A 71,224-nucleotide genomic window follows, 5' to 3' on the forward strand; every position below is an offset into this window, starting at 1 on the left:
AGTTTTGAAGGTGGTCCAAATGCTTTTAGTGAAGGTGCATCTAAGAAAAATATGAGAGCTAGTCTCCTTAGTGCCGCCGCAGAGATGGCAACCTACGCTCACCGACCATCCTTTCCTAGCTAATACCTCCCCAATGTGATGTTTGTTTTTTTAAAACAAGCCAAAGGAAGACTTTGATTTTCTTTTCTTTTTTTTTCTTTTTGAGTGGAAAAGGAGGAAGCGAAGAGCTTCCCCCTATTTTATTAAGCAACAAATTCAAAAGGTGAAAAAAGATGTATGGAATAATAAAGTACTAACACGTGCAATCCAACAGCACAGACTTTGATTTTTTTTAGGCACTGCAAGTTTCTAGATAGCTTTATGGTAAGGACAAAGGAAGCCACCTTTGTTGTTGAATTTGTAGGAGAACCATTGTTAGTAAGCTTCTAGATGGGGTATGGGCAATTCTTGAAAACAAGAGTAGGAAGAGAAGACCCATCAGACTTTCATTATTCCATTTGCTAATTATAAGCAAAAACCTCCAGCCTTACTGGAATTGCACCTCATTCAAATTTGGTAATAGAAAGGACATCAAATTTTGGAAAGATTCATCAATTAGCTAACTCCTCGTACCCTCTTTTACAGTGAGCTATTAATTATCTATGGCCGCCAAGCAGAATGTCCTGGTGGCCTCTCAATAGAGTTGGAGAAATCTTCAGTAGTTTGCCCGACGTAGAATTTAAGTTGTGAGATTCAAGAGCCAATACTGTATTGAATCGTCTAACAGCCTAATCAGGATCGGATCGGCCAACATGCTTCCACTTTAGCATACAGTTTACATCTACCGTGAATCATGCCCTTCCGCTAATATGACTTGACCGCCTGCACTTTGACAGCATGGCATATAAATAAGAAAAACCTAAACGTGCACATATATGAAGAAATTTATATGACTTTATACAGAGCGGAGGGCTTAGGCACGTGACTTGACCTTTCTATCCTTAGCGTTGAGCTTCATACAGTCTGAAAAAATTTACGAATGGAGAGATTTTCGCAAAGAGAGACCCAACTACTATCATCGGATGGATCCGAAACAGCATCAAACAATTAAAGACTCATCTGTTTCTCCATAACACCTAAATTGCTCTTCGCTTTTCAATTGAGATACATATCCATCATATTTTTTGAAAGGTGAACGACGTGGTGGACTGAATTGCGATTTATATTATGGAGCATTTCAAAAATTGAATCTAAAGAAGGATGATATGTGTCCATTAGTCTTATGGGATTTTATATATACTGACTTTATCAACTGTGCATGCATTAGAATTGTATGATCGTTCATTTATAAAAAATTAAATTAAAAAAAAAAAAAAGCTTAGGTAGAAGTGGGAATAATAGAATATTATGTGTATTCTAATTCATTCCAATGATGCTGGGTTATTTTTTTAGCTTGTCATGATACTGTACGCGTGTGTGTGAGTGTGTGTGTATATATATATATATATTTCAACTTCACGGGCTCACTATTTATGTTTCTGGGGAACATGTTCCTTGATATTCTTCAACTTCACGGGTTTGGTACTTCTGTTCCGGTGAACTTGTCACCATATATTTTTGAACTTCACGTGCTTATTGCAGGTGTGATTGATATCATACATACGGCATCTCAAATCATCAATAAGTTTTTATCAAGTTGCTAAAGTTTTCTAAAGTTTTAAAAATGGAAGACGGCCAAAAGATTTGGGCTACCTGGCAACTCACCATTCCAACGAAACTGAAATTTTCTTTTCTTGGCAGCTATGAAATGCATATAAAGAATTTGAAAAACATATTAACGTTGACTTGCTAACTCAATATTTCTGATTATTTTCATATATTTTATTTCTGATTTTTATTCTTTATCTTCAATTTCTGACCGTCGTGATAGGAGAATTTTCTTGTGGCAGCTGTAAATCAACATCATGCAAAGTTCCTACCGCTTGGTTACGGAAAATTTGGATAATTACATGTCATTTCTCTTTTTGCAGCTTAGTAATGGAGAACTCATTTATTATATTTGGAAGCGTCATCTAATTTTATTTTAGAGGAAGACTCTCTTACGATTTATTCATTGAATTATTCAAGAATAAATTATATCAATATTTATAGAGATTCACTGATTTTTTTTATTTTTTTTTATATTTTCAAGTTCAATATGTTTTTTATCAAAGAAATGTTTGTGCGGATTAATTAGTCGACCTGACTTAAATTATTTTTTTTTACTTGCAACTTTCAATCGATCCTAATTTTGCTTTATTGAAGTGATGATCGAGAGATTCTCTACTTCAGGCCTCCGTGATATTTTTTTTTTTTTTTTTACGTCCATGTTTCTTATAAATTTTATCAAAAAAAAAAAAAAATACTACGTGCGTGATTCTAGACGTCAATAATTACAGCCACTCATTTTTATTTTTATAAACTCTGTATCAAGCGCGCAACTTAGTGTACTGTTTAAAAAATAAGCGGTCGGCGGCACATACGGCCATGTGATGCACGCAGCGTGGGGAATAATCTCCGTATGATGGTACCATCGCGTTACACGTGGCTGTTGGGAAAAATTTAAACAAAATTAGGCACGACTTGGGTTGGCGGAATTCGTTTCACGTGGAATTGGACGGTGAGAGCGGTCCATCATTCAACCGTTAGCCTATTACGCACGCATCACACATGATCCAAATTGAGCTCATCCATAATTGCTTACGCGACCTCGTGGTGGGTCCCACCATATAGAAAACGGCTAATGACGACGACCGAGGAGCATGGGTGGTCCCGCCCAACAAAATTTTCCATTTTAAACTTTTGTTTTTTTGCGCGTGAGAGAACCGTGGGATGCCCGAATCACGAGGTCTGTCTGAGGACACACACCTGATGGGCTCATCATGATTTACATATCTATACTCTTATTCATGTACAGAGGGGAGAGGATATGAGATCCAAATCGCCGTCATTATCATCATCAGACGGCCTTGAGTGATTCAACTTGAGATTTTCCACGAGGACCCTTCCTCCTAATGTAGAGGCGATACTCATCGAATGACATAGGCGGATAAAGAGCAGGATGTTCAGATGTCACCAGCTCAGGGGCTGGTCTAATCAGCAAGTCGCTTTTTGGGTTGTAGAAGAAGGCGAAAGATAGTCGCTCGGTTTCTGAATTCACCACCACCCTATGCTCCACACTCTTGTATGTCGCATTGCTTAGCACCTGCCAGAAATTATATGGATATATTTAATAAACTGAAGTAAACAAATTATGTAATGATATGTTACAAAGATCTATTTTATCTTGCACATATGATAGGATTCCTAATGTCCCAATGATTTTAGAATCACATCTATTTTAGAACTTTGGCTTAACAAGTGTATGTTTGTGTCATGCTATGGCTAATTGAAAAGGAGCATGGATCTTTTACTGTGCATCATATAGTCCGATACATAGTCCATATCATTCCTCGCATGATGGATGATCATATGGGGCCGTGCGTTGTATGATACATGCTGTTTGTAGTTATCTATCGTGTGATGGATGATGCATGGTAGAGATATCATAGAGAAACCATACTTGTTGAAAAGTGCCCATCCTATGTTGGTTGGGAGTCCAAAGGCTACTTAAGTAATAATAGCCCAATAATAATTAGAGGAGCCATGATATCATGTGGCGTAGTCAATAATGGCATGAGTCGGAGCAAGCAATGGGAGGCGCGGCTTGTGGGGACAACTAATTAAGGGTCGAACCAACAGAACGAGCACGTGGTTTTGAACTCGAAGGTAGAGAGAACCAACCAAAAGATTCCCTTGCCTTGCTTCTTTGAAGTGTCAACTGTTCTGGAAGTATTCTAACAAAAAAGAAAAAAAAAAGAAACTGTTCTGGAAGTCTGTAAAATGAGATGGTTGTCCATTGCCGTACGTTATCTTCTAATTAAGAGAAAGGAGCTGCTACTTTTCTAATCAAGCGAAACCGATATCTACCTGCCTCAACGTAGAGACGATAGCCTACGAAGCAAAACAATAAGCGAGCTTTTATTGATGGGGCTTTTCGTAATAGAAAAGTGCCTGCAAAGGCAAGGATAAGACAAGATTCCAGGGTCTTGAAGAAGGAGGCTTTTAGATTTTGTGGACAAGCTAGAAGAAAACAACCAATAGAGACGTGTATGGGTACAGAACTAGACAAGTGGAAGGAGGGGCCAGAGCAGTGGTCTAAGTTGTCCCTGACCACTCACTGCACTCGATCACGGAAAGAATTAAACCAGCAGGGCAGGGTAGAGACCAACTTCTCAAAGCCTTGTAGCTAGGTGGCAGATTTGGACCAAGTGTACAGAACGCAGGAACACAAGGGTAGCGTGATTGCTGTACCTGAACTTGATCTCCGACGTTAATGATGAAGGCATCGGGAACCGGCTGAACGGTGACCCAAGCATCGCCTCGGCGAACCTGAAGGCCCTTGACCCGGTCGTCGGCCAGGAGGACGGTTATGCCTCCGGGGTCCGAATGCGAGGAGAGGCCGAGAGTGAGGTCCGGTTGGGGGCACTTGGGGTAGAAATTGACCCTCATACATGCCCCCGCGTCATCCCCACCGAACGCCTTCTGTAGGAAATCGTCCTCCAGTCCCAGGCCCAACGACAGCACCTTCATCACTCTTTCGCACAGCTTTAACACTTCTCGGCTATACTCGTCGGTAGTCTCCCTGCTGACCCAAATCAACCGGTATGTTCATTAATATTGCTTTCATGTCGGATGCCAACTTTAACTTTAAAAAGAAGGAAGAATATTGATACCTCAAGGTGGGAGGAAGGGCGGGCCACTTGTGAAGGCTTTTGAGGGATGAGGGGAGGACGTGGAGGAAGTAGTAGTCACCCCAGTCAAGAATGGCACCCTTCTCGATCCCGAGCCGGCTGCCGTAGCCCTCGTAAGTCTTCGGGGAATTGGCATACACCTGCTTCGCTTCCATGGGTAAGTGGAAGAAGCTCCCCCACACTTCCCTTATCCTTCTTATCAAGCTTGGGTCCACCCCATGGTTCACCACCTGGAAGAACCCCCAGTCCCTGCACGCGCCCGACACCGCCTGGACGACCGCCGCGCAGTCGACGGGGCCATCGCTGGCGAGCGTAGCGAGGTCGATGACCGGGATGCGTAGGTCGGCGCACGGGGCCGAAGAAGGCCGGTCGGCGGCCGGCTTTACGTATCTCTCGGGGATCCTGGTGGCGCCGCTGTCCGACAGGGACTGGACGCGGACGACTGGTTCGGGCCAGTCCTGGATGCAATCCATTTATAACAATTATCGAATCCTTCAATAGCCGAGATTAATTGGATTCTACGATACAAGCAGTACAAAAGGCCAGTACGTTGATGATGCTATGGCACGACTCTTCCCGACAAACCATGATAGATATATAAAGAGATCATAAAGGGAGACGTAGAAGAAGAAGAAGAAGAACACCTGATGGAGCTAAGGAAGAGGAGAGAGAAAGGGGAATGGTAGGGAGAGTAAAAGGAGTGGGAAAAGAGGTGGATAAGCTGTGGAAGAGAAGGAAGGGTTGTGAATGGCTACTGCTGGACGAAAGGGACGTAGACGGAAACGTGAAATAAATGCGGGAAAACAAATGGGAGGCTTTATTTTTGTTTCCTTATAATTTTTTTTTTTTTTTAAATTTAACAAAAGTTGGTTTTGTCCTCATAAGGTTGGGTCGTTGACGAGGCCGACATGCACGAGCCTTAGAACAGAGAAATTATGCCCCAACAGCCATCCCAGGGTTATAATAATTCAGACAGAAAGAGAGAGAAGTCTCAAAAACGTGGTGTGGTACCTCCTCGTTATAGTCTTCCCTCTGGTAGCCAGCGTTAATTGTTGGTTCCCCAAGTGGGTGGGGATGGGGGAGAGAGACGTAGGATGAGAGGAGCCAATATGCGGCCCGGTTCCGGGAACATTTAATGGATTATGCCGACTTCGATCGGTGCGTTGATTTGAATCCCTTCATCACTTCAACAACATCCTCATGGCCGGTCCATGTATGTTTTTGAGCATGTGGGAGATTGGCATGGATGTTTATTGATTTATTTCCATTGGTGGGACCATGGCCATCGTGCCTAATGTAATATAAAAATTATTGATTATGGAAGGTCGACCAGGTGCAATGGGTTGGAGTTGGTTCGGTCAATGGGCTCAGACTAGAATGAGTTGGCTAGGTTGCCACGGCATTAATGGCTCATTGAATCGGCCAGGTCGGCTTAGCATCACTGTGCTTGAAGATATTGGAGTAATTGGGTTGGCAGATAGTTTACGGTAGTATTCCGGTCTGGAGGACCAAGTTGGTGTAGAGAGATCCAATGGTTTTTACCAATTGACGCATGGCCAAACAGATGATTCTGCCTTTCAAGCACGTGAATGCAAATAACGGTGCAGATCTCAACGATTTACGCCTCCCTTCATATGTATCTTTTGCGGTCACCTATGATGTCATATGTGAGCTTTTATTTTCCTCATTGTGATGTCATATAACCAGCGGCCACTTTACTTTTTATATGTATATATATATATATATATAAAGAACCGGCCAAGGTGGCTATTACTGGGACTGACGTGTATGGATCACGGCAACAAAAAAAAATGTCATCCAAAAAGATTAATAAAAAAATATTATTTATTAAAATATTTAAAAAATTTAGTGAATAATCAATATAAAATTAAATACGTATTCGCATAATTTTTTATATACTCCTTTCATTTAAGTCTCGACATTCTCGTCATATTAAAAATCGAAATTCATGTATCTATTTATATACATCAAAATGGTTCGTAGTCAATTTCAATGGATTCATATTGCAGTATCTTATAATTCACATAAACTATAAATTGGATTGGCTTTAGCACCATTTGTAATAATATAAGATGTCATCCAAAAAAATTAGCAAAAATATATTATTTAGATACTTTGATTTTATACTTAATCAGACCGGCATTCCGAATTTTTGTTAACGAGCATGAAGTTAGTAGTCATTTCTACTTTTTTTTTTTCCTAAGCATCACTTTGGCTTAGGATAGATCGGTGATCCCGAGAACAATTTACATGGCTGATGGACATAACATTTTATAATCATAGATGATTAACTTTTGATGACCAAGTTAAAGTTTCCTTTTTTTCGCGTAAATGGAGGAAATAAGTACTTTCCCCCATGTTTTATTATTAGTAAAGGCCAAAGTATATTTGCATAAAGCGAAGTGGGACGCTCCTAAAAGAACGAAAAAAAAAAGAGGAAAAAAACAGAAAAGGAGTCCACTATAACCAAATTAAAGTTAGGCTTATACTTAGGAACTTCTGACAACATCGCAAGTCACACCTATCCCTTCGAGATTGTTAATATTCACGTGCCCTAATTTGACTATGAATGTCCTACTTTTTCATTATTCATATACAAATAAAATAGATAGTAATTACGTAGACTTGGAGGTTGTTGCTTTAACAGTTGATCATATCCAATAATTTGGGTTATTGGTATAAAATTTTCATTATCTAATTAAAAAATTTATATGTTTTCAAGACAGTCTCAATCTGATGTAAATGATGAGTCGTGTCATATGATGTAAGGATAAATAGAAAGTTTGACAAACTGGATGGCCGATCTTGTTACACGACTTTGAATCGATAATAGGAGATCTTTGTGAATGGCAACGTGTAGGATATCTACATAACTTCTTTAACCGTATCTAAACTCATAAAATGTTACCACCCTAACCCGTCTTATTTGATTAGAAAATTATCCAAAAATTTTAAACAAATGTTATTAAAAAATGATAAATCCATCATGCATCTAAACTTGCACAATGAAACTTTATTTGATTGAATTATTTGAATATCTGAACCTATCGGATCAATCCGAAAAACCAATGGTAAGATTTTCTAAAGATATGAAGTTCAAATCATAAATTTGCACAATTAATTTTTATTTAATTAAATTATTTGAATATCCAAATCTATCGGATCAATCCAAAAAAACTAATAGTTAGACTTTTTAAAGGTATGAAGTTTAAATCCTTTCAATTCTTAATATATATATATATAATGAGATTTAGATAATGAATATCTGAGAATCAAATTTCAAATCCACACCGAATTCGGATTCATTTTAATTTTAAATCCAAAATCTTTTTCAAATTCTCCAGGGTACTGTTAAATGGGACCTAAAGGCCTTAGCCACGCGAGTCTTCACTGGCTTGGTGATCCGCTTCGCTGCTGAATTCCCGGCAACATTTAGTTGGTCGCGTGCGTTGGTTTTGAGTCCAGAGACACTCCATCATATAGCCACTCACGGATGCGATCTCTCCACCTCTTCTACAATTAATCGTACAAAAGATTTTTTTTTTTTTTTTTTTGTAGAAAATCGTACAAAGGATTTGTTGGTGGAGATCAACGTCAGCCTACAGAAATTACAAATCGGGAGGTGCATGTATAAAATTCCAAAGCACAGTGATCAACTTGTCTACCTCCCCCCACCACCACCCAAAAACAGAGAGGAGTGATCGACCAAATAAAAAGTTATGGACTTTCACAAAAAAAATAAAAAATAAAGAAAAACTTGAAACGGCCTTTCGAGTAATGAAGCACTGAAGATTAAGTGGCAGCGGATTCAGCTTTAAGCTACCTTCCCTTTTCCCCATTTTCATACCATTTCTAACTTTTTTTTTTTTTTTTTGAGTTAAATACCATTTCTAACTTGCAGCTAAAAGTTATGCAGAAGTCCCGTCCATTTAAATACTTTCCACAAGTTAAGCTACAGGAATTGGCTTAAATTTAAGCTTTCTACACTAACTGAGCAGACTGCACAGCATCAGATTCGGCTTTCCAATCGGAACTTAGTGCCAAGGCAGGTGATATATATATATTATATATACATGCATAAAGGTGTCATTTTTCACTTGAGACCAATGCATGCGAATTTGATCGAAGCCCAAAGAAGAAAAGTACACCGAGTTCTCATTTCAAATCACCTTCCGTTCGAGATCAGAGCGATCCATGAAAGAGACACAGCAGACCTAAAGAACTTGGACACCTGGCTGGCCTGCACATACCCTAATTGAGATCCTAGCTGATCCTCCCCAACCCCCGACCAATGCTTTACGATCTGATAGAGGCCAAGTGGGGAAGAGGACTAGATACCAAGCACCCTTCCAACCACGTGCCGCCGAAAATTGGTGGAAATTGAGACATCAGGAAGAGTAAACCTGCCCTTAAAATCGATGGGCAGATATGAATGTATATAGTCTTTTGGAGAAGTGTGGAAAAATGGTGATGATGATGTTGATGATGAACGGACAAATTTAAACATGTGCATTGATAGTGATACAGTGATATTATAAATATCTAAGTTAATGATTAAGATATCATGAAAATGAGAGTGGTTAAAAATATCTTCAAAAATTTTTTCCAAGATTAATATTTTTGCTTCTTTATTTTCTATCTATATTATTTTATGTACCAACTATATTATAATTTTTTTAAATTTTTTTAATTTTTTTAAATTTTTTTAATCTTTAATAAAAATTGAGTGGCTATTTCAGTCTCCTTTTCAATAAAAAAAATAAAAATGTATGGCATATAAGTATATAATTATTATTTAATGCAGTCATTTTTTTGTGTTTTCTGTCCTCATCTAGAAGCAATCATGTCTATATCCTATTATAGGAATGGGGTAGGCAATACATGTGCTTTGTTCCATAGGGAACATGTAGGGATGGCCATCATACTTTCTTGTTGGGATGACGTAGCCATTTAAGTAAACTATTCCAGTTTTAATAAAAGAATTAAGACCTGATCGTGCTTTAAAATGGAAAAAAGAAAAGAAAAGAAAAACAAATAGATTAGAAGATGGCCCTTGATACAAAGCTCTATCAGTAATTGTGCCAAAATTCAAGATCCAGCATTGATGAAGGAAGTGTCCTTTGAGATCTAAGATTGATTAAGCCATGCAGTTGTACTGTGATGCATTTATTATTATTTGGACGATGAGAAAGTTTTGAGGTGTAGGAAGTCAAGGGCTGTGACTGGAATACCTGTCCGTGGTGCGATTCCAGCTTATGCCACCAAATGAGCGGTGGTCCGGTATCCCTTAATTGTTGAGTACGATAAACAGATTCACACAAGGGCGACCACCCCGCCCAGTTGATGGGGGTCCACGCTTTCCAAGGTTTTCGTCTGTACCAGCTAATTAATGTGTTGGACAAGGTATCAGTTCTAGTGAGAAATTCTTTGGGCGCTGCAGTCGGGCCGCGTAAAAAATACGCCGTTGGGCGGTTTCACGTGATCATTATTTTTTAATATATATATTTTATATTTATAATTTTATTTTTTTAAAAAAAATTTAAATAATAAAAATATTTTTATTTTTAAAAATTATAATATTTTATAATTTATTAAAATTTTTACATACAAAATATCATAATATGATTTAAAAAATTATAACATCCTCCCTCAAATTATGATTTTCTATGTGCAGAATGTTATAATATAGTCTAAAATATCATAATATAGAAAAAATATTTTTATTCAAATATTCTTCAAAATATATCTAATGTTCGTAGTTTTATTTTTTTATTTAAAAATTTTGAATGATTAAAATATTCATACTCTTTGAAAAAAAATATGACATAGCATATTATGACATCCCACACTAAAATTATGACTTGCTGCATGTATCATGTTATAATATTAACATAAGATGTCATAATATTTTTCAAAGAATAAGAATATTTTCGTAATTCAAATTTTTAAATAAAAAAATAAAATTATAGATATTAAATATGTTAGAAAATAATGACTATATAGACCAATCACATAAAATGATGCGTTTCATATCAGATTTTCTATATCATCTGTAGTGCGTAAAAAAAAATTTCCATTCTAATATCTTGCTAAGATATTTGTTTGCATCCCTACAAAGCATTTACCAATGTCATATAATTGGTATCTCAATTCTTACGAACACGGTCCATATATTAATGTATCCTGATATCTCAGTTGACGTGCTATCCACATATTAATTAAGATTTGTTATTTAGTTTTTATAAATTTAGATAATATTTATGATTAACAAATATTTATATTAATATCATTATACGATAGTTAACTTAGAATTTATTTTATTTCTGAGATTCTAAAATCTAGATTTTCATAAGATCATCAAAATCCGAGAAAAGCAGGAGAAGTCTGAACTATTCACATCCCATTCTAGTCTTATCTTTGAGCTGAGACAAACCAAGATCTCATTCAGCTTGGCAAGCAATATTAATGGCTTTAAAAACTTTGGCTTCCTAACGTACGATACCTTAAAATTTAGTGTCTCGGAGATGGTGTCAACTCCATGGCCGGTAAGTTCTCGCATGCCATGAAGAAAAAAACCAAACGTATAAAACTTTCTCAAATAAATAAATAAATAAATAAATAAAGGGCTAATAGGACACTAAACATGATGTTGTGCTGATATGGTGGTTTATTTTTTTTCCATTTTACCCCTATGGAGTCTAGGGTCAATGTTGGCATGAGAAATTATCTAGCATCCTCCAGCAATCTTTAGCCCTTCAGAACGTTGTTCTTTTCTACGTGATACAGTGTCCTTATTGTCAGATATGTGCAGTTTCCTTGTTTTATAGCAAAAGTTTCCAACTACAGCTCAATACATCTTTGACGTACACTACTACATGACAAAGGGCTCAGCTTTTCGCTAACAAGGAGTCCACCTGCAGGCGAGCATTTCTGTTGGATCTAGATCTTGAGATAGGATGTTTTTTAGGATGATTGGTGTAAAGAAAAAAAATAATATATAACTTAGAGCTTGTTTGGCAACATTATTGTCTTTATCTTGTTGTAACTCCATAAATGAGTGCAGTATTTAATTGGTGGCCACCTCATCCTTGAGGACTTATCTTTTAGGAGGTCCAGGATCCAAATCATGGACATTACTTGCCCTAAAACTCTTCTATTCCTTGATTTAGTGAGAGTAATAAATATTTGCTTCCAGAGGTTTAAAAGAATTTACAAACAATTGAAAGAAAGGGGTTTCATCACACATTGTTCGATAGCCGAGTCTAATTTAGCTTCTTCGGTTGCTCCAAAGCGAAAATAGAAAGCAAGGGCAATAGCAAGAGGACCTTTAGTTTAACTCATCTTCTAGGATTCAAAACATTGGACATTATTCAACTTTCACCGCGTTTCTCTTCCTCTTTCTCTTTATCATTTCTTTTTCCTAGATTAAGAAGAGAAAAGGCCCACCAGTTTCATTAAGATAATAAAACGAAATAATATTTCAAAAGAAGAAAATCTTAGGATTCCAAACCTGAAAATGACTTTAATACACTTTTACTGAAAAATAATAAGAAAAAGAATCCAAGGAATATATATATCAAATTAAGGCCAATTAATGTCGGTCTAAGGAGATAAAATGCTAACATCTCTAGAGGTCCTTGAATATAACTTTAAGACCATTTCAAATGACTAATAAAAATTTAGTTCATATAATTGATACCCTCTTTGGTCCGATAAATGTAAGTTTGAATATGTTCAAGCCTACGTAAGTTTGAAGTTGAGACAGTTGAATGAATATTTTTAGTTCAACAATTTTCTTGTTTTATTCGTATATAAAATTTTAAGATCTCATCATGCCGACTCCGTCGATCAAATCCACATGCCGGCTATGGTCGATCGGAATAATATGCCGACTCGACTATGATCAGATGGAAGAATATACGGATTCAATTCTAATCGGATGGAATAATATGCCGATTCGACTACGATCGAACGAAACAATATGTTGACTCGATCACGGTCAAACGAAAGATACAGACGGACTATGGTCAGTCAAAAAATATATCAACTTGACTCTGCAATAGTCATCTATGATGAATGATGATCATATTTAGGGAGATTCAGTACTTAAAAAATTTCTTTCATTATCAATTGAAGACTATAAAAATCAGACTAAAAGTTCGACGACAAAAAAAAGTCAGACTAAGGTCTGGTAACAAAAAAAAGAAAAAGAAAAAAGAGTCGAGAAAAAAAATGATAAAATGGTTGGAGATTCTATTTTTGAGAGAAATATTAATATTTGCAGTCGAAACGATCACAAATCGGGGCTTGAAGTCATAGCAGAAGATATGCTAACTCCTATCGTCCAACGTGTCGGTCACCTTAAATTTGGAAGTGGGAGGCAATTATTAGAGCAATCGAACTTGCTCCCCCCGATTTAATATCAGCTTTTCGATGTATTATCGGTCATCCCGATTATAGGTTGGTGACAGATGATAGACCATCAAAGCCAAGCCGCCAAAGGATGTCTGATTCGACTACAGCTTCTACAGGTCTCAACATCTGACTTTCTATCAATACCAGAAAATAAATAGCCGACTATAACTGGCAAGCCGATCGACTATCGGTAACATTCGTTCAATTTTTCTAGTAGATACGGCATAATGATTTGATCAATTACAGAATCGCTGAACAGTTGGTATATCAGAGTTACCAACTGATAGTCAGTCAAAATATCAATAGCACTGATATACAGACAGTGCGCCATGCGTACCGACATAAAGTCGGCATATCAAAAATTGCTAGCGCATAAAGTACGTAATGACTACATACCACGACTGGATATTAATTGTCCACCCCACGATCACATAGTGACGAAATAAGCGGGACCTACATGCTTAACTGTTACAAATAGTTACCAATAATTCATCTATAAAAAAAAGATAAATGAATAGTATTGATAAGGTAATTCTGAACTGAAACTTTATCATTTCTTATTTTCTACTTACTTTTCGATCATTTCTTGCTGACTTAAACATTGAAGGATCTTCGTCGGACACAATTCCTGTCAGTGAGGATTTTGTTTTGCAGTGCTCTTCTCTGGCAACGGGTGCAACAGGGGATTAGCCATAACAGGACTAAACACATACCTATATGGATCACCATGTATAGTCTAATGATACATATTTTTCTGTAATGGAAATAATTTTAAAGAGTTCCCATAAAAAATATGTAGTCTCATGATACTTTTTTTTTCTTCAATGGAAATACTCATGTAGAGTTCCCATCAAAAAAAGAAATAATTATAAAGAGTTCCCCACGCACAGAACCAAGTAGAATCCAAGATAACGGAATCTAATATGATGAAAGATACACAAACAAATACAAATATATGTGTATTAATGTCCTCAAATCATGACAGAGAGTAGGCTCTTTTGAATGATACGAGACTGAAGTTGCCTTCCTGGACCCAGTAAAACCACAACCATCTCCCAGAAAAAAAAAAAGGGAAAAAACCTAACCCACTTCCAGTCAGCTTCCTTGTTAGACAGGAATTCCTTGCTCTAAAGTATAGAAAAGTTCATTTGATCATGACGATTACCACCTTTGCTCCCATTGATTCATTTTGGAGATGGTCAACCTTCTTTCAGTTTTTTTTTTTTTTTTTTTTCTCCCTTTGACTACTTTAATTTGTAGTTTCAACCGAATCATCATTATCTGCCACCTCCAGAAATACCCTCCTCACGAAGCTACATGGCCAATCGAAACAAGCTAAAATGCTTCAATGACCACCTCCCACAAGCTGCTAAACCACTATTCTTCTAAGTGATAAGCATGCTGAACACGTTGTACTGGTTAAGTGGATCAACATCTCACAAGAATGCGAAGAGACCTCTGCCTTTCTATAATGGTGGGGATCTTTCTCCTCAGCCACATGTCTAATTGGTAGTGGAAGCACTTCGTAGGGGACACAATTGGGTAGCCGACCGATCACTAGTTCAAGACCAATGAAAGAATGACATCATATTCACCAACTGTAATAGGATTCGTGCATCAAGAATGAGACTGATCAGGCTCTGAAACTTCGATCCACTTGTATTCTTGTAAGATGCCAGCACTGCCAACCACCAAGAAAAGAGAAGAAAAGGATGCCAGCACTACTACATGGCAATCATCCGCAGCTCATGTCAGCTTTCTCCTGATGATTTGTATGTAACCCATCCGCTTTCGGTGCGAAAGATTGATGCAGCATTACTTGTGTGCTAGCTTTCAGGTCTTGAATGACCGGGTAACTAATTGGGCTTGATAGATTCCATTTGTTGGTGAAGTTAGTGGCATGTGTCCTCTTTATCCTTGCAGCATTAGCCACGTATCTGTCTTTCCTATCAGTGCTGATGTGAGGATCAGCTTCACCGACAAAACTCGATCATTAGCTGACAGGACAAACCAACCAACCAAATGTAACAATGACGCAAGTCGATTTGGTAGACAGTCCTGATCATCTTTTGAAATTAAGATTGCCGAAATTAAACGATCGAGGGTAATTTTAACCATTCATAAAAACCTTGGAGCACAGGTATTTGGTAGGGACTAAATATGTTCGACCTTTTGGAACGTGTAGGATTGATAGATATGATCATGACGAACATGAACATTCTTCCACTCTGTACGTTGTGGTCGTCAGCTTGGCTGTTAGCATGGAGGCATGCATCCCTTTCGGTCGACTGTTAAAACATCTTCAGAGAGCAAATTTCCTACAGACTGTTAGGGCTTTCTAAATAAATATATTTGCAACTATCTATCCAATAACTGCCGACATTATCAATATTTAAGCATGGGAGTGGCGGATAAGGTTCGAACAAGTGACTTTTGTACAAATGCAATTGTTGGGAGAAATTTTGTTTGGGCCGAAAATAAGAAGAAATCGAAGACCCAACATGCCATCGGTCTAACCAACCCACTGTCAGTACTAAAAAATTTTCATCGGCCATGCTGTCTCATGCATTTCATTCATTTCTGATTGTACGTCATCCATCGTGCCTATGCTACGAGAGTTGCCCTAGGTTATCTGAGCCTGACAAAGACATTAAATGCCTCTCCTCCTCTTATCTCATCCTCCTATGGGCATCACAGTAAGATAAAAGGAAGGGAGGAAGATGTGAAGGACAGGGAAAAACTGGCGAAGAGAATGAGGAAGGAAAGAAGACACCCGTGCATCCGTCCTCGGCCTCGGCATCTAATCTCGTGCATCCATCCCTTCTGATCCTGGCTGCCATCCATCGATGCCCACACTCCCTGGATGCGTCCGATCTTCACCTCGACCTACGAACCTTATGGCAGCCTTGGCCCCTGCATCGGCTGCCGATCCATTTTCGACCGACCAATCTCCGGCCACTGATCTCAGCCTCCACTCTCAGTTTTGGCCATTGACCCTTCGAGAGGCCTCTCTATGGCCCCGTCACGTCACCCCATTAATAAATTGAAGTAATCATGAGTAAGACAAACCTTCCTTATTTTTAGCTTCTGGTTCTCAACCCATACCATCAATAGGTGGGATCCTCTACATGTCATGAGATGGTATTATCAGGCACAATTTTCGAGGGTATTTAATACGAGATAAAAGATCTCTAACAATCTCATGTCCTTCCATGACTCCAGCTTCCCTTATAAAAAGGGATAAATAGGAGATCCAAAGGTACGCAACCTCTCTCTCTCCCTTGAATGCTCTCCTTTTTTATCTATTGGCTGGATTTTTGACTTGAGCATCGGAGGGTCTCCATCAGAGCCACCTCCAGCTGGAACTTTTCTTACAGGTTTCGCCCCTGACAGTCTGGTGCTCCACCGACTCCGGCTGCTCCGGCGTTCGATGAAGATCTGCATCAACAGCGATCATACTTCATTCACATTATAATGGATAGTTTCCAATTCAAATATCATTATACAAGTGTAAATAATGCCATGCATGCATGATTTTCTTTAAGCATAAGTACTTTATGTTACCAAAAATCATAATCAGTTAGCTCTCTGAATCTATTTTATACATACTGGATTCAGGCAGCAATTTCCTCGGCCTCATGCGGGCGTGAAAAAATGCAGAGGCTGTTGGTACGAGTCAAATTCTGTGAATCCTCACAAGAGCTTCCACCTCTGGATAATTTCATGCAAATTCTTATACATAAGTTTCTTTTCCCATGTAGATCTTTTGCTAAAGATTAATTATGATTCACAACTGCATTTCCTTGCAGATGAAACTAAGGGTATGGGGCGCCAATAAAGGTCTGCATGCAGCTACTGTTAATCAATGGTTTTTTCAGTGTAAACTGTTAATCAATATCGCATTGGGTATATATGAGCATTTCTAGACCGGCAAAATTTGCAATCTCTACCTTAAATTGAACCGTAAAACTTCAATCTTTTCGCCTGCATCAACTCATTGATCTGAAAAATATGAAAGAGTCTCCTGTGATTGTTTGGCTGATACTACCTGTCTGCAGTAAACCCTATTTTGCTTTAGTTCCCACTTCTCTTTGAAATGATGAGTTGGATAAGGAAGACCCTATTTTTCTCTTCGTTGGATATACTAAAACAAATATGGTGACTGAAGTGGGAAGTCTATATATTAAAACAAATATGATGAGCGAAATGGGAAGTCTACTAATTAATTTGAAGACGAGCACACTGCTGATGAATGCGTCATGAAGGAGACAGCGTCATCCTTTTGTCTCACTTACCCTTTATTGTAATCTTCTTTATATTTCAGCCACTAACGTCCACTGTTCTCTTCCTTGGTCCATGCCATCATCATAGAATTCACCGAGTGCCCGGACCAACAAACAGATGTTTCCTCAGCTTGCAAACCATGACAAATGGACGGCATTCTTTAGATTCATTGCTTTAAATATAATTGAAGTTATTAATCAGATTGGATTAAATTGACACACTCTAAAAGCCTGCTTGGCTAGACACAAGGCCCACTCCTTTTCAATATAATCAAAAATATAACTTATGTTCGGAGTTAAATATAATTAAAGGCTTTTAGACGTAATCTAAAAGCCTCCATTTCTTTTCAATTTGGCATAACTTATGTTCAGCTAAATTACCTTAAAGTCATAAGGCTCTTCCTATCAGATCACCTTTCTTTTTCTCATTTTATGTTTCTTCTCTATCATATTCTTTTGTAAAACATCACTATAATTTTTTAATATTTTTATAATAAAGTGGGGAATGTTTCTAATTACTTCCTCTTTTCCATTTCATGAAAAAACAAAAAGCCTGCTTGGCTACCTGTAAACTAGACATTTGAAGTTGAATCAGTTGAGCGGGAATCCAGTGGGGCTGTTTCATTGGCACGAAGTGGAGCGAAAGTAGGATGGCAAAATGGCCCACAAAGAGGAAAAAAATATCCCAAAGAGAAATTCTTTATCCACCGCCCTTGGTGGAGAAAAAGCATACTGCTTAATTGGATTGGACAACATAATGCAATTAATAACAGGACATGCAGCTTTTTTTTTAAATTTTTTGTTCAAAATACTCTTTTTCTCCAACAGGATATCATAATAATCTTCAGGATGTCATAATAGGATACTATAACAACCAACAAAATGTCATAGAAAATAATTGGACATCATGATAATGGTGTGATATCTTTTTGCATCCTATGATATCCTTTTGTATCCTATAAACAATAATCGGGATGTTATAAAAAATAATTGGATACCATAATAATGGTACGATATTCTTTTGCATCCGATGATATCCTTTTACATCCTATGAATAATTGTCGGAATATTATATAAAGATATATAAAATAAAAAAATATATAAAATCATATATATTATTCAAAATATCATAAAATAAAAAAAAATTATTATTATTATTTCTTGATGCCTTACATGATTCCTATGAATCCTATGACATCCCAGATAATATTATGATATCCTGTCTTTGGTATAATATCTTATGTCAGAAATATTACTTTTCGATAATTATTCATAGGATGCAATAGGATGTCATACTATTATTATAATATTTTATTATTTTTTATGACATCCTATTGATTATCATGATGTTCTGAATAATTATTGAAAAGTCATATAAGAACACAAAAAATTATATATATTATTTAGAATGTCACAAAATAAAGAGAAAACTATTATTACTTCTTGATGTCTTATATGACTTCCTATAAATCCTATAATATCTCAAATAATATTATGATATCTTATGCTTGGTATGATATACTGTGTCAGTAATATTACTTTCCGATAATTGTTCATAAGATGCAATAGAATGTCATACCATTATAATAATATCATATTATTTTTTATGATATTCTACTGATTGTTATGATATTTTGTTATTATTTATGACATCCTGACTAAGCATGAGCAAAATAAAATAAAAAGAGAAAAACTGACATTTTGATCAAAAAAAATTTAAGAAAAAATTGAGCTATATTAAATGCCTGTTCCATTGTTAACTGCACTATATAGTCTAATCAGATGAAACAGTTTGCTTTTTCTCCATTGGGGATGGTAAACATAATTTCTCATGTCCCAAGTGGCTTAGGCTCCTTTTGGGGCGAATGCTTCGGCAAAATAGGCGCATTAAGCATGCCCATTCATGCTGAGCCAAATGGAGCCTAATAGTGAAAGATGCATGTTGATACTAGGTTAGGCTACCAATAGCCTGGCTTCAGCCCATTTAGAGGAAATGAGATCCTTATTGGGCCTGATTTGCAACTATTGTTTTTTGGATACATTGAGGATCCATTTTTCTAAAGGTACATTAGAGCCTATGGGAGAAAACTTATGATATCCAGCAAGATAAATAATTCTTTATATACTATATGTGGTGCAATAAAATTAATATGGAGCATACCATCCAATCACATTGGAGCACGTACTGCAATTAATGATGAGATAAATATTTAATACTGCTCAGCTTTTTTTTTTTCTAATTTTTAGTAATAAAAAAAATATCTTTTTCTCTGTAAAATAAAAAAAATAATATTATCACCTCCTAATATATTGTGTAACTTTTTGTGAATATATATGACATCCTGAATAATATATATGACTTTCTATGAATAATATATATAATTTTCTATGTCTTTATGATATCCTGAACAATATATATGACTTTCTCATGCCATGTATGACTTTCTGCGAATATATATGACATCCTGAACAATATATATGACTTCCTAATGCTTTATATAATTTTTTATGAATATATATGATATTCTAAATTATATATATATATATATATATGATTTTATGTGAATATATATGACATCCTGAATAATATATATGACTTTCTGATACCTTATATGACTTTCTATTGGTTATAATAATCAATAGAATATTGTATTAAAACATAGAAAGTCATATATATTATTTAGGATATCATATATATTATCAGAAACTCATATATATTATTCACGATGTCATATATATTGATAAAAAATGATAAGGCATTACGAAGTCATATACATTATTCAGGATATCATGTATATTCACAAAAAGTCATATATATTATTAAGGATGTCGTATATATTTACAAGAAGTCATATAAAATATTAGATAGCCATATATAATGTTCAGAAAGTCATATATGTTGTTCAGGATGCTATATATATTCACAGTAAGTCAAACAAGATATCAAGAAGCCATATATATTATTCAGGATGTCATAAAGATACAAGAAATCATATATATTGTTCAGGATGTCATATATTCATAAAAAGTCAAATAAAGCATCAAAAACTAATGATATTGTTCTTTTTTTGTTCTATGGAGGGAAAGATATTTTTGTCACTAAAAATTAAAGAAAAAAAGCTAAGTGGCATTAAATGTATGTTTTATTATTAACTATACTACGTAATCTAATGTGATTGAACAATGCACTCCACATCAATTTTATTGTAGCAAACGTGATGCACAAAGACTTTCTCCCTGTGAGATTAGTTGAGGAGGGGGAGTGGAGAGAAAAAGAGAGGCACGGGAGATGGATATCACGGAGGTTGCAAGTCCAATCCCTGGAACTTAATAATTAAAAAAATAGGCAAAAAAAAAAAAACTATGAGTAGAGGTGGCAATACTTGACCACCTAACATGTCGAACTTGATTCAACTCATTGTTTGTTGTGTTAAGTTACCTCTTTAATAAAAATGATTAAATTTGGATTTAGATTTTTCATTTGTTCACTGAATAAGTGGGGTTCAAATTGATAGATTTTTACCTATCTCATCCGATCTACTGCATATCTGGTTTGACCTGGCCCAATGGCCACCCTTACTCGAGAGGTGCCTATATCAAATCATGTGCTGCCAAGTTAATGTTTAGAAGTAGCGATGCACAAGTAGAGCATCACCCCTTTTTTTTTTTTTTTTTTTTTTTTAAAATTCTTAACATTTAATCGTGAAACCAGTCTGAACTGGCCTCCGAATGTGATCGCTGATCACTTCCAAAGCGAGTAGGCACCATAAAGACGCGGAACGTAATCGAGCCTCGCGATCCCCTTTCCCAATATTCACCCCCACAAGATTAAGACATGATCAACAAGATTTCACGGAGTACCCATACGGCGTCCATGCGCATCCTGAAGCAATGTCTTCTTTGCCATGTCGACTATGTTGCAAGGACTTTTAACATCAGAAAAAAAGAGTCATCAGGTTGTGCGCGCGTGTGCATGCACCAGAAAACTTTTGCAATTAAACTGCGGATTATGGGTACTACCATGAATTGGTTTATGCCAATCCATATTCATTCAACCAGTCACCATACAAGTCAAGTTCATAACTACGCTATTAGCCATCCCTCAGACGGCTACAAGCAACCACAGGAAATTTTTCCAACAAAATAATTCCATCTCTGTTTTCAAGTCCACGGATAGACAACTAATTCTTCCATGACCTTTTCTCAATGACTTCGAGATTATATCAACCGTTTCTAACAAGGTGTGGTAACACTTGCTCACCACCATAGGTGACTAGAGATCAAATCTGGATAGTTTTGCGTGGAGTACATCATTACCTGGTAAATCCCTTCCTCCCAGCAGTCTTTTTCGGCCAAATCCAAGTCTTCAATAAAAACAAAATCAAAAGAGCCATACTTAGGAGCGCTCCTTTTTCTTCTTTCTTTCTTTCTTTTTTTTTTTTTCCTCTTTAAACTACCACAAATCCTTGAATTTTGAAATGCAAAATTTAGAACCTATCAACCTGCGATATCTCCCCATCCCAGTGGAATATCAGGCAGCTAATTATCCCATTGCCCATGTACAAATAAGTTGCCATAAATATATTTTAGTGCTATTGACAGAGAATACAAAATTAAGCAATGTTTAAATGTAATAGATATTCAGAAGCATTTCCCCACAATCACCCTAAACGCGCAACATGGTCAAGCCTGGTTGATACAAGAGTGAAAAAGTAAAATTCGTTTCTCAAATGTTAGCATGAATGATAGATGGAGCTTCCAGTGTTATTGCACAAATATCTTTCCAGATGAGCACAAATAACATTACAAAATATGGACTGTCACACCTAAGCTATAAATGTTAATGAGAACAAAGTCTTCAGAACTTACTAGTCTGAAATGGAGAAATACTGGACAGCAGGATTTTTAGTTTACTACCTTCCTTTCTTTGAACTGCAACTGGGGCATTTGTATTGCTTTATATTCTCAGCTTTTGCTGGAGTTATCTTCACACACTTGCCATGGAACCACCTTTCACATATATCACAACCGATCCAAAACTCATCTGCACCATAGCTGCCACCACAAGTACCACAAAGAGTTTCACTGTGTTCATCATCATCTTCACCATACCCCTCGTCAACTGTCTTTGAATTGTTTTTTAGCTGTCCATCGCTTGACCTCTGAGGAAACAAAGAGTTATTGCCAAATTTATTTAGTGAATAGAAAGACAACTAAGACCTCCAAAATGTCTTACCTTTGTTGAGAGTTTGGATTTACTTCCATTATCCATGCCAGACTTCTCGTTCGATTGCCCACTATCCGTTATCACTTCAAAGATGGTTGGAAGATCATTGATCATGCTAAACAAACGTTTCCTGTTGATATGGCAAAGATAATTTAATAAAATCCTACAGTTTTTGCAACCATGTTTGAAGAACAAAGTAGGTCAGATTGCAATCTAGAAATTCAACAAAACAACACCAGGCACCAACAAGAACATCAAGCCAACATACCTTATATGATTGCATGCATCCTACACATGGATGATTAATGAGTACACCCAGCACAAGGGGCTCTTACCATTTTCCGTAAGCTCAAAATATAGAACCTAATAAAACAGTCATTTCTAAACACTGATTTAACCTTCTACTTTCTTTGGAAGAGCCTTCTTCCTTTAAGTAGGGTTGCTCTTACCAGAAAATTTGATACCAATACATAGAGGTAATAGCTAATGCGAGCTACATCCATGTCATGGACTCATTGATTATGGCTCCCAAATCTAGAAAACTCCAATCATTTCAAGTATTTGTCCACCAAAATTGGACCTAACTGAATACAATTGAGTCAGCTGAAATAAAGCCAATCCAAACTTCAAACTGTTAAGAAAATGAGTTAAATCTAGGTTCAAAGTCTGGACATATAGACGACTTGTGCCAAATACACATCAGATCTAAATCCTAGAATCAGCTACAAGTTGAGTTTCCTTTAACTAACTCTCTAGTGCCCCTGTTGGAATGTCCCTCTTCTCTGATAGATACCGAGTGTCTAACTTCCCAAATAAGTTTTTAAGTTTGAAGTAAAATGTAAAACTGGTCATGCACGAATAAAGAAGCCTGATTTTTATTTATCCTCTGAACCATTTGAAAGGCTCCAGGCCTTCATATTTGCATGTTTAACCAGCCACCCCACCACAACACACACACACACACACACAAAGCCCAAAAAGGAAAAGGAAGCCAAAAAACACGTAAGAGACAGTGCTGCTCTCTATTTGCCCTTCTACACACACACACACACACACACACATATATACACATACATACACATATACATATACACATATACATATACAGACATACATATACACAGATACATATAGACATACACATACATATACATATATGTATACGTACATATAAATATATATATGTATACGTAGATACATACATATATATATGTATACGTAGATACATACATATATATATGTATACGTAGATACATACATATGTATATGTATACGTAGATATATATATATATATATGTATAGGTATATACATATATATGTATATGTATATATATATATATATATATATATGTATATGTATGTGTATATGTATATGTATATGTATGTGTATATGTATATGCATGCGTGCGTATACATACATACATATGCATGCGTGCGTGCGCGCGCATATACACAGATATATATACATATATGTATACGTACGTATATATATATATATATATATATATATATATATATATATATATACGTATATATGTATACATACGTATATATGTATACATACGTATATATATGTGTATATAGATACATATATATATGTGTATATATATATATATATATATATATGTATACATACGTATATATGTATACATACGTATATATATATATACCTATACGTGTGTGTGTGTCTATGTATGTATATATGTATATATGTATATGTATATGTATATATGTATATGTATATGTATGTATATGTATATATGTACACGCACGCATGCACGCACGCACGCACACACGCACATGCACACGCACACGCACACGCACACACACACATACATATATACATACATATATACACACACACACACACACACACATACATATATATATAGATACTTTCAGTAGTATAGCAATCACCAACAGGAGACCAGCTTAATGCACGAAATAGTTCAGGTATGTCAAATATATGAATAGTTTAGTGATGTTTGAAAATAAGTTTCAATTTTTTCCTACCTCAGTAGGATTGTCAAGCAAGAGTTTTATTCATAAGCGGCTTGTGTTTGGCTCAAATTCAGCTTGCTTGGTTTGTCACCGAGTGAAGCTAGAGCTATGCTTGGCTTGCTTAAGAGTAGTTCAATTAAGTTCAAAATAGAAATAAATGGATAGACAATATATTATACTGTTATTTATAAATAAAACTGTTTCTATATGACATAAAAGATTCATATAAATCACATTTAAAATGTATTTCAATTATAATATTGAGATATGGTGGTGAAAACTAGCTTGAAGTATATCCATTTAAAAGCCTCGACGGACCTCAGATTCCCATTGAGTCTGTTTAAAACTGTTTGCAAGCAAATCAACTTTGACTAGATTTTTTTAGGGAAAAAACAAGCTTGAGCTACATTTGGATCGCTTTATCTCAACTCATATACACCCCTATTTCTAAGCTTCTTTTAAGCCCTTCTTTCTCAAGAAGTTTCAAGAAGGTCACTAAAAGAAATCTCATGATGGTTGTTGGGGAAAAAAAAAGGAATAAAGAAATACATTCAATGCACTCACACAAATTCCAAGCCGCTGAAGTAAAATGAAGCATCACATTACTTTGGTGTTAGAGGTCCACCATTTTAGAAGATTTACACTTGAATAGCCATTTGAAGACCCTTGAGAATTGAGATATACAGGGCTTGATAATTTTACAATAAGACTAGTATGCAATCAAAAAAAAATAGTAGTAGAAATTTTAATAGACGCCAAAACCACATTCTCAACAAGGTTCGTCATATCGGTACCAAATCGATATACAGTCTCATATCGTATCCAAATTTGATATTGCTTATCATCTCGTACCATACGGCATATCGAAATTATAATAGGATGATACTAGTATAGGGTCCGAAAGACCGAAACCAAAATGGCAAACCTTGCTTCTTAGTATGTAAAACTATTTTAAAGAAAGAAAGTTATGCTTCAGCTGTAAAGGTGGAACTAACATAAATACGTCCTCCAATTATTGGAGGCACAATAGGTAGGCCTCTTATGGATTCGATCTCTGGCAATTCTATAAAGGGAAACAACTTTTTCACCTACATTGAATCAATCCCGCAACACTTACATCACACCCTCTAACATCATCCATGAAAGATAACTTACCATTTAAAAGAACCAATTTCTAGTAATGGCAAATGCCTTTTAATCATTATTACCACCAGCAAGGAGCTAAAAAAAATGCACGCCAAAACATATGCCAATAGTAAGTAATAAGGATACGTGCTCTTTAAAGTCCAAGGAGGAACACAAACACCTCAAGAGGCCTAGGTCAGTAAGCTTCAACAAAGGCCCTTTCTTGAGTAGTTACGGACTCTCATACCCAACCTTAGCATGTAGACAAATTATATTCTGCGGAGAAGTGATAGATGCCCTCAACAAGTCTATACCAGCACTAGCCAGAGCCCCTCCTTGAGTAGTTACAAAGGCAAGGGTACCAATGTAAACTTCAAGATCTAGGCAACCCACCTTGCTTGATATTACTTTTGTTGAATTTATTATGACATTCTATAATAAAAAATAATTGTTACCAATACATGATCGTATCATGTGAATAATAAGGGTCCAAGGGGCCTAACCAGAACCCATCTCTATAAAAATCACACCTAATTACAAGTACATAAAAAGTGTGTCACAGTCATCTCTCACCCAAGAAACCAGAACATAATAAATAGCTTCCACAAAGATCACACTATCATCCTCGGAACAATGTACAATCATGCAGGCAAACTAGCCATTATCATCAATACCCACATGCATCATTATTAACTTGGCTTATAAAAGAACACTACTTAACACTGTCATGATAGATTATTAATGTTGCATGTTATTCAAAAAAAAAATCGAAAAGTACAAATAATTTATAGGGTCTTTCACAAATAGAATATCGAAGTTGTGCACCTGACTCTCCTACTGTACTCAATAGAATTTGCATCCTCATCCTCAATCTAATATATGTAAAAGTGTACAAGAGATTACCTGTAGAAAAAATGAGAAATTTACATCACGCCAGAATTATTACACTACTTTTTTATAATAATTTTCACAACAATATATACAGCAACATCCAACAGATTCCAAATCAGGTGTTGAGAAAATTTCTAAAGTTTTATAAGGGAATAACAAGCCATCTTCATCACTCTATCACAGAATCAGCAACATAAGAGCACATCTCTTTTCTTCTATAAATCATGAAACACAAGGAAACACAATATAACAAGGCAACACTATATCTAACAAGATATAAACGAAAGAGAGGTGCGAAGGAGCGAAAGACAAAAGCCGCCACAAATACCTGTCATTCCGGTTCAGGCGGGCCCCGAGGTAGAAGGCGACGGAAAGGAGCCAGGAGTCGCTGTGTACGGCGACTAGGGCCAGCCAATCCTTGCCGTTCATCCCGTCCCTCGCGAAATTGATCCCGAGCACCGGCTCCGGCAGCTCCGGTGGCACCTCCTCCGCCGGAAGATTCACCTCCCACGTCTCGTTCGGGTGCCCGTACAGACAAAGATTCTCCCTTTCTATCCCATGGAATCAAAAGGGGAAAACAAGAAAAAAAAAGAAAAGTAGCAAAGGTTACCGCATAGTCCGGCAGAAAGAACCCTAAATTCGAGAAATTCGAAACCAAGAGAGATGCCATAGGGGATCGAAGCAATCGAGGTCACCTGGACGGCATTGCGCGTAGAAGGCATCGACATCTAAGAGAAGGTGAAAGAAGGGTTAGCGGCAAGAAGATTACGAGCACCAAAACAAAGGGAGAGGAGGATATAAAGTCAGACCTTCGGTGAGAGCTCGGACTATGGCGGTCCTCCGGCCGCTATAATCTCGGAAGATTTCCTCGACGGTGCGAGGAGCGGAGGAGATCCAGCCCGCTTCCATGGCGGCGGAGATCAGTGGGACAGATCCACCGTTATCGGCCGCTCCGAAGACGAGAACAATTAAGGAGGAGGAGGACGACAGGAGATTGGGAAAGACTCATGCAGCACTCGATACAAGCAGCAGAGAGAGAGAGAGAGAGAGAGAGAGAGCAGCACTTGATCGATTAAAAAGGGAGATTTCGAAGTGGAGTGGGAGAAGGAAAAAATAAAGTGCAAGTTTTCCCTTTTTTTTTTTTTTTGGGTCTTCCGCCGTTTTCACCCAAAAGACACGACGTACAGTGAGATGCCACGTGTATAAAAATTGATCGTTAAGATTGGGTCGCTCGTTGGTCTCGTTTGTTTAGGTGCATGTAGCATTTCGGATAGAGAGTCCGGGTGGAAATGTTTCCTTATCTGCGTGGGACACAAGCTAACCCATCCCTCAAATATATGTTTTCACGAAGGCCGGGGAGTAGCAAGCTTCGTGTTGTACTGAGGAACGTGGCTAAAAAATTCTTATCAGAAGGGAGTGCTATGGGATACCTAGTCGAGAGAATCTTATCAAAAGGGAATAGATGCTGACAGTATGACAAGCAACAAGTCTGGTTAACCTTTTGGTGTGGATGCCTGCTCTCCCATGTCTCACTTTGCTCCACATAAACATGCCTGCTCTCCCATGTCTTAGCTCCAACCGTACAAAGGGGAATGGTTGCATATCTTGACAGAAAATAACGTGATTCAACCATTTTCATATCAATCACGGATCTCGGAGTAGACCTGAGCTAAGTCGACTCAATCCGCTTGGCCCAGTTTTTGTCAGGCTTGGACTGAGTTTTTCAGTCTCTAACATCAGGCCGAGCCTCAATTTTTTAGCCCTGATAATATTCTTATTTTTTTAACCGGCCAAGTTTTTTCATTATATGAAATTTACATATATAAATTTAAAAATAAAAACCCAACACTCTATTCCTAAAACCTAATTCCCTCCTCCCCGCCCCCAACCCCCAACAAATAATCAGGTCTAGCTCTGACTGAAGGCTACGTTATTTATCTTTGTAAAAATATACCAAATCAAAGTTACTTTATGAAATGATCCAGATGGTACTGTTCTTACATTAAAGATCATATTTCAAATCCATACCTCTAACTGTGATGAGATTTTAAGATCCTTGAAGTGATTAGAAGCCTTCAGACCTGGAGAAAACACCTTATGCTTTATCTCTTTTACGAGAAAGATATATTCATGCAGAGAATGAAGCGATGCTCAAACAAATGTCCAGCCAAGACAGATAGAAAAACCTACTAAAACTTGGTTAAAAACATTTTGCGAATATATAATTACTTGCTAGGACAAATCCAATGATGCTTGATACACGTGATGTCATCGAACTCTACATGATCATTCTAAAATGGTTCTTGAGGGAAGACTCCAGGAGCATGCTCTTCTATAAGTTGCTTCTTCACATGTAACAAATTTCAGGACACGGCCAGCTAGGATGCGTACCTTTTTCTCACCTCACAAAGCTCCTGCCATGCACTAGCTGCACGGCCACAGGTATCTGCCTACCACTTTTGCCTCAGTCCTGCACCTTCAACCGAACCATGCTCCAATATATCTGTTGTATTTCCTGTAATAAACCAACCTGACAAAGTTTAATGGTTCCGCAATAATTGCTAATGAACTTCTTGGCACACACCATCGTTGTAACTTACCAAAAAGAGAGCCAAGCTGGAACAACAAAAAAAGAAAAGTCAAAAGCAATTACCACAGAACCATCAGATTGTCCAATAGAAAGCATCTGAATGAAACCAACATTCATAGCATATCATCTGTTTTTCGCATATACTTCTAAATGCTCCACTGCTGCAAATCAAGCACCATGAAAGAAGAGACAGCCATTTTTCTCTCTAATTCACAGGGTCCAAAAATGGCGAGGAGCAAATTCTTCGGACTTTGTCAACTAGTAAGCAAACTATAAGGATAGTTCTGCTACAGTTAGTACAAATAAATACCATCTTGCAACTGTTGGAACTACCTCACAAAGTCATGATATAGAGTCGTATTTTCAACAAAACTACAAAAAAGAATAAGCATAAAGCCATAAAAGTCCACCAGTCAAGAAGGAGCTAACAACCGCTTGACGCCTGCCTTCTGCTCTGGCGTGATTTTAGAGGGGAACTTGATTTGAAATTTAATCCTCAAGTACCCTTTTTTAGATGGATCTTTTGTAATCGGCATCCCTTCACCTTGTACGATTTCCTCATAAGTGGGGCTGATTATGGTATTGATGGGAATAGTTAGATTTCGACCGTCAAGAGTTGTCAGCTGTACAGTGTAACCTGTGACAGCTTCAACAAGTGAGATCTTCTCGGTGACAATCAAATCATTCCCTTCCCGCTTGAAGACACCATGAGGCCTCTCATCAATGATGAAAACCAGATCTGCGGGTACTAAATTACGCAGCTCATTGCCTTTTTCTGGGAATGTAATCTTTGTACCTTTCTTCCAGCCAGGCTTGATATCAATCGTCAAAATCTCCTCCACAGTGCTCAGCCTCCTATAAAAGAAATATACAAGATATCAACCAGATGATTGGTTTCCCCCTAAGGTCTAGTCCTATTGAACTCTCTCCACAGCAATTTATGATAACCAGTGAGTATTCGCAACATGGCCTTCCAGCCCAAAGAAAACAAACACCACCCAGATACAAAAACAACAACAACAACAGGAAAGAGACACTCACACTCAAAAATGGGGATATGCATTTTCTTAGATTTGGTAATAAATAATTAAATATAATATAATCTTTTTTTGGATAAATAGAAGACACAGGATAAGGGACCAACAAAAAGCAAGGTAATTAAACTCCACAAGACCTAAACTCATCAACAACAAAATCAAACCTCTCAAACTCATTTTCAGCTAGAGTTCAGCCAATTCTACACTTTATGCTGATACATCCAGAAGAGACATAGACAACTTGGAACAAACTCCAATATTGACTGTACAAGTACTTTGGCAAAAGGTAGGCATGCGATTTACCTTTTCAGTCCAATTATATGTTTCAGCATATGAGATTTTGTGATTAACGAAATAAATATTGAAGCAGTATATTGAATTAATGCAGCAGCAGCCATGTGGTACCATACATGCCTCTCGCATAATGATGACACTTGAAAAACTGGAGAGCTACATTATAGTTTGGTTGGTGTAAAATCACGTTGCATACCACATGTAACATCAGCAATTACACGAGCCCATGGAACTAGACTCAGCAGCCAACAGTTTTATGGTCTACCATCTGCGGTCCACATTCAATCTTGATTGAATGAATTTAGAGCATGGGTGAGTAGAATTCAGGAGTTTCTTTTAAAAAAAAGCCTTTGGCTCTAGAGATAATCATGATCTTTTAATATTTAAGAGAAGCATCAGCTTATCAATACGTTATCATGAAAAGGACACTGGAGAATTTCATTTTTAACTTTTTAATGTGTAACCTAAGTTACATGCTTCTCTCCAGAGTTGTGAAGACCTCATTAACCAGAGAAGAGCTCAAAGAACAAAGTCAAAATCACTTCAAAGGTTACACAAGGCATGCAACTTTTGTAACGATAGATCCAAAGGTACTGCCAACTATTATGGGCAGTTCCTTTTTTTAATATGCCATAACTGAATGGTGATAGTAGCTAATGTGGAAAAGACTGCATCTCTTCAAGAGGCGAGAAAATATTTTACAGAAATGGTATGATTGTTTGTCAATCGCACTGGGTGGAAAACCACATTCACGTACATGGAGCCTGAAATTGTATGTATCTCCAGGATATTTGCCAATATAGACTAAAAGCGCACAGCTAATGCAATGAACTAAGCACAAGTAACTATTAATCAAGCAATACTTGATTTCAAAGAACATTTTGACCAAGTTCAAGGGCAAAATGCTTCAGCGTAACTGCTTTAATGAAACAGGACCCAAAGCCAACACCAAACCTTATAATATGGTGCATACCACATAATGACTTAGACAAGATGTGATGACAGAGAGAATTGCCTGCATCACTAAAGTGATGACCTGGATCATAATGTTTCATGCAGATATGTTTATGGGCCAATATGCAACAGCTTTGGTGTCTTAACTTAAATGCACATTATGACCACATCAAACATCACGTTATCTATTCAAGACAGTACAACGGTCTCCCCACTCTTAAATTCATTTTGTTCAAACTTCAAAGGTGTGATCACATGATTCTGACAACCAGATCTCAAAGAATTCAACTTGATATATTATCTCTAAACCACAAGCTCCATTGAACATCAAAGGAACTCAAAAGAAATTAAGAAACAACAGGGCCTTTACCATGAGGCTCAGGGTTCATTTGAATCTGTTCTCAGATTGACCAACGAAACCTATAAGAAATACCTCCTATGGCTTATCTTTGCAACATTTAGGTGGCATCAACAATTGAAGTTTCCTTTTTAATATGTAATTTGTCTCTTTACTAGTAATATCTCATAAGAAACGTAACAGCACTTACTTCTTTCGATCATTATTTGAAACTTAACAATGCATATGACTGCACACATTGTTTATACGAAGCAAAACTGTATCAGCAAAACACCTTGTACTAGTGTATGACACTGACATTCATACTCACATTTAGGCAACACTGATGGATTATAAGGAAATAATGAGTTGCCATATTTGTGCCCACACATGAACTCAATACAGTGAGTGAGAGTATATACATGCATAAGGAATTGAAGCCCTAAATATGTTTTTAGTTGAGTTTGAAATGAAATAAATGTGTACAATTGTCACCGTTAATTGTGGCACCAACAAAACCTACTCCATGCTCACTAGATCACCATGCTTACTTAATGGTGCCAAAATGGCGTGCATAAAAAGAAAATGAATTAACACTTATGACTAATAAAATACAGAATCTTCTAGAAGTTAAGAATATGGGCAAATATGAGCTACAAAATGCAATATTCTGAAATTGTACACATTGAATCATTTTTTGAAATAACTTTTTTCAAAAATGTTTTGGCATGCTCATTGAAGCTCACAATAAATCCACATGATCAGCAAACGAAGAACAAAGCAGATGACAGTTTAATGAGCTTTGTTATCTATGGACAAAGCATATTTTACAAATTAAGATATACTAGTAATTAAACATGAAAAAGTGAACCAATGACATAACTAATATTATCTACAATATGATAATACAAAGTGGCATGACATCATTTGTTTGCAAGCATGTATTCTTTGAAACAACTAAGTTAACAAAGGGAAGTAGCAATGGTGGACATTTTTATTTTTATTTTTATTTTAAGATGAGAAGTGGGAGCATAAGAATACTGAAATCAGCAATAAGAGACAAATCAACAGAACCAATAGATAGATAAAGAGGGAACATAAATGTTAGATTCCTAGTGCTCAAAGTTGGAGTGCGATGACTTAGCTAGCATTATAGAAGTGGAGGAATAAATTAAGTTCATAGTGTAAGAATTCACCTAAAAACAATGAGTAGTTTGTGATGCCATCTGCCAGCAACCAGATTTGACATAAAATCAAGCCAGTGTATCATCACCATGCCTAAAGTATTCAGTTTCATGTACCACATTGTACCAACATTGGCACACTTCAATGTGGATAGCTATGTGCCCAAAACAAAATTCTAAAGATACAGATCATAAGTTTGATCACTTTATGATAAAAAATGGTTTGTATCCCCTAAACATTAAACCACATATTTGACTAGACAAATCATACATCCCAGAAATTCTAAACATAGTCATAGGATGCATTATATTAACAATTCTATCTCATATATTAGCATCAAAGAACATATATGGTATGGTAGTAAAATCAAAAAACTTATAGATCTTGAAAACCATAAACATGTTACCTTGACATTAAGCATCAAGTATAAGATGGAAACTGAGAGACCTTGCACAAAATACTCCCATCCTCAAGACTCTACACGAGATAATATTATCATCAAGATAATCAAAAATACATTTCCATAAAATAGCACGCATTATCGTGCACCGCTCATCGAAGCTATAACAAGTGAAGGAAACCTGTAATCTATCTGTTTGTTATCGGATGTTATCTATCCACAACACACCTAAATGTGAAGAGTCCTTGTAATATAGGATTATTACCGCTAGAGGTGCGATTGAGCCAAATAGAGTCGAGTAGCCAGAAGCTTGAGCTCGATTCGGTTTAAAATACTCGGATTCAAACTCAACTTGAGATCGATTGAGCTTTAATATCCCAACCTCAAGCTCGGCTTGATGATACAAAGGCAAAATTCAAATTCGACTCAACCCGACTCGAACATCAATCGAGTCAAACTTGAGGTCGGATTCGAGCCTTAATCTACTGGTAACATATATATTAATATATATTATAAATATAAATAATATTATTAAAAATATATATAAATTCAAATAGATTTGCAAGCTTTCCAGTTGAGTATCCTACTACTCGAGCTCGATAACAATCGAATCGAGTCAAGTCCAGCTCATATAGCCCACAAGTAGCTCGACTCATTTGCACCCCTAATTACCACTCCAATATTGCCCTAAAGTATATTGTCAATGATATCATAGCAACATTGAGTGTGGATCATGCAGCATAGAACCTCTCTAACTCGACCCATGCATGGGTCAGGGGTGTACGTTTCATGTGAAAGAATGATTCACCTACCTTCACATGAATCACCATTGGATCATCCACAAGTTGCATTGAGATCTGTGCAGGCGGATGAATGTAGTTTGGAGTGCTTTGAGAGTTGTGTGGTGGATGATCTAATGGTGAATTCACATGAAGAAAGTTGAATCCTTTTTTCAGCTGAAAGGTACAACCCCGATCCCCCATGCACAAAGGTGTAGATTTTTGTGAGATATAACCAGTATGCATCCATAGACTACCGCTCAGCATAGGCGAGTGAATTTGGTTCCATGTGGAATGAATTTTATGGCTAGTTTCATCTTATATTGTGTATCTAGGATGCTATTCAGCAATGCAACAAATTTTGTTGTATAGTTATACAAATAAAGTTTGTGCAGTAGCCATAACACATATCAGTGTTATTCCTTCACTCATGCGAAATTGGTGCCACATAGAAAAACTAAACTTTTACTTATTAAACTGACAATGCTGTACTGCAGTGTAATGTACATAGCTTTTAACCACCTGAAATGCAATAATGCTGAACAGCATTATACATTATAGTGCACCAAAGTGTGTCAAATAGTGCATACAGATACAAGAAAAATCATCAACCAGTTATCTGTTTTACCAGATCAATGTGACTTTGGGGTCGGAACCACATTTATTGGGCCAAATAAAAGGAACAAATCACATAATGCAATACGGTAACAACTTAATGGGTTGAGCTAGAACTCATAAAAGTGATGCATTGAATAAGGTATATTATTGTATAAGAGAATTAACACAACAATAACAGAAAATAGAAAGATACGCAGAAATAAATTAGCAAAAACATATAAAAGCAAAGACTTTAGGGCATTGGACGCAGAAATTGAGCAAGTCGACTCACCCATTGGAATCCATCACATCCCTCGAGATCTTCATCTTCTTCGTCGTCCCCTTGTACAGATCCTGGAGGCTGCAAAGCAATGTCCGCTCGATCTGTGGCGCTTTCTTGGCGGACGCCTCCCCGCCCCTTCTCCCTCCCCCAAACGCAGCGAAGATATCCTCCCCAAAGATGCCTCCCGGGAACCGGGCACCACCGCCACGGGAACCACCCGCGGCGGCGTCCCCCATGCCCCCACCGGCTGCCGTGCCGAACGGGCTGGAGAAGCCGAAGAACTCGGAGAAGATCTCGTCGGCGCTCCGGGGGTTGAATCGGAACTGAGCGGCGCCGCCGTGGAACCCCGAGGCCCCGCCCCTCGGCGGGGGCACCTGCCCCTTGAACCCTTCCTCTCCATACTGGTCGTAGATCGCCCTCTTCTGCGGGTCGCTCAAAACCTAATTTCACGAAGGACCAAAGGACAAAAGAAAGATCGAACTCTAGGGTTTAATGTAGGGTTTTTGGTCAAGGAGAGAAGAGCAAAAGCTAGAATCGAAGAGATAGAGAGAGAGAGAGATACGGACATCGTAGGCTTCGGAGATTTGCTTGAACTTGGCCTCGGCGTCGTTCTTGTTGTTGGGGTTCTTATCGGGGTGCCACTTCATGGCGAGCTTGCGGTACGCCTTCTTGAGGTCATCGTCCTTGGCGTTGCGGTCGACTCCGAGGATCTTGTAGTGATCCAACCCCATCTCCTCTTCTTTCTGTTCTCTTTACCTTGGTCTCTCCATCTCCTCCTTTTATATCTCTATTTGCCGGGCGCTTGCCTTACGGCTTCTGGTTGGCTCTTTTTTCCAATCTCCATTTCTTTTAAAACTCTGTGCCCTTTTGGGTCATCTTTCGCTTTTATGCTGCCTCTGGGCCTTTTTTACCACTCTAATGCTACTAATTATCCTGCTCCACTTGGTTAGTTGGTCTTTCAGAGATTCTGATGGGGAGAGGAGAGAGGGAGCTGAGAGAGAAGTGGGAGAAGGGAGAAAGGCTTGGATGGAGACCCGATTCTAACTTCCGCCCGTAGAATCTTGGGGATCTGAATCTTCGGATCCCGTAAACAGTCCAAGACTAGCAGTTGGAAAGTTCATCATGTGTGAGACACGTGCTTGGAGAGAGAAAAGTGACCAAGAAATTATTTAATGATGAGGGTCCACCGATGGTTAAAAAACGGAAAAAAACGTCAAAACGATTCTCTTTGCTTCCCGGTTGAACTGAAGATAGGCCGTTCATGGATCCACGTATAACCGTCAGAATGGGTATTGCCATAGTTTTGGCCACCCCATCTAGTTATTACGATAAATGATGTGGAAAATATAAGAATAATTATATTTCACTATTTTTTGTTATAAAGAATCATTTTAACATAAACAATATTCATTATTTTCACTTACGCATGCTTTTGCAGAGGATGATATCTTTAAAAAAATTCAAGTTCTTTTTATGAAAATTCTCTCCAAAATAAATTGTATGGTTCAAAAAATATATTATTTTGTCAAATAAAAATGAAGAAAATATATAATTAACTTTTCATTATTTTCTTTTATAACATCATTATAACTATCATTGGTTCAATAATTACCTTAATATATTATATGTTTTAAAATTATTTTTTGAAGTAAGTAAAAGTCATTATAACCAATATTTTTTAATGACCATTATAATGGCATAACATGTCATTTAAAACCTTATAACAATCGTAACCATCCATGTATAAAATGCTGCTTCATTTAATACATATTATGATGTGAGCAATGTAGGATCAATGTAGCCGCCACCATCATACTACATATTAGAGAATTGATTGATGAATCTGGCCTTTTCAGTTCAATCCGAAGCAGATAGAACATACATGCGCTCAATGTTATGTGGCTCTAGCATCACGATGCAATTCAAATCAAGGCTGTGATACAAAGCATTGGTCTTTTAATCTCTTTACATGGAGCACTCCAAGAGAGGGACCCGTGAGAATTTTTTAACTTCAATAGATTTGGCACCATAATTCAACAAAAAGAAAAAATAGATTTGGCACCATACCTATCACGTCACAATCGAAAATAAAATAGAAAAAAAAAAAAAAAAAAAAAAAAAAAACACGAATCCACCATTCACGAGTCCTCGAATCCCTGTGAATGTGGTCGGAGAGTTTTGGATGAACTGCCTTCATTTGAAGGTACCAAACCATGTTAAATATCGATATTAATAACAATAATTGCAAGCTGCTTGAGGGTCCAGCATGCGATCGAGATACTTCCATGCTCACGCTTTAACCGGAGAGCTCAGTTTCTAACAGCAACTCTGTGTACCATGAAACAAAGCGGGACTGTCCATGTGCTGTACAACGCTGGCTCAATCACCACTCGTTTTGCCATTCATGAACCGTCACCACTCATTTTGCCATACATGAACAGCTTTTGGTGATAGAAGCTATATCTCAAGCTCAACTTCCAATATTTTCATCTACTAATTTTGCATAGATGCTAAAAGTTGAAATACTTGACAATTATCATGGTAAGATTTCATGATAACAACATTGTGTCGAAAATACTTGTCCTAAAATAGTTCATCATAACCTTTATAACGGCCATTAATGCCGTCAATTGTAGAGATATTGTGATGATATTAGCACTGGATTTGCTAATATAATTTAGATCCAACAATTGGCATTTCTCTCCTGAAGTTTTGAATTCAAACTCGTATGGTAGCACTCCAATTGATTACATCTGTTATGGAATGATTCATCCCTGAACTAGTTTACATTATTGTTTTTCCAAACTTTCGGGTCCTCCGGCCACATGCCCTGTCACCTCTGCACTGGTTCCCTCACATGATCAACAAAAGCTCTACCAATCCCCTTAAATATATCATGACCATGAATTAATGGTTTCCTTGGACATTATTATACCCAATGACCCAAAGCCATAACTGTACGGTTTGGGACAGACAGCTTTCCATGGTCATCTGATTTATGGAGCAGTCACCACCTTGAATGGGGCTCTGAATCAAAACCCCAAACAGTTCCTGCATGAAGAAAGCATCCATCATGATTCATGAGAAGCATCAACAATCAGAGAATGAGCTTGGCAACAGGCAAAGGCAGCTCTTATCTTTCACCCAAAGGCTGAGAAATGGATCTCAACCCTCGGCAAGGTGATAAGGGCTGGCAGCTGTTATTGGTCATCACTCAGTTTTCGCCGGTATTTAATACAACATGGGGATTCTGCTATAACTCTTTTACTTGTCTGCACCTACGTTGAATAAAACGCTGATTGCGATAGGTCACAGGGTGCTGTTTTGACGCTAATTTGTCTACTGATATATCCCATTTTACAGGGTTGTGAAATCTTGTAAATTACCCATGATGTATATTCTTTGTCAGCTTATGAACTTTAGTTATATTGGTTGCCGTAGCTTAGTTAGGTGGTTATACTTATGGAGGATTCTGTATAACAGGATGGTGTAATAGCTTGTGTCATCTTAATGAAGTACTTCACTTTTTCATACCCCCGACCAACAAAAAAAATTCCTGCAAGCTGATTAGGTGTAGCCATGACTAGAATCGGTCTACATAAACCATCTATCACCACAGAGGAGAGAGAGAGAAATGGAATGAATTCTCTTCTAACAATCACTGTATTTAGTGAAGAAGACTAACCCAATGAACTGAAGTGGGAGGGTTGGGTATATAACCTCGAGATCAGCTTCAATATTAAGTCTGCCTATACCGTGAGGTGAAAGTTCCTTCAGCCTAAACAACGCCTAAACAACAACAGTATTACAACCACAACCTCACCTCAACTTTCTCTGACGAAGACCTGCAACCGGAAACCGACCGACGATGATATGGACAAACCGTTGTCAAATGATTCCAGGATTCCAGCAGGCCAAGTTTTGGCCAACGAGAAATGGTGACTTCCAAGTGACTAGAGACCATAGACAATGTAACCAGGAACAGAAAATAAGGGGGGAAAGCATCAAACATCCAGAACAAAATCTATGACCTTCATGGTAAGGGCCCCAAAAGATAGCAGCGAGATCAAGGCGACCACACTGAAAATATTACAGGTCCAGAGCTCAGCAATAGGCAAAGACTCCTTGCAAGTTGTCGAGGCTTGGCCACCCCTCAGATTGCTGTAGACCTGTTCTAAAGCAGCCGTAGAAGAGTCTCCCAGGCATCCAGCTACCGCTCAAAATGTAACAATTGAACTAGTAAGGAACCATTAAGACATAACATCCGCCTAAAACATAGGATACAGCCATTCCCAAGCTAAACATGGTCACTTTTTTTAAGAAAAAGGATAAAGAAGGCATGCCTCCTCACAATTTATAGCACCTGTTATATAATCAGCTGCTCAAACGTTCAGGTCTGTAGTTCGTTGTTGTGCCCATGATCAGAAGAAGGCACAATTGCATTACTGGCAATCCACTACAATACTAGATACAGCAATCTAACGTTTGTCCCAAATAATGCTGATTCAAAGGAATAGACTTGAGTAAAGTATTCCACAAGGAAAATCAATGCATGAAAGGGCCAGCAGTTGCAGTTCAAACATAAACTCATGTAAATGTAATCAAAATAGACTACTGTTGCATGTTCCGACTCAGACAGAATGACCGAATAATTAATAACAAAAAGGATTGCTATCATTGTTCCACAAAAAGTAAACCTGGGCAAGAACAGTCTCAGTACTTCAGTGGGGCAAGGATGTCGAGCTGGGAACCAAGCTTCTCTTCAGCAACCTTTTCAGCCTTCAACCTAAGCTTCGCTAGTTGCTTTCTCCTTTCATATGCCACCTGAGCCCTCTGTTTCCTCTTTGCCTCCAGCTCCTGCAAAGGAATCATGGTCATCCTTTGTTAATGAGACTTAAAATTGTAAAAGACCTTCAAAACACTCTTAAATTCATGTGGCGATGCATAAACATCAAAAGATGAAAAAAAAAAAATCTGCCACATGTCATCTTAAGCATAGCAAAAATAGAAAACCAGCCCTGCACCGGTAACTTCCACAGCAGCCACCGAAAACGTAATAATCTAAATGAACGCCTCCGGTTCCAGGAAGCTTAATTCAGACTATTCATCCAGCAGGATGAAGCTAGGACCAACCCACTTGCCAGTAGATTTTATTAACATATGCTTATTCAAAAGCCATGTTCAAACCGCTCTAAAGGAGACCAAAGTTTAGGAAGGCCAAAATAACTTAATGGTGTCTGCCTCAAAAAACCAACGACTGCAGTAACAAGGGTATCAGGGACAAAAATTACTTCTTACTATCAACATACAATGCAATAGAAAGTTAATTCAAATTTTGTAACCATTTATACGGGAAAAAAGATATAACCTTAAGCAGCAAGATGCATTTCAATTATAAATAATATATGTACATTACTATGTCAAACACAAATGGTTAAACCAGCATGTTATCAAAAAAAAATATTTTTTCCACATGCATCTCGCACAATTATTTGATTTTTTATCCAATTGAAATATGGTGTTATGCAGCTTGACTAATTTTTGGTGTATGAACTCCAAAGCAAAGAACTAGGAAGAGCGAAGTTTCAAATAGCACTGTTCAACTCCATCCCATATGATATGTTAGCTAGTCCCAGATGATAAAACATGAGTGCAATAGACCTGTCATAGACAATTGCAATGTTAGTGCTGCACAAAAATTGGACAACGGCTAAACATCCCAAAATATGTTGAGTTGTGAAAGTCTATGACAAGATGGGCACTTTAGACGTTGCAATATCACAGCACGACATCTAAGTAATGCGGTTGGGACCCTCATACTCAAATTTCTTTATGGAAATATTTTGCCCCCAATAGAAATAATAGAAATGTTCATTCTAGTTAACTCAAAGCCTGCTGTTTTCACCGCAAGTAAATTTGCCCCCATATAACGTGAAGTCATACAAATCATTGTGCTATTAACTACGTTCCGTGCATTGGGGTGGAGAGACAGGAAGGGGGGAGGTTGGCTTTTGGTGCACCAGCATGACTAGACATCTATACTGAGCATCCAATGGCATCAAATTCTAGATTTCCATCTCAGGATTATATAAACCAATTGCTGGAGAATTTATATACCTTTTAAAGGGCAATATGGAAATCCATATCACAAGGCTATTTCTTCCATCTAAGCCAAATAGCAATTTTACTAGAAGTGATAGAATGGAGATGGTAGAAGTTAGATAATCATTGATTTAGTGTCCAGCCCACCCTCCCCCCCCCCCCCAACCATCACATCAAAATGAAAAAGAAAAAAAAACTATGTATTTGAACCATACAGAACGCAGAACACTTGCTATTAGCAATCATTAAGCTTTCAGTGATAACCTACAAGACTCCAACATCATCCAAAACTAACATCCAGTACGGTATTAGTTCACTAATCTTACATATTTAGTATTCCAGTCTGAGAACATGTACAGGTTATTTGAAAAAAAAAGGAAAGAACCTCCAAATCTATAAATCAATACTTGCACCTATTTACCATTTCCCAATTTCTACCCTCCAGTTGACAAATTATCAGCATTTAACATCCTAAACATACAGACCACAAGAGAAGACATACAACAAACCCATAGCTCATTGTTCATTTAATTCATAATTACACCTTTTTGCCATTTTCAAATATTCAAAGAGCTGGGCAGGCTAATGCAGAAGTTATCGGCATTGCAAGTCAGTAAAAGTATGAAGATACAACAATCAAGAAAAGGAAGAAGAAAAAAAAGGCAAAACCACATATTGCAAAGCCTATACACCATTACAAGACCATTATTCACAGAGAGACATGTCACACATCAAACGATCAGGCAGGCGACGAAAAGTTATAAAAACGTCTAAGCACATAGTTCAGCAGATAATAATTAAACATGCAAAGAAAGTAATGGAGAAAATGATCTGACCTTAATAGTATCATAGTGACTCCATCCAACCTCCGAGGAAAGCCGCCCGAGCAAGCAGTACTTGTGCCCAGCCTGAAGCCTCAAAACCCTGATTCCACCCAAGAAAACCACCAAAACATCAATAGATCCGGTAAAAATAGAAACTTTTCTAGATCAGAATAACAGTAGTAGCTCATTCATACTTGAGAGCGTCCGGAATCACCATCCTCTTCATCTTATCGTATGGCGGAGGCACCCCCTCGTAGGCCTTCAGCCTGGCCAGCGCCGCCGCGCCACGCTTCGTCTTGTGGGGGATCATCCTGCACAAAGAACGATCAAATCGGACGAGCTCGCGAAAAGCACTTGCCCTAACCTTAATTTAGAGAGAGTGAGGGGATTACTGACCCACGGATGGTGCGCCAGAGGATCTTGGCTGGGGCGCGGAAATGGATGGGCCCGTGGGAGGGCTTGGTGTTCATGCGCTTGCGGAGGAAGCGGAGGTACTTCATCTTCTGGCGAACGAGGCCGCCGGAGAGGCAGATCTCCTCGCACCGCACGACCACCACTCGCTGCCCGTTGAGGAGCTCCTTCGCCAAGATCGACGCCAGACGGCCAAGCATGTGGTGGCGCGCGTCCACCACCACTCTCTTCGCGCAGATCCCCGAACCCGAAACCATGGCGATTTCCCTCACCTTCTCTCTTCTCCGGAATGGATCGCCAAGCTCTCTCTTTTATTGGGGGACGGCGGCTAGGGTTTTCGGTCGGAGGTTCTGGGAGAGGGCTAACGAGTGCCAGTATAATGTCTCGCGAGATAGGATAAGAGGTCTGGTTGCGGCAATTGAATTGCCGAGACTAGTACAAAGTCATGAAAACGTAGTCGCTTTGACACATTTATCGTTGGGATCCAACTATAGCCTTTTCAAACTCTAGTTTCACCCATTCTTCACCTCCCACACCTTCTCACATGTTTCCCCAGTTTATTTTACTATTTTTTTTAACAATTTTAGACCTAATTTTGGACCTCGTTTGATTGGCTTTTTCTAATCAAATTCACTCAAACCTCGTCCAGAATTTATCAACACCTACTTCGACATCCTATATATCATCTCCTAAAATTGCACCAAAGTGATCAGCTGATTGCCATAATTGGCCATTTGAACATTAAATCCTCGTTTAGTCACTATATTCACCTTCTAACCCGAGCTAAGAAGAGACCTTTTGGAACCTTATGAAATGCTCTTGCATTTAGAATTTTGAAAACCTCTTGAATCTAGATGGAGAGCTCCGATTCATGGAGAATTCTCCCTTTTGATCTCCCCCTAGCTAGATCCACCTCCCCCACCATCAAAAAAAGAAAAAAAAAAAATGGCTTACCTTGATATTCACCCATTTAAAGAAGCAAGAAGGCTTGAGTTCCCCCAAATGGGAACATAATTTGTACAAACTTATATTGAACACCAACACTTGTAAATGCAGTGAAATATATCTTAAATTAAGCCTTGCTCATAGAAGTTGATATCCCAATTGAGATTTAATTTTAAATTTCAACCAAGATATTCTATCTATATAAATTTTGAGTCTATATTAAAATTGGGACTTACCTATAAATTTTGTAACATTAAGTTTGACAGGATTGGCCTATGAGCTGACATATGTCCTTTTCGGATGGAAAAACTAGCTACACTCTCGACAGCAATGCTACAAGAGCCTCTACACGTGGAGGATGGTCATAAGCTGGATGGCATTCTTGCTCCAGATCCTACTCTAGATCTTGAGGGGAATCTTGTTATAGGCCCAGCTCCTCTCTTTCATCCCATTCCTTTCCTCCTCCTCCACTTCCTCTCTGGCCTTTAAGCCCCTCCCCATCGAGCCCCCTACTATTAGTATGTCACCATCTTCGACAACTCCTTCGATGTGCTCATGCTATTGCTCCTCACTTTGATGTAAACATCCCTTGCCTTCTCTTTGTAGTTTAATATAAAAACCCCTCATTTTTTATTCTCACATCTCAACTTGACATAAAAATCCCTTCTTTTTTGTTTTCTTCCCATAAATGGATGGAAATTCTGGTTCACTGGTCATATGCATTCATTTTGCAAGGATTGCATCCAAAGAATCAACTTGGGTTAGATCAGATTCATGTTGCAGTTGACACACTTGATTGAATCAGGAAATTTAAGCTATACTGGAAAATTGAACTTATGGATGATCTTAAGTATTTAAGATGATCATAGATGAGAATGCAGGCTTGGTGTACCTCTTACCATCTCATTTTGTCAGTAAATTGGATGATTTGAATTAGCCGAGAAAAGATACGTCCATGGGGATCAGAAAACAAAATATTATAAAATTGGATAAGAAGATCAGCCAAAGACTTCTAAAAAATAGATCTTATATAATTCACCTGCTTATATTTCAGTTGCAAGCTATTATTTACCTCCTCGTATTGTGCTTTTGTGATCCCTGGCACTGACTTCCATTGAGACTTCACTTCTTGCAGGATTGAGTGCCTAGCCAAATGGTGCTAGGTTAAGGTGTGAAGTCCTCCAACTATAGAATCGGGTATGTGGTATGGTGCAGGGATTTTGTGATGTGGTCGACATTTTTGGTAATGTGCCAATGATGTTTAGGATTGCTTCTCTTTGTTGACGAATGTGATGCTTCAAGACAAACAAGATGAGATGAAATAGGAATGGAAAATATTCAGGGGGATTGGACATTCTGACTCTGCATGATTATCTTAGTTCATGTGCTATATTTTGAGTAGAGGTGGCAAAATACGATCCAACTCACCAACTTGATTCATATTCGATCTACTATAAATAAATTTGAATTTAGATTAAATAGATTCAGATCGTAAATAGATCGATCTGTTTAACTCATTTATTAAACGGATCGGATTTGAATTTAAAGTTTTCAATCTGCTCAATCTGTTTAATTCGTTTAAGATTTTTATTTATTTGGACTTATGGTCCCGTGGGCTTTTGGTTCATTCCCGCAGTGATCCATGCAGACCTGCGGTATGGAGTGCACGCATTTATTTCCTCCAAATTCGTCCGTACGCATGTTTATTTTTCTATGTTTATTTTCTCGCTCCAATGGACTTCAACAACCCCGCCGCCCTCGAAACCCTCTCCCAATGGTTCCTCCAGTTCCTCTCCCTCGACCCCAAACCTCGACACCACATGAAATCTTCCCTCTCCACCGCCGCCACCTCATCCGGCTTCGCCCTCGCCGTCCTCAACCTCATTGCCACCGATCCCATCTACGAGCAAATCCGCCTCGCTGCTGCCGTCCACTTCAAGAACCACCTTCGCTCCCACTGGTCACCCTCCTCCTCTGATGACCTTCCCACTCCTTCCGTCGCCTCACCCACTCGGCCACTCCCTCCGCCTCACCCAGGTCCATTCACCGATGCCACTACCGTAGAGCGAAGTAGCAAACCCCTCCTCCCGCTATCCCACATGTGCTCGAGCTCCAGAAAGATGGGCCCATCGGAGAAGATCTTGCCGTTCTCCTCCTCCTCGCCGTAGCCTTCCCATTGGAGTCCGACATCTTGAAGAGAGAGGGCACCGTAGCGTAGCCCTGCTGTGGATCTCAATGGAAGCTGTAGCCCACGGGGATGTCGTCCTTGATGACTTTGCTGTCAAAGTCTTCGACGTCACTGGAGTCAGTCGAGAGCATGAGGGTGGAGGTCGAAGAGACAATCTAATGGAGATGCGGTGAGGATGAAGACGGAGATAGCCGGCCACAGAGAGTCGAGACGGAATACATATTTTTTTTTAAATATTTTTTATAAACGGATCATTAAATGAGTTGAATTTTATTTTTTTTAAAAAAAATATAAATAAATTGTAAATAGGTCAGATTGGATAACCTATTTATTAAGTAAATTGGATTTAAATTTTAAAATTTGATCTATTTAAATGAACAGATCGGATCTAGATTTAAAATTTTTTTATCCGATCCATATTCGATTTGATCTATTTATATTCGATTCGATCCGACTGTCACCTCTAATTTTGAGGAACATTCTTCCATCAAAAGGATTTGGAACTCCATGTGCTTGGCTCTGGACGTCCCGTCCCCTCAGTCGACACTTAGGTACTTGTGCATGAATTAGATCTTGTCAGAGTTTCTAAAGTCTGCGCAATCTGTGATATTGATGCTCTTCGCTGCCATCGCTTGAAGATGCCGGAGGGAACATAACTTTAGGTTATTCCTAAAGAGAGCCTCCTCGACACAGGGGGTGCATGGGATGCTTTGTCTCTCTTCAAAGATTGGTCAGTTCTCTGCAACTCCAATCAACTCAAAAACTTTAGTGCAATCCGGCCAAAGATAAAGTAAGTAGCCTTCTCCTTGTCTGACACCTAACTCCACTGTCTTCCTTCCTGCTCTGCTCTTGTTGTGTTGTACCCTTTTGATCTCCTTGTAGTCTTCTCTCCCACTCTATTGAAAGATATACCTATCTATGGCTGTAACCTTTGCTCTGTTTCATTTTAATAAATCTCTATGATGGCCTTAGTGGCCTCCATTTCATCAAAAAAAAAAAAATAGAGGGTCATGGAGTGTCCCTTTGTTCCTTTGGAATTCAACAAATCAAATTGGCTGGTAACCTCTACTTCAAAATACATATGTTGCAAAAATATTGATTTTTACAAAATGTGGAGGTAGAAAAGGCATAAAAATTAGCTTACATGTCTGGCATTCTATTTTTGCATTGGGCTATTATAGTGCAATTACTCTACATAATTGATGGGATGTCTTGGTGGGGATATGAAGGTTGGCTTTTCATGGAATTAAGTTCCTCTCTTTGAGACAAGTATTTATGACATAAGCTCTACCTTAGGCTCTCTCCACATCAACAAAATTGCTTTGTGATGTGCCATTGTTAGTTTTCCCCCTCAAAAAGACATACAATTGTTATTGATGAAAGCTGTACCACTTGATTTCAATTATTTCAACTGGAAGATCGGTTCCATTTCTTCTTCTTACCCCCAAGCTATCAATGAATAAATCGTTCGCCACATTCATTACATTTTGGGCTGGACAAATCTGTTCTCTCTGTGTCTCACGGAAAGACAGGCACGCACACCCACAAAAGAAATATTCGCATCATTCCCTACGTTTTGGGCTGTGGTGCTAGGCTCGCATGAGCATGAAAACTTTGCAGGCATCATGTGTTTCATCTAGGACTCATTTGGTCCATGAAAAGTAGAGGCCCAAATGTATAGTCAATGGGAAATAGAAAAAATCACCCTTATTTGGTTAGAATTTTCAAAACAAAAACATTGAAAAAATATTCCCATGAAAATCAATTCCCACATTTCATTAAAAAAAAAAATTATATAGGACATAAATTTTTTGCTTTCGAACATTTTTTTTTTTCTAAAAATATCATTTTAAACTGTCAAAAGATCTACAACTGAAATGAACATTATCTTCATCACGACATCTCAAGTCCTCCTTCACCATGATCTACGGCCCAAAATATTCTTAACCATTATAATTTTTTATTTGCAAACAATAAAAATATGCAAAATAAGATAAAATTTTTCTTATATTAAAAATATAATAAATATTTTATACAATTTTTCTTAGTAAAGTAAATGCTCATCCAAATATAAACCATTCTAAAATGAGTAACTTTCTCATAGTCAGTCAGATATGCTAAAATCAATTTACTAGACATCATATTTTCATGAATCACCTTTCTCATAATAACATTCTAAAAAAAAAATTTTTTTTTGGGCAAACCAAATGAGTCCTTAAAAAAGGCTTACATAGGTAATAATTTTTTTTTTTTTGGACAGTGAGCCTAGGAAACATGATGAAAGATATATATTTTTACGTGAAAAAGGCATGCACAAGTCAAGAAAAAAATTATATCCTATGTTGCATATATCATGTAGTCATGCACCACACCAATCATCTCATCTTTTTCGTATGGGCCTATTCATTATGGTTGTTGGTGGGTGGGAAATGCGGAAGCTATGTGTTTCAGGCCCTGGAGGCCTGTGAGTAAGGCCAAGAATTTCTGATTTCCCAAGTAAGCTAAGGTACTCCATTTGATGCGGATATTCTTGGGAGATTATCTTGGGCTCTGTAGATGATATTGATGTATTGGAGCAAGCGAAACCAGCACTTTGTATTTGGTCACTTGTTTTTTTTTTTTTTTTTTTTTTTTTTTTTTTTTAGCTGTTTTAACAAGATGGTAAAAAGAATTCAGGAAGTGGAATTAAGATTCCAGTGGAGGTGGGTCTGTTCCTGGTGTATGGTTTTCTGGTGATGTTACCACCAAGCACCCCTGGAGTTGGACTTTGGTGGTTAGTACAAGGATGGATCACAGCCCACATTCAAGTAACAAAATGAAAATAATCTTAACCACACTATGCTACAAAATAATGGTATAGCTTCCCAATGCACCAGCACCCAAACATACACACACCCCATATAAACTATAGAGTGGGTTATTGCAAGCTATACCAAGGAACTTAATTTAAATTCAAATATTAACTCATCCGAGCAATGAGTTAGTAATTTACAAGCTGTTTCAACCCGAAGCATAACTGAAACTACCATTGGTTCTGAATTTTTAAATCCTTTTTTATTTCTCATATATGTTATGGAATCTCCATTTAATTTCAGGCTTGTAACTCCAACAGGAACTTCCTTTCTCCATATAGTGCAATTTCCTCACTAGAACTTTTTTTTTTTTTTTTGAAAAAAAAAAAGACAGAAAAATTATAAGAGTTGTTATCTCTTGCATCATATTTTGTGTTGATCAGCTTATGGGTGTTCTTCTTCGGCTTCTTAAGCACCTTTCTCTCCAGAAGGATTTGAGACCTATGTTGTACGAAAATTTTTGCATGCCAGAATGGTTTAAACAGCATGCAATCCCACCATTTATTTGTACTTTGTGAAATTTGACAAGTACTGCTGCAAAGCTATCATTCCCTGGGGATCTCATGAGCTGGCTCTGTCCGCCATACAGATCTTTGCGAACCCAAAGGCTTACTGTAGATTGCCACATTGCCGGATGCTATCTAGGGAACATTTGGAGTTCACTTGGATCTCATCCTACCCATTTAAAAACGACGTTGTTATACAATAGTTCAGTACTGCTTCAATAGTAATTGTAGCACTGTATTTAAGTAGCAATTTCTATTGATTTTGTCCCATGGTCATTATACAATATTTCTTATTATTTATTGTTGAAGGTTTTCATAGTGGATGGAAATAACCAATTGGTGTGTTCCTGAAGGTTTTGGAGGTATGCTCTAAAGATGTGGCTGTCATTATTGGGTACTTGTACCAAATTGGCTACACGGTAATCTCCAAATTTTGATTTGGACTCCTACCTCCGTACTAAAACCAACGTTTATTCATGTTCTCTGCTTTTATTTTCATTCTTTCTTTATTCCTTTCATCGTGGTGTAAGCTCTTTGGCATCAATCACATAGCTCTGAGGTGCTGTTTCTTTTATTTTCTAGCAGATTAAGATTGTACAATGATAACTGAGCTGCAAGTTGAAAGTTTAATCTCATTTTTGAGAATCATTATTTTCGAGAGGTGCTTGATTCGCGATCGAAATTGAAATCGAAATGAAAATTGAAATGGTTTGGAATCAAAATCGGAATAATCAAATCCTTCGAAGTACTTGGTTCGTGAGCAGAATCAGAATTGGAATGAAAATTTGAATCTATAGAAGAAAGTAGGGATTGAGTTCTATGTAGATTGGGCCATTCCTATTCGACTCAAAAATCAGAATTGGAATGGGACTCTCCTCAACCAAACGATTAGAATAAGAACCATCCATTTTCATTCCGATTTCAGATCCTCACTCCTCTCAACCAAGCACCTTCTTAAGTGCATTTTATAATGCGAAAAGAATGCTTGCATTGTAACCTTCCATTTCAGTTGGAACATTGTAATAGCAGATTAGGATTGTACAATGATAACTGAGCTGCAAGTTGAAGGTTTAATCTTATTTTTGAGAATCACTATTTTCAGGAGGTGCTTGGTTCGCGATCGAAATTGAAATCGGAATAAAAATTGAAATGCCTTAGAATTAGAATCGGAATAACCAAATCCTTCGAAATGCTTGGTTCGTGAGCGGAATCAGAATTGGAATAAAAATTTGAATCCATAGAAGAGAGTAGGGATTGAGTTCTATGTAGATTGGGCCACTCCTATTCGACTCAAAAATCAGAATTGGAATGGGATTCTCCTCAATCAAACAATTAGAATAAGAATCATCCATTTTTATTCCGATTTCAGACCCTCACTCCTCTCAATCAAGCACTTTCTTAAGTACATTTTATAATGCGAAAAGAATGCTTGCATTGTAACCCTCCATTTCAGTTTGAACATTGTAACTTTTGTGCACTTAATTTATGAATTGTTGGTGTCCCATGTTTGTATGGCCTGTGAAGGGGAACCTTGCCATCCTGCAGGCTATCAAACGTGTGAACAACGGGGGATGGAGTTGTTATTAGCACTGTTTGCTAGCAAACACATCCAATTAACTGGAATGTTTGACCAGGTCCAAACTCTATTCAAATCACAAGCTTGTTGTTACCACGTCCTTTTGCCTTACTTCCTACGTGATTAACCCATACACATGCTTCTCAACCACCCATCCTTCACGTGTGAGTTGGTTTCAATCTCTCCCTCAACACTAATCTACTGCTTTCAAATCAAGCGCCGTATCTAATTATTGTTTTTGAGTGTATTACATGGATATCGCTACAGATTATGAGCTTAGTTTACTCTCCAAGAGCCACACTTCACCAATGTGCAACCTCTTCAGTCCAATAAATACCTGCTCTCCAAGAATAACACTCTTACTATATTTTCACAAGAAACCATTTTTAAGAGCTCACTCGCATTTCACCAGTTTGTTATTGCTCCAATAGAAGCTATTCACTCTTCATGAGTAATGCTTTACCATACTCTTATAAGATACCGTTCTTCTAAGAACCATGTCGCTTAATGCATCTTTTTGGTACGCAATGATTACCATTTACCTCTACAATTATCAATGCACATGGCATGTCAATTTTCTTCACAAGAATTGCTAATTGCGGCTCCTTCATAATTTGGATAGTTGCCTCGAATTGTTACTCATCAACTTTGATACCACTTGTAGGAGGATAGAGAGTCCTAGTATGAATAGGACTTGCTATATATGTCGAAACCTAACTCAGCCAAAAATCTTAAACTTCATTAGGTTTTGGATCCAATCATCTAATGATCCAACTCAATGCTTCTCAATTATATGTATCAATCTTTGTCCCTCTAACTAATTATCCCACAAGGTATTAAACATCATCCATAATTTTCAACAATTTCACTATTGACATCTCTAGGACATGCCATTTAAGCTGTTCAACAGCGTAAATGGGCAGGAGGTGCTCCTCTTGTTTGACCCCACTTGTGGCGTATTAAATTATTCTTCAAGCTCGCTAGTTTCTTCTCAAATTTGTATGGTTTGTTTGATGACAGATTCCAAATATGAACCATTTAAAGCACATCACCGATCTACAAACCTAGTGATTTACTCGGGTCAGCACATGCATTCGAACTCATCTATTCACTCAAAATGAAAACCAAACCTAACCATGTAGTTCCCATATTTTGCTAGATGATCTAATACAATCACATTAAACAAGTCTCGAATAGGCTCTGTTGCGGCCAATCCCCTCGTCGCCTGGTCGCCGGGAATGAGTGCCTGCAAAAGAAAGTCCGCACTGACCGGAGGCGACTCCGACGGGACCCTCCGACGGTCAAGTCAGAGAGGAGACTAGGCAACAGTGAAAAGAAAACAAGGAGCTCAACGAGAGAGGGAAAGAGAGAGAGGGGGCAAGCCCAAGAGTTTCGAATGGACCTCTAGCACTGTTGCCTTCCCCGATATATATAGTGGAGTGTTGGGGTGGATGTCTGGCCAGGACACCACCTCCCAAGATCCTTTCAGTACCACGCGATGCAGCAGGAAGAAAGAAGAAACAAAACAAAAGGAAAAACAATCAAAATATGTGGATCAGCCACAAAAGGGCTCGCCTCCACGGGGCATGCAAACTTCACTATGAAAAAAAAAATTTACAAGAGGAGACCTCACCCTCAACCCTTGTACACCCAATTCTCTCTCACCTGAAGTTCCCCTCACAAAAGCTCTCTCTCTCTTGGAGACCCCCCTGAACCCCTGAAGAGCCTGGCGACCGCTGTCCAGGAGCCTCCTGCTCCTCTCTCACAGCGCTCTCGCCCCTCTCTCTCTCTTCTCGGTTCGTATGGCGGCGAGAAAACGACCACACCCTCTCTGTTTCATCACAGGGTTTTATAGACCTTAAACAGAGTTTAAACTTGATTAGAGAGGGATTAGGAGCCCTAAACAAAGCCAAAAAACCCCCTGGACTGTCGGATCAAGACCGGGAGCCCCCTGGACCGTCAGATCGCGCTCCGATCCACGGAATAGTACCGTGGACCGCGAGAAACGCATGGGAAACGCCCACGCGGTCCACAGGCTGCGCCGTGGACCGCCCGGTCCACGGTGGACCGGGGCAAGAGGGCCAGCAGGCCGTTGGCCTGGGCCGGCCCGCGCGCGCGGGCCTGGGCCGCACCTGCGCGCGGGCCTGCGCGCGCCCGCCTGGGCCGTGCGCCCCGCTGGGCCGCGCGCCCGCCTGGGCCGGCCTGGGTCGCACGTCCCGCGCCGGCCTGGGTCGCGCGTCCCGCGCGCCGCCGTCTGCGGCCGCACCGCTGCCGCCCACCGCCAGTCGCCGGCGGTCCTCCGCCACCTCGATTCTCGTGCCGACTTCAAAAGCTCGTATCTCCTCCATCCGAGCTCCGATTCAGGTGATCTTGGTCTCGTCGGACTCCGTTTTTCGCCGCGAACCTCATTGTGGGCTCAATGTGGACTGAATCTCGAGGCATCAAATCCTAACATGGAGCGTGGTATGGCGCCGTCATTAATGGCGCGGACAATTGAAGAATTATCAATTCACTGTAGACTGTCAGAGTCGCTGTGAAGGTGTCACATCACTGTGGGGCTGTCAAATCGCTGGGGTTGACCCACGCCTTAGGTGGGATAATGCCCCTAGGCGGCAGTGCCGCATGCTGTTGTCAGGACTGACAGTCTCTGGCAGTAGTACGGCGATTGGAGGAGTCGACCGACCTTAGGTCGGTGGCCAACTGAGGGGCGTCAGGTGGAGATTCGGACCCCTCCGACGGTCAGTCGGGCACGTCGCGGGAGTCGGGCATCGGACCCCCTGGTGCAGTCGGCCAGGAGGGCGGAAAAGGTCTGCCCGACCGACATATCCTCGGTCGGTAGAGAGCCGTCGATCGATCGGTAATAGCACCCGATGATCGGTCGGTCGGTCGGTCGGTCGGGTATGCCCGATTATAAGTCGGCATGAGCGGGGTCGGTCGGTATTCTCCAACAGTTTCCCCCCTCCACTCCTGAGTCGGACGGTGCGCTGGCCGATGTCGGGCGAAAAGGAGTGGATCCACTGTGTGTCAAGTTCCGACCGTACCGTGGGTTGATATGATGTCAGGCGTCTCATGAATGCCGAGCGATTCGCTGGCGTTAGATGTCCAGTCGGTGTCAGACGTCCTGTCCCGTCGGCGTAAGACGTCTCGTCGGCGCCAGATGTCATGTCGGTGTCGAACGGTCTGTAGGTGTCAGACGTCTCGTCCCATCGGGAAGAAAAATCGTCGTTCCCGCCGCCCCCTCGGAGATACGAAACGTCACGGCCTCTGTGGCACGTGGCCATTGGGATGGATCCGTTGGAGCGGATTGAGGTGACGTGGCTCGATCTGAGGATGGGTGCATCGAACCGTCGGGCCGACGGACGGCCCGGATGACACCATGTGGCAAGATCTGGGAACTCCTCGTTGGTCGTGCCTTCATCTAGACCGTCGGGGGGTACTATATATACAGGGTCGCCCCTATTCAGTTTTTACCCCCCCATTACTTTGTTGTCGAGACTCTGCCCGCGTAATCCCTCATCCCAGGTACTCTTCTCCGCTTCCCTTCTTCTTAGGGGTTCCGTCTTCTTCTTCTATAGGTCATCATCACCTTTACCATCTCCTTCTTCTTCATTTCCTCACATTTTTCTCAGTCCATGGCCAGAATGTCTCCATGAGGTGGTCGGTCGGGAGAGCCGACTGACGACACTCGGTCGACCCCGGAGGTGGAGGCCTCTTCACTTTCGGGGCCGAACGTCGATCGGCTCCGGGAGCAATATCGCATCCCGGGGCAGTTTCGACTGTTCGCCCCTGGTGCCGACGGTCGGGTTAATAGCCCGCCTGAGGGCCAGGTGGCCTTCTACGTGGAGGACCTTCGGGCCGGCCTTCGTTTTCCGGTCCCGATGTTTGTCCAAAACATTCTCGACTATTACGGGCTGTGCCCGGCACAACTCGCGCCGAACTCAGTTCGGCTAATAGTCAGCTTCGCTCTTCTGTGTCGGCTTTTACCGACTGACCCTCGGATCTCCCTCTTTCGAGCCTTCTTCGTCCTCCGACCCCACCCTAAAGCCCGAGGGTGGTGGTACTTCAATCCTCGGAAGGGGCTTTCCTTCATCACTGGTCTTCCGTCGTCCATTCACGGATGGAAGAATCAGTTCTTCTTTGCGTCGTCTTCCACTCCTTGGGGGTTCCCTGTCCGTTGGGGGAATCTCCGAACCGAACCGAATGAGAACAGTCGGGTGGAAGCCGAAGATCGGGAAGACTTCCACCGACTAAAAGATATCTCGGTGCCGAAGCAGAGGGAGCTCGTCACCGAGCAGGCCTTGTATGACGCCGGCCTCAGCCCGGTCCCTCACTTAGGTCGGTTTTTCATTTTTCTTCCCCTTTTTCTTCTTTTCATTTTTTCTTCATGGCGCTGACCGTTCGTCGTTGTTTGCAAATATGCCGTCGAGATCACGACTGACGGTGGCCGACGTACGTCAGTACGCCGTCCGAAAGAGACCGACGCAAGGGGCCGGACCATCACGGCCTCCCAAGAGGCCCCACGCAGCTCCACCGAGCGAACTGACTGGGTCGGGGGCAGAGCCCGTCATCGCACTGTCGGCGCCGACGGTGCTTGTCGAAGTCCCGTCCGAGGGACCGTCGGGCGAGGGCGCCGCTTCACCCGAAAGAAGGGCGACTAAGTCGGTCGATGGCGCATCGACCGCCCAGCCGGCAGAGGAGGATCGGGAGGAGGCTCACGAGCACGAGCGACCAGCGCCCGCTGTTGCCGCACCGCCGGTCGAGACTCGATCGGGCTCAAGCCTGCCGTCCATCTCCGACGTCAGGGCCTGGGCGTCCAGCCGAAGGAAGGCCCCCATGGCGTCGGGCGATGAAGGACGATCGGCCGGCGGAGGATTGACCGACTTCCCACTCCCCGAAGGTGCGTCGGGCCTGGCCAACCACGACTTGGTCAGGAGACTGTGCCAGGCGCTCCTTCCTGCCGACATCGAGGCGATGAAGAACCAGCGTGTCTCCGACATACTGTCTTCATTCTATCCGATGATGATCCGGGTGAGTTTCTCCCTTTTTTGCCTTCAATGTAGTTTCTGTAAGCTCGGTCTCCTGACGGTCGGTTTCGTTTTGTGCAGCTGGTCTTCAACATGTCCGAGCTAGAGGCCGGATACCGGAAGTTCGACGACATGCGCGCGGCTTGGAGAGACAAGATCGCCGCTGTTGAAGCCGACAAGGTCGTCCTGGTCGACCAGCTGCAACAGTCGGTCAAACGGGAGGGCCGACTCGAGGGGGAGGTCTCCCGACTTACGGAGGAGGTCTTCCGACTCAAGGGAGCCTTGGCGACGTCGGAGTCAGAGCTGCAGTCGACCCGGGACGATGCGAAGAAGAAGTCCCGGACCGTCCATCGGCTTCGGCACGAGCGGGATAGCTTCGCCAAGGAGCTGGAGGCCGACCGTGAGCAGCTCCGAGTCAGCCTCAAAAATCTCGCTAAGGCCGAGGAAGGTCTATCCATTGCCCGAGCCGACGCAGACATCGCGAGGGCAGAAGCGGAGTCGATGAAGGAGGCCTTGGGTCGGGCTGTCGAAGACTTTCGTGACTCGGAAGAGTACCGAGAAGAGCTTCTGGAGAGCGGCTTCCTTTCGTACCGAGTCGGGTACGAGGATGCTCGAAAAGCCGTTCGAAGTCTGTACCCGAAGCTTGATCTCAGCAGCATAGTTCTGCCAGAGTCGGAGGCCCCGCTTTGGAGGAGACAGCCGACCCATCATCGGGAGGCCTCACCACCAGGGCGGAAGCCGAAAAAGACGCAGAGCAAGCCACCGAAGATCAAGCAGCCCCGACTGCTGAAGCCAGAGCGAGTTCGCCGACCGTCCCCCGCCGTTATCCAGTGGAGGAGGCGGACTTCGAGGACTAGTCGGTTTTCTATTTTTATTTTTCCTTTTGCTCCGGTTTGTACTCGGGTTTCGGCCCAACTTTGTAAGCTTATTTTGATCTTCAATGAAATTGAAGTCGAAGTTTTTTGAACTTTTTCCTTCGGCATGTCTTTCGTTTTTCATATGTTGTGGAATGCCTTTGAACACGTGAGTCGCTAACCCATATAGATCAGTTAGGATGTTCGGTAGTTCGTGCCACCACGAAGGTAGAACAAGTTCCGACTTTGGATCGGCCTTTCGATGGTCGAGGGTATAAGTCGGGCATCCTTCGCCCGGCTGTGAGTCGGGCGTGCTCGTTGAGTCAAAAGCCGACCGACCGTCGGATAGGACATGGTAGTTGGGTCTCTTCCGACGCGTTCAGTTGGATGTCGTCCGGCGCGTTTAGTCGAGGAAACGATAATAAGTCAGATCCCGATACCCTTGTGTCGGGTATTTACACTGCGCCACATGATATATGGTGGTGAGCCGAATATCTTCCGACCGGCCGTAGCTCGATCGGTGAGTCGTGAATGCGACAGCAGTCGCTTCGTGTGATAGACGGTGGTAAGCCGAATATCCTTCGACCGGTCGTGGCTCGGTCGGTAAGTCGCGACGGCGGTCGCGCAGGCATTTCGTCTTTCTTTGGTCGGGGCTCAATCGGTAAGTTAGCCGATTGTTTGGCCCGAAAGTTCGATCGTAGAAGGAGTGTCAACTCCCGTTGCCGTGGACGGTTCGGCCTTTATGAGCGCCCGATGCATTGTCGGCGATCGGGCCGTCAGTCTCACGTGGACATTAAGTTCGAGTCGGGACGTCGGGTCTCATCCTTTTTGGCGAGCGCCGATCATCAGTCGAAGAGTTAAGACTCCGAAATTTGGAACTGGGTTCGCATTCCGAATGAACAGGTACAAAGTTCATTGGTGATACAACTTCAGGTTGTCAGCGTTCCAGGTCCGGAGAATCGGTTTCCCTTCCAGAGTTTCCAGTCGGTAAGTCCTTGGCCCGTAGGTGTCCGCCACCATGTAGGGCCCTTCCCAATTCGGAGCCAGCTTTCCTTGATCCAGGGGCTTCGAGACTTCTGCCTTTCTCAGGACTAAGTCCCCTGGCCTAAAAAGCTTTGGTCTGACCTTGGCATTGTAATATCGGGCTACCTTCTGTCGGTATGAAGCCATGCGAAGTTGAGCCTCATTCCGTAGTTCGGGGAGGAGGTCTAGGTCGGCTCTCCGGCAATCAGAGTTTTTCGGCTCTTGATACCGCTCGACCCTGGTAGATGGCAGCCCAATCTCGAGTGGTATCATCGCCTCCATCTCATAGGCCAAACTGAAAGGCGACTCTCCGGTCGGAACGTGGGGGGTCGTTCGGTAAGCCCACAGAACGGAGCCCAGCTCGTCGACCCAGAAGCCTTTGGCTTCATTTAGTCGGGTTTTGTGCCCATGTAGTATGGTCCGGTTCGTCACCTCGACTTCGCCATTGGACTGTGGGTGCCCGACTGAAGTCAGTCGGTGCGTGATGTGAAACCTCACGCAGAAGTCTCTGAAGTCTTGGTTGTCGAATTGTCGCCCATTGTCGGTGATAATGGTATGCGGCAATCCGAACCTGAAGATGATGGATTTTTGGACGAAGTCCTCCATCTTTCGTTCGGTAATCTGCGCCAGGGGCTCGGCCTCCACCCACTTGGTGAAGTAGTCGATGGCGACGACTATGAACTTCCTATGGCCCGATGCTGAAGGGAAAGAATCGAGAATGTTGACCCCCCATTGAGCGAAGGGCCATGGAGCGACAATAGGAGTGATTTGGCTGGCCGGTCGGTGTTGTACGTTGGCGTACTTCTGGCATGGTTCGCACTTTCGGACCAACTCAACCGCGTCCTTCCTCATGGTGGGCCAGTAGTAACCCTGCCGCAGGACCTTGTAGGCTAAGGATTTGCCCCCAAGTGACTCCCGCAGATTTCTTCGTGCACCTCTCTGAGTGCGTAATCTACGTCGGTCGGTCCCAAGCACCTGAGCAAGGGAAGGGAGAACGATCTTTTGTAGAGTCGGCCATCCATGATCACATATTGGGAGGCCGACCATCGGAGCCGCCTGGCCTCCGCGGGATCTTCAAGGCTGATCCCGTCGGTCAGGTACCGAACAATCAGATCCACCCAGCTTGGTTCTGCTGTCAGTTGTAGCACCTCGTCGACCTTGTCGATGCTTGGCTGCTCGAGGTTCTCCACGAACGTCCGGCCCAAAGAGTCGAAAGCCGAGGTCGCCAGCCTGGAGAGTGTGTCGGCCCGGGCATTCTCCGTCCTGAGAATGTGGGAGATTTCAAAATATCCGAGACGCATCACGAGATCCTTCACTTTTTGGAGATATTTTATCATGGCTGGATCTCGCGCCTTGAATTCGCCTTTGACCTGCCCACGATCAGCTGAGAGTCGGAGAATGCCCGGAGGCTGTCGATCCCAAGTTCCCTTGCCATCCTCAAGCCGGCGAGAAGTGCTTCATACTCGGCTTGGTTATTGGAGGCTTTGAAGTCGAATCGGAGGGCGTACTCGGTGACTACACCATCCGAGTTGGTGAGCAGGAACCCAGCCCCGCTCCCCTGAGCGTTTGAAGCTCCGTCGATGTGCAGTACCCAGGTAGAGGCCGGGTCAGGCTCAGGGACCGCGTCTCATCCGGGGTCCGCATCTTCCGACCCTTGGTCGGCCGTCGGGCATTCTGCGATGAAGTCGGCCAGGACCTGGGCCTTTAAGGCAGGTCGCGGCCGATACTGTATGTCGAACTCGCTGAGCTTCATCGCCCACTTTGCCAGTCGTCCCGATGTGTCGGGTCGGCGCAATATCGCCCTCAGGGGCTGGTTGGTGAGAACCACAATGGCATGCGCCTGGAAGTATGGACGGAGTCACTGCACGGAGACGGTCAGGACGAAAATCATCTTTTCCGTCTCCGAATATCGGGCTTCGGCATCGCGGAGCACTTTGCTGGTATAGTAGATAGGCTGATGAGTTCGGCTCTCGTTTTCTCTGATGAGCACCGAACTGACCGCCTCGGGGGAAGTGACCAAATAGAGATACAATGTCTCCCCGACCCCAGACTTCACAAGCAATGGCGGGGAAGCCAAATACCTCTTCAGATCCTCGAAGGCCCGTTGACACTCATCCGACCAAGAGAAGCCCTTCGCCTGCCTCAGGGTTTTGAAGAATGGGAGGCACCTTTCAGCCGATCGAGAGATGAACCGGCTGAGGACGACGATCTTTCCGTTCAGCTGCTGGACCTCCTTCTTGGTGTTTGGATGGCGCATGTCGATGATTATTTTTATTTTCTCAGGGTTAGCCTCGATTCCTCGTTGAGAAATGAGGAACCCGAGAAACTTCTCCGAGGTCACTCCAAAAGCGCACTTAGTCGGATTCAGCTTCATTCGATGTTGTCGTAGAGTGCGAAAAGCCTCTTCGAGGTCTCGAATATGATCTGCAGTCTGCGTATTTTTTACCAGCATGTCGTCCACGTACACTTCCATATTGCACCCGATCTGATATTTGAAGATCTTATTGACAAATCGTTGGTAGGTGGCGCCGGCATTCTTCAGTCCGAAGGGCATTACTCGGTAGCAGTAGAGGCCATTGGGGGTCACGAAGGCAGTGTGTTCCTCATCTTCAGGCGCCATCCGGATCTGGTTGTACCCGATGAAGGTGTCCATGAAGCTGAGTAGTCGAAATCCGGACGTCGCATCTACCAGCTGGTCGATCTTTGGAAGTGGAAAGCTGTCTTTCGGACAGGCCCGATTCAAGTCGGTGTAGTCGATACAAATCCTCCACTTTCTGTTGGCTTTCTTGACCATGACAACATTGGCGAGCCAATCGGGATATGTGGCTTCTCTGATGAAGCTTGCCTCGAGTAGCTTGTCCACTTCTTCGTCGATGGCCTTCTGTCTTTCAGGAGCAAAAGATCTTTTCTTTTGTCTCACCGGCCTCATCGTCGGATCGATGTTGAGTCGGTGCGTTATTGTCTCCGGGGGGATGCCCGACATATCTGCTGCCGACCAAGCAAATATGTCGGCGTTGGCCTTCAGCAGCTCCGTCAACCGTCGTCGTTCTGGGTCGGGCAGTTGAGATCCGACCCATACCTTTCGGTCGGGGCTTTCCGCTATCGGGATTGACACGAGCTGCTCGGCTGGCGAGCCCCGTTCTTCCTCCTCCCGCTGGTCTAGTTTGTCGATCGTCAGGGAGCCTTTCAACTCGTTGCTTTGAGCGGAGATCTGGAAGCATCGGCGAGTGAGCTGTTGATCTCCGCGCATCTCCCCGACTTCATTTTTAGTCGGAAACCGAATCAAGAGATGGTACGTCGAGGCAATCGCCTTGAGGGCGTTTAGTCCGGGTCTTTCAAGTATGGCGTTATAGGCCGAGGGCACCTGGACGACCGCAAAAGTCAAATGAACCGTGCTTTGTCGTGGTTTGGTGCCGACCGTCACGGGCAGGGTAATTTTTCCTTCCGTCGTGACGGCATCCCCGGCGAAGCCTATCAAGGGCGTAGGGACCCTCTTGAGTCGGTCGGTTGGTAGTCGCATCCAGGAGAAGGTCGAGTAAAACAAAACGTTCGTTGACCTTCCATTATCTACAAGAATTCTTTTTACATCGTAGTTCGCTATTGTCATCGAGACAACAACAGCGTCGTCGTGAGGAGTTTGGATGCCCCGAACATCTTCTTCCGTAAAGGTAATTGCGTCATCCGGGTGCAGCCTCTTCGTCGGCTCCCCTCCAGCAGACGTCCCCGGGCCAAGTCGTTTGGAAATCATATTGATGACCCCGGTCGTTGGCTGATTAGTCGTCGCTTCTTCAGTCGGCTGGGGTCGTCGATCGGCGATCGGTTGAGTCGGCGGGTTCCTCCAAAATTTATCGAGATACCCTCGATGGATGAGAGCTTCGATCTCATCCTTAAGCTGGATGCATTGCTCGATATTGTGGCCGTGGCTCTGGTGGAATCGGCAATACTTCCGTCGGTCGAGGCCCTTTGCCTTCAGAGGTGGAGGCCGCCGCAGGTACTCTTTCCCTTCGATTTCCATCAAAATCTGCGCACGAGGAGCAGAGAGGGGAGTGTAGGAGTCGTACCTGGGGCGTGTCGGCCTTGGAGTCTGCCGTCGGGGTGACTTTTGGTTTCGTCGCAGGGGCGAGACCCGACCGTTGGTCGGGGGCCTGCTAGGTTCGATGGGGTCCCGACCCTTTCTCTGCTTCTCCTTCGGGCCCTTGAATTCGGTCAAGCATCAGTCGGAGGCTTCTTCATCTGCGCGCATGTACTTGTACGCGCGCTCCAACAATTCGGTATACATCCGGGGGAGGATCTTGTCCAGGGAGTAAGTGAATCAGGATGCCCTCAGCCCCCGTATCATGGCCGAGATGGCCATGTCTTCGTTGAGGTCCCGGACCTCAAGCGTGGCCACGTTGAACCGCGTCACGAAGTGTCGGAGCGTCTCATTTTCTCCCTATTTGAGGGAGAAAAGGCTGTCCGACGTTCGCGGTGGCTTCCGGTTGGTACTGAAGTGAGCCACGAAAGAGTGCTCGAGCTGTCCAAAGGAGTGGATACTTTTCGATCGAAGATCGGAGTACCAGGCCCTGGCAACTTTGCGGAGCGTGGCGGGGAAGCCGATGCAAAAGAGAGCGTCGATTGCCCCTTGAATCGTCATGAGAGCTTTGTAGCTCTCCAAGTGGTCGATTGGGTCGGTGGAGCCGTCGTAGGGCTCCACGTGCGGCATCTTGAACCGACTGGGGATCGGTTTGTCGAGGATGAGTCGGGAGAGAGGTTGGGCGGTCTAGAAGTCGACGTCGTTTGAAGACTTCTGTCCGTCCACCTGCAGCTGCGCGAGCCGATGGTCGATTTTTTCAAACCTGCGTTCGTAGTCGTCTGTCCGTCGGTGCTGGGAGACCCCAGGAGTGGAGTCTCCGGAAGAGTCCAAGAGAGAGGCGGACGGCGTTCGCGGTCGCTTCTCCTTCCTCGCTCGATCCAGCTGGGAGGGAGAATGCTGTCGGGACTGACGGGCGTCACGCCGCGGCCGCCCCTCCTCCTCTCTGTGGGAGCGCTGTGGCAGGTGGTCCTGCGGAGACGATGGAGATCGACGCGGGCGTCGGCGGCTGCTCCTGGAGGGCATCGGACGTACCGTCGGTTGCCCGGCCGGTGATGGCGGCAGCTGGATCGGCGTCGCTGAAGGCTTTTGACCGCGTCCGTCAGCACGGTCATCTGCCGCACGATCGTCGTGATTTGCACCTCCGTGGTCATCGCGGGGTGTGGAGAACTGGGTTCCACCGCGGAGGGTGGAGGAGAGGCCTCTTCTCGGTGGGAAGAGCGTCTCGCCGATCCAGTGATGCTCGATCGCTGAGCTCTTATCTTTGTCATCTCAAATCTCGTGGGGACAAAGTACCGTTACGCTGCCTGTTGCCGCCCCCCTTCCTGGCGCGCCAATCTGTTGCGGCCAATCCCCTCGTCGTCTGATCGTCGGGAACGAGCACCTGCAAAAGAAAGTCCGCACTGACCGGAGGCGGCTCCGGCGGGAACCCTCCGATGGTCAAGTCAGAGAGGAGACTAGGCAACAGTGAAAAGAAAACAAGGAGCTCAACGAGAGAGGGAAAGAGAGAGAGGGGGCAAGCCCAAGAGTTTCGAAGGGACCTCTAGCACTGTTGCCTTCCCCGATATATATAGTGGAGCGTGGTTTGGCGCCGTCATTAATGGCGCGGACAATTGAAGAATTGTCAATTCACTGTAGACTGTCAGAGTCGCCGTGAAGGTGTCACATCGCTGTGGGGCTGTCAAATCGCTGGGGTTGACCCACGCCTTAGGTGGGATAATGCTCCTAGGCGGCAGTGCCGCATGCTGTTGTTAGGACTGACAGTCTCTGACAGTAGTACGATGATTGGAGGAGTCGACCGACCTTAGGTCGGTGGCCAGCTGAGGGGCGTCAGGTGGAGATTCGGACCCCTCCGACGGTCAGTCGGCACGTCGCGGGAGTCGGGCATCGGATCCCCTAGTGCAGTCGGTCAGGAGGGCGGAAAAGGTCTGCCCGACCGACATATCCTCGGTCGGTAGAGAGCCGTCGATCGGTCGGTAATGGCACCCGGCGATCGGTCAGTCGGTCGGTCGGGTATGTCCGATTATAAATCGGCATGAGCGGGGTCGGTCGGTATTCCCCAACAGGTTCAAAATAGTATCCATTCATTCGTCCAGATCAATTGTTGTGGACTTTCTTGTTTCGGGACACCCATGTCCATAGCCAATAGACTATTGTACAAAGTCCGGCGAAGCTGCCGACTGATCCCACGATCACGAAAGCTAGCCATCGCTTGCTAGTCTTTTTCGATGGCGAAGGTGACGGCGACTGCGGTGGCGGGGGTGGGGGCGGGGGCGATGGCGGTGGCGGCGGCGGCGGCGGCGGCGACGGAAATGGGCAGGCCTTGCAACACTTGCATTGTAACCTTCCATTTCAGTCCGAACATTGTAACTTTTGTGCACTTAATTTATGAATTGTTGGTGTCCCATGTTTGTATGGCCTGTGAAGGGGAACCTTGCCATCCTGCAGGCTATCAAACGTGTGAACCACGGTGGGTGGAGTTGTTATTAGCACTGTTTGCTAGCAAACACATCCAATTAACTGGAATGTTTGACCAGGTCCAAACTCTATTCAAATCACAAGCTTGTTGTTACCACGTCCTTTTGCCTTACTTCCTACGTGATTAACCCATACACATGCTTCTCAACAACCCATCCTTCACGTGTGAGTTGATTTCAATCTCTCCCTCAACACTAATCTACTGCTTTCAAATCAAGCGCCGTATCTAATTATTGTTTTTGAGTGTATTACATGGATATCACTGCAGATTATGAGCTTAGTTTACTCTCCAAGAGCCACACTTCACCAATGTGCAACCTCTTCCGTCCAATAAATACCTGCTCTCCAAGAATAACACTCTTACTATATTTTCACAAGAAACCATTTTTAAGAGCTCACTCGCATTTCACCAGTTTGTTATTGCTCCAATAGAAGCTATTCACTCTTCATGAGTTATGCTTTACCATACTCTTATAAGATATCGTTCTTCTAAGAACCATGTCGCTTAATGCATCTTTTTGGTACGCAATGATTACCATTTACCTCTACAATTATCAATGCACATGGCATGTCAATTTTCTTCACAAGAATTGCTAATTGCGGCTCCTTCATAATTTGGATAGTTGCCTCGAATTGTTACTCATCAACTTTGATACCACTTGTAGGAGGATAGAGAGTCCTAGTATGAATAGGACTTGCTATATATGTCGAAACCTAACTCAGCCAAAAATCTTAAACTTCATTAGGTTTTGGATCCAATCATCTAATGATCTAACTCAATGCTTCTCAATTATATGTATCAATCTTTGTCCCTCTAACTAATTATCCCACAAGGTATTAAACATCATCCATAATTTTCAACAATTTCACTATTGACATCTCTAGGACATGCCATTTAAGCTGTTCAACAGCGTAAATGGGCAGGAGGTGCTCCTCTTGTTTGACCCCACTTGTGGCGTATTAAATTGTTCTTCAAGCTCGCTAGTTTCTTCTCAAATTTGTATGGTTTGTTTGATGACAGATTCCAAATATGAACCATTTAAAGCACATCACCGATCTACAAACCTGGTGATTTACTCGGGTCAGCAAATGCATTCGAACTCATCTATTCACTCAAAATGAAAACCAAACCTAACCATGTAGTTCCCATATTTTGCTAGATGATCTAATACAATCACATTAAACAAGTCTCGAATAGGCTCAAAATAGTATCCATTCATTCGTCCAGATCAATTGAATGTAGAAAAAGGGACCTTACTTGACCCAGTTTAATCAGCAGAATATAGCTCTAAATCTTAGAATCCACACCCACTGGTTTTGATCCAAATAAAGCTCACTTTAGAGACCCAACTCGACCCACTTGTACCCCATGCCAAATAGAAACCGTGGCCACATTTGAAGGTGGTTGTAGTTAAAGACCATTGTGATGAATCTTCTGTCAGTTGAGACTGTCATTAATTTAGACCACGAGTGGGCGGCCAGGGGTTGACACCCAAGCGGCCGAAGACAATTTCTTATCGCCATTGCTCCACTGTTTCACAACCATGCGTTTCGGTGGGTCATACTTTCCTAAGAATCCCCATACCTTCTCTTCTTTATTTTACTACTTTAGAGAGAGAATATATATCACCCACGCCTAAAGCTTTGTGAGATGCATGAATATAATATGGACTGCTGTGTTGGAAAGTAGCAGCATGCTGAAAATTAGCAAGTGGTTTCCACCTAACCATACGAAAATGCGAAATTTTGCAGTGCAGTGTGAAAGAGGCCTTCTGGTTCCACTGCCTCTTGTGTTCCCATTTGAATCCATCTGGAGAAATCTTTGGTATTATAGGGAAGTAGTTGGTGAGTTGGTGACTTAAAATACTGTTTGCTAGGTGAAGGACGTGAGAGGACAAAAGTTAAGTAGCATTTGGATGATATACACAATTTGAAACCCAAAACTGCCTGAATTCAACTTAGCCAGCTTGAATTATTTAGAAGATGACCCCTCATATCTCTATATTGTCAAAGATTCATTATTCAAGTCAAAAATTTAATGTGTCAGCTGCATCAAGTGAATCGTGAACTTTTTCTAATGCAAAAGCAACACAACTACTCTAAAGCAGCAAATATTTAAGATATTTCAAACTAACTTTGAAGGTTAGAAGATTACGACGCATGAGATCAGAAATGAAGAACTTGTCATAAAAATCATAGGCATGACACTGGTCTTGCAAACACACCTCATGTGCATACTAAATCATCTATCATTATACACATCAAAAATGCTGCTTCTGAAATCTGAGATCATTCTGAGGGTGATATGAATAAGGTGACAGTGAGGTTGGTCCTCTCCTAAGCACTTGTGGATCCTAAGATACCAAAGACAGTTCTCTTATCAAAGTTTTTTTTCATAAAGGACAATCCGATGCTCAAATTAATCAGAATTTAGGGAACAATAGAAGAGAAAGAGAGCAGGAGAATGATTGTTGCAAGTGGTAGAATAGTTGAATGCCTTATCAAATGATCCTCTGCCATTTTTTATTTATAGAGAAAGTTTGATTGTTATTATCAAGATAAACAAAATGTGCATTAAATATATAACAACGGCTCTCATCATGCTTAACTGCGTAATAACAGCTTTCCATGTTATCTCATAATTATAATTATTTTAAACATATAATTATGGCCAAAGTGGCGTAACCCTTGCCAATATATTCATATTGGCATAATCATCTTTTCAATTCACCTATATCTGAGATGAATGAAGATAGATATTGCCAAGGATAGTATCACTTCTATTATTATCGAGTTCAGATAAAAAAAAAAATACCTACCACATTAAAAAGAATCATTGAGTTTGATAACAAATTATTGGAAACCTCTCGTGTTGACGAAACTAGCTTGCATTGTATTAGATAACTAGACTAAAATATTTTGTTCCCATTCTGCTAATTAGATGACCCACTCCTCTAAATAATAGAGAGGGGAAAAACTTATAATTAGTTGCAATCATACCAATAATAAATTGGCAGACTATCTTCTATATAATACTTAGACCTAGTCTGCCTATGCTTTTGGATGGCTTTAGATTATGAGATCGTTCTAGTTGAAAAATCCTTTGACAACCTTATAGAAAAGATGTATGTTTTGAAGAGCTTTGGACTGTTCAAAAGAACCAAAGCCACCATCAGCTGCCAACATTTGAGAGGTGAAAACGGAAACGTCACATGTTTGCCATGGCATTGCCCGCCAAGCTTGAAATACTCACGGTCAAGTGAACACAGATTTCAAGCAAAGAAGCCCATGTCGGCCCTCCCTATTTATTATCTATGACCAGGACCAGATGGAAAGAAAGAAAGAGATGAACAGTCCAAACTACTCCCTTTGACAAGAATTCAAAGCAGAGGTCCACAAAGGCAACTTTTCTTCCCCTACACCCATCCGTTTTTTCTTCTTCTTTTTTTTTCTTTTTTTTTTCTTTCTTTTTCTTTTTCTTTTTTTTTTTTTAAGCCAAAGACACCCTAATCATGAGACAAACATGCCTCTCCTCCCCAAGCCCCACATCAAACAAAATCATAGCACACTGCACATAGCTCTGTATTTCGTGCTTTATTTGATAGTGAAAATTCTCATATTTAATTGTGTATTAGTTTAGCCTAAAACCATCAACTATATTGATTTTTCAATTTTTGAAAAAAAGGGAAACAAAGGGAAAATTTCAGCAGCCGGCAGCTCAATCGCCGGATTTCAGAAGAAATCGATTTACAAACATCAACGGCAAGGTATCGAAATCAAAATATTTGGGGAAAATGGAGGAAGAATGAAGGAAAAATTAAGGGGAAAAAAAAAATGAATCAATCGACGGAGGCGAGGGAGATGCTGGCGCTGGAGATGCTGCCATGGCTGTCCTCGCAGAGCGCGAGGGCGCTCTCGAGGTTGGCGACGACGTCGGCCATGAAGGGCCGATCCTTCGCCTCGAGGCTCACGCAGTGCACCGCGGTGTACGCCACCAGCTCCACCGCCTCCGTCTCGTTCGCCCCCGGCGGCGACACCCGTGAATCCAGCACCCGCGCCAACTCCCCGGCTGCGATCCTCGGCCCCGCGTAGTCCACCACGCTCCTCGGATCCCCACCCTCCCCATCCTTAAAGATCGCTCTTTTCCCCGTCAACACCTCCAGCATCACCACCCCAAGCCCGTAGACGTCGCTCTTCACCGTCAACTGGTGGAGCCCGTAGTACTCGGGGTCCATGTATCCCACCGTCCCCGCCGCCCTCGCCGATAGGTGACCGCCGTTCGACTCCGGACCCATCAGCGATAGCCCGAAGTCCGACACCCTCGCCACCCAGTTCCCATCCAGAAGGATGTTCGACGATTTGATGTCTCTGTGGATGATCGGCGGCACGGCGTAGTTGTGTAGGTATTCGACGCCCCTCGCCGCGTCTAATAAGACCTTTATCCTCATCTTCCAGGAGTTGAGGACGGTGGAGGTGCTCTCCTTGGAGTGGAGGTGGTCGTAGAGAGCCCCGTTCTTCATGTACTCGTAGACCAGGAGCCTCTCCTCCTCCTCCTCGCAGTATCCCACAAGGCCCACCAGGTGTTTGTGATGGAGTCGCGAGAGGAAGGCCAGTTCCGACTGAAAGGCGCTCTCTTTCTCTTGGAACTTCTTGGTTCTCTGACCGGACTCGCCTCTTTTGATCGCCACCTCGCGCCCGTCGGAAAGCTTGCCTTTGTACACAGTCCCGAAGCTCCCGGCGCCGATTTTGGTTTCCAAGGAGAAACTTTTAGTAGCGGCGGCGAGCTCGGCGAAGGTGAACTGCTCCGCCCTATCCTTGAACGATGACGGACCGCTCCTCTGCCGCCTCATGACCCGCGAACCCTGCCGACGGAATATTCGGGATCTGGACCCCGAAGGGGAGATGAAAGGGCCCCCTCCATTTCCGGCACCCGAAGTGGCTCCTCCATTTCCGGCGGTCGTGATGGTGGGCTGTACTGAGTTGTGGACTTTCTTGTTCCGGGACACCCATGTCCATAGCCAATAGACTATTGTACAAAGTCCGGCGAAGCTGCCGACTGATCCCACGATCACGAAAGCCAGCCATCGCTTGCTAGTCTTTTTCGATGGCGAAGGTGACGGCGGCTGCGGTGGCGGGGGCGGGGGTGGGGGCGGTGGCGGTGGCGGCGGCGGCGGCGACGGAAATGGGCAGGCCTTGCAAATAACTCCAGAACCAGAGCAGAGACTCGCCGAATCCGGAAAGATGTCACATTTGCAGGAACTCTGATTAGAAGTACAAATACCCGGAAGAATTCTCGGCAGCGGAAGCATGGTCACCGCCGGATTACTCCGGTTCGTCCCCCAGCACACCACCGAAAAGTTCAACGTGGTAAGGCCGCACGTGAGATTGTCCCCGGCCACAATGAACTCGAACGCGGTGTTGTTTACCGGGGAGTAGCTCCCCCTCCCACCGCCGTCGCCACCCCAGCAGACTACCATGCCGTTGCTTTGCCGAACCGCGCACGACTGGGTCGCCCCCAACGCGAGGATGGAGAACTCGAATGCCGGGCCGGAGGGCGCGTCCAATTGCCCATAACTGTTATTTCCCCCGCAGAGTAAGAAGCCTGTGGTGTTTAGACCGCAGACGTGTGAGTCCCCTGCGACGATGCTCGCCATGGACATGTTCGAAAAGAAACTTTGGATCGGCCCGCGGCGCCTTCCCCAACATTGGACGGTGTTGTTGGCGTCAATGGCGCAGGAGAAGCCGCGCCCCGAGGTCAGCGAGTGGTAGGACCCGGGGACGGCGGAGGGGAAGCTGCCGTCACCTCGCCACCACTGGATCGCCGTGCCATTCATGGCGGCGACCTGGTCCTCACCGACGGTGAGGTTCGTCAACGAGGGGGGCCCTTTGTAGACGCGCTTCGGCGTAAGGTCGGTGGAGGAGGCGTTGCTGGCGTCCCAGCAGAAGAAGGCGTCGCCGCCGGACCGAAGCCCGCAGAGGAAGTCCCGGCCGCCGGAGACGGAATCGAACGAGGCGTTCGGCGGTATCGAGAAGACCTGCCGAGTTCCGCGGGCGCACTGGATGCTCCGCGGTGCGGCATCGGCGAGGACGCCGCAGACGGTGCCGGAGCTGATGGCGAGGGTAGCGGCAGAGCCCAGCCCATCCGCGGGGGTGAAGAAAAGAGCGAGCAGAACTGCAGCTATCGTCGCCGCGGCGGTGACGATAGGGAGCCTCATCAGACGGTCCTGATGAGGCGAGAGAAGAGACCACGCAACCCTTCCCTTCGGCGTTCCCTCATCAGGAAAGCATGGGAGAGGAGAGGGCAGACCGAGGGACAGCCTTTGAGAACAAAATATTTTTGAGAGACAGAGAGAGAAATTTTAAAATTTAACGAGGCGAAGGGAACGCTGGGCGGTGATTTGGAAAACTCGTAAACGGTCGTGGTGAAAGGGGCTAGAAAAGGAAAGAGGTGAGAGGAATTGGGCATGAAAACCAAATCCACGGAGGCGGAGGGATAAAAGGGATCAGCAAAGTTGGAGCCCACCTCTGGTATTTTACTTTTGGAACTTTATGAGAAACGGTGGTAAGGAGGCAGCAAACTGGCTCCCAGGTCCACCGGATTTTATTGCCACAATTAATCTCGATACACGAACGCACAAAACTCGAGACTGATCCCAAACGATCATATCCCTACCGTCCAAGTAGTGTGCCATTTAATTCGTTTTTATCTGTTTTACTGATTAATTTTATTTTTATGATGATGTTGACCAACCGACCGTTTGCTGTAAAGCTTTCATATACAAAATAAAATGGATTTAACTAGGTTTAGAACTTTTAAAGGGAGGTTGGCATGGAATGGTCATCACCTCATCAAATCGCCATCTGGTCTCAGAGAAGCGTCGAGCGAGACCAAGAGTGGAAGACTGACCAACTGCAGCACGTTGCCTAGTTCTCCGATAAGAAAATATTCTCGCGTGGACTCAGACCAATCCCTGTTCTCCTCCTTCGGTGTTTGGCCCGGTCAATTGTCAAAATGGCTGCTGCCACTGGGTCAAAGCCGAGAAGGGTTCAGCGACGGGTTTGAGTCGAGATCCCGTCACCGGAAGGTGACAAAGTGCGAGTGTCGCATAGAGGGGGAATGTATGGGATAGTGGGAACAACCT

General features: G+C 41.9%; 5 protein-coding genes across 11 annotated transcripts; all 5 read right to left on the minus strand.

The window, feature by feature from the left end:
- Positions 1 to 2,689: 2,689 nt before the first annotated feature.
- LOC105057095 (jasmonate-induced oxygenase 2) lies at positions 2,690 to 5,517 on the minus strand. Of its 2 annotated transcripts, none has more exons than XM_010939550.4 (3): positions 4,794 to 5,517; positions 4,372 to 4,705; positions 2,690 to 3,223 (listed from the first exon to the last, which is right to left on the minus strand). In XM_010939550.4, exons 1-3 carry the CDS (start codon positions 5,282 to 5,284, stop codon positions 2,978 to 2,980), a joined length of 1,071 nt encoding a protein of 356 aa, XP_010937852.1. In that variant the 5' UTR covers positions 5,285 to 5,517; the 3' UTR covers positions 2,690 to 2,977. The 2 variants fall into 2 exon arrangements, with proteins under 2 accessions (XP_010937852.1, XP_010937853.1); XM_010939551.4 differs by having other exon boundaries at positions 4,372 to 4,702; positions 4,794 to 5,512.
- A 16,718-nt stretch (positions 5,518 to 22,235) lies between these two features.
- Positions 22,236 to 27,825, minus strand: LOC105057094 (PHD finger protein ALFIN-LIKE 1). The gene is made up of 5 exons (XM_010939549.4): positions 27,584 to 27,825; positions 27,470 to 27,502; positions 27,103 to 27,325; positions 22,767 to 22,887; positions 22,236 to 22,692 (listed from the first exon to the last, which is right to left on the minus strand). Exons 1-5 carry the CDS (start codon positions 27,681 to 27,683, stop codon positions 22,444 to 22,446), a joined length of 726 nt encoding a protein of 241 aa, XP_010937851.1. The 5' UTR covers positions 27,684 to 27,825; the 3' UTR covers positions 22,236 to 22,443.
- A 74-nt stretch (positions 27,826 to 27,899) lies between these two features.
- LOC105057093 (uncharacterized) lies at positions 27,900 to 36,290 on the minus strand. 6 transcript variants are annotated; one of them, XR_012136747.1, is made up of 5 exons: positions 35,797 to 36,276; positions 35,240 to 35,670; positions 29,476 to 30,219; positions 29,375 to 29,390; positions 28,877 to 29,289 (listed from the first exon to the last, which is right to left on the minus strand). XR_012136747.1 is itself a non-coding variant. In XM_073248479.1 (4 exons), the coding sequence occupies exons 1-4, from the start codon at positions 35,959 to 35,961 to the stop codon at positions 29,438 to 29,440; spliced, it is 783 nt and encodes a 260-aa protein (XP_073104580.1). In that variant the 5' UTR covers positions 35,962 to 36,290; the 3' UTR covers positions 29,310 to 29,437. The 6 variants fall into 6 exon arrangements, 3 of the variants coding, with proteins under 3 accessions (XP_019710283.1, XP_073104580.1, XP_010937849.1); XR_012136749.1 differs by lacking the exons at positions 29,375 to 29,390; positions 29,476 to 30,219 and adding an exon at positions 27,900 to 28,855 and having other exon boundaries at positions 29,166 to 29,289; positions 35,797 to 36,283; XR_012136748.1 differs by lacking the exon at positions 29,375 to 29,390 and having other exon boundaries at positions 28,876 to 29,289; positions 29,428 to 30,219.
- A 3,508-nt stretch (positions 36,291 to 39,798) lies between these two features.
- LOC105057092 (large ribosomal subunit protein uL13w) lies at positions 39,799 to 42,916 on the minus strand. The gene is made up of 4 exons (XM_010939546.4): positions 42,553 to 42,916; positions 42,351 to 42,467; positions 42,169 to 42,256; positions 39,799 to 40,087 (listed from the first exon to the last, which is right to left on the minus strand). The coding sequence occupies exons 1-4, from the start codon at positions 42,822 to 42,824 to the stop codon at positions 39,944 to 39,946; spliced, it is 621 nt and encodes a 206-aa protein (XP_010937848.1). The 5' UTR covers positions 42,825 to 42,916; the 3' UTR covers positions 39,799 to 39,943.
- A 24,801-nt stretch (positions 42,917 to 67,717) lies between these two features.
- On the minus strand, positions 67,718 to 70,537 carry LOC105057091 (putative serine/threonine-protein kinase-like protein CCR3). The gene has a single exon (XM_010939545.4). The coding sequence runs from the start codon at positions 70,295 to 70,297 to the stop codon at positions 67,922 to 67,924; it is 2,376 nt and encodes a 791-aa protein (XP_010937847.1). The 5' UTR covers positions 70,298 to 70,537; the 3' UTR covers positions 67,718 to 67,921.
- Positions 70,538 to 71,224: the final 687 nt, after the last annotated feature.

Source organism: Elaeis guineensis, chromosome 14 (genome assembly GCF_000442705.2).
Source record: "Elaeis guineensis isolate ETL-2024a chromosome 14, EG11, whole genome shotgun sequence".
In the NCBI taxonomy this organism is placed as follows: Eukaryota; Viridiplantae; Streptophyta; class Magnoliopsida; order Arecales; family Arecaceae; genus Elaeis; species Elaeis guineensis.

Coding starts and splice junctions, on each gene's coding strand:
- LOC105057095 (XM_010939550.4), bottom strand. CDS start 5,284: ATGGATTGCATCCAGGACTGGCCCGAACCAGTCGTCCGCGTCCAGTCC. Junction 4,706..4,793: donor GCCCTTCCTCCCACCTTGAG/GTATCAATATTC, acceptor GATTTGGGTCAG/CAGGGAGACTACCGACGAGT. Junction 3,224..4,371: donor ACGTCGGAGATCAAGTTCAG/GTACAGCAATCA, acceptor AATTTCTGGCAG/GTGCTAAGCAATGCGACATA.
- LOC105057092 (XM_010939546.4), bottom strand. CDS start 42,824: ATGGTTTCGGGTTCGGGGATCTGCGCGAAGAGAGTGGTGGTGGACGCG. Junction 42,468..42,552: donor CTCTGGCGCACCATCCGTGG/GTCAGTAATCCC, acceptor TTCTTTGTGCAG/GATGATCCCCCACAAGACGA. Junction 42,257..42,350: donor GTGATTCCGGACGCTCTCAA/GTATGAATGAGC, acceptor GGGTGGAATCAG/GGTTTTGAGGCTTCAGGCTG.
- LOC105057094 (XM_010939549.4), bottom strand. CDS start 27,683: ATGGAAGCGGGCTGGATCTCCTCCGCTCCTCGCACCGTCGAGGAAATC. Junction 27,503..27,583: donor AGTCCGAGCTCTCACCGAAG/GTCTGACTTTAT, acceptor ACCTTCTCTTAG/ATGTCGATGCCTTCTACGCG. Junction 22,693..22,766: donor AATCCAAACTCTCAACAAAG/GTAAGACATTTT, acceptor TTGTTTCCTCAG/AGGTCAAGCGATGGACAGCT.
- LOC105057093 (XM_010939547.4), bottom strand. CDS start 35,961: ATGGGGTTGGATCACTACAAGATCCTCGGAGTCGACCGCAACGCCAAG. Junction 35,671..35,796: donor AAATCTCCGAAGCCTACGAT/GTCCGTATCTCT, acceptor TCGTGAAATTAG/GTTTTGAGCGACCCGCAGAA. Junction 30,220..35,239: donor GATGTGATGGATTCCAATGG/GTGAGTCGACTT, acceptor TTTCTTTTATAG/GAGGCTGAGCACTGTGGAGG.
- LOC105057091 (XM_010939545.4), bottom strand. CDS start 70,297: ATGAGGCTCCCTATCGTCACCGCCGCGGCGACGATAGCTGCAGTTCTG.